Below are 72089 nucleotides of genomic sequence, written 5' to 3' on the forward strand. Positions count from 1 at the left end.
TTTTTAAAGTACACAAACTCTAGTAGTAATGGCCAATCATACACACCTTCCACTGGGGATTTTTTCGCAGCCCGTCTTCGACAGACGCATACCACAATAATCACGATGATGATGATAACAACAACAGGGACAATCACTCCAGCAGCAATAGCTGCTGTGTTGTCCTTATCTGAAAATTGTTTTTTTGAATAAATTTACAATCTTATTCAAATATATTTATATCTTAGTTAATTTAAACACACTTGCAATATTCAAAATAAAAGGCGGAAATGAGTCTGCATACTACCTTTCCGAGTCAGTTTCTGTGAAAGATCATATATTATGAATCTGGGTTATAAAAATGTGTACTTCTGTACACATCAAAGATCATATGAGTTTCAGTTTGTTGTTCCATAACTTTTTCACAATTATCAATACCTCCAAGCATTTATTAAAATAAATTTATACAATTATTTAGGAACATAAATTTTAATTGTAAATTGTAAGCATCTTTAGTTCAGCAAATTTGATGCACACAGCAGTCATGGTGTGAATGGAAGGCAATATCAAATGTTACATCAGAAATAAGCACGGAGTTCTTATAAAATTTTAACTACAGAAACTATTCACTTACCACTGTCTTTTACCGGGTCGGTAACACCACTGCTTGCGGTGGTTGTTGCTTTGCTATTAGTAGTGGTTTTTGTTGAAGTAGTTGTCGGGGGTGGTGTTGTAGTGCGAACTTCAAGAAATAAAAGGGGGAAAAAAACACAAAAACTAGTGTCATTAGGTTGTTTTTAAAATCCCAAGTCTTATAGAGAGTTTATCTTTGTTATCTTAGTTTTATATATTTTGCAATTTTGTAAATCCCTTTCATGTACAGGAAATTACACGCATCATCATAGAAATTATAGTCAATATTTTGTGGAAAATAACAAGTAACTAAACAGTTTACAAAACACGCACAAAATCTAACTTGCCAACAGTTATTTGTACTTCTTTTAAATCATTTAGCTCTGCACCATTAATATTGTTGGATCTGATACATAATCAAGATTTTGTGGAAAATAGCAAGAAACTTAACAACAAAAACAAAAACAAAAAATCACAAACATAAAAAATGAAAATGTAACTTACCAACAGTGATCTCTACTTGCTTTGAATCATTTAGCTCTGCACCATTTATATTATTGGATCCGATGCAAACATAGACACCTGAGTCGCTTAGGGAGAGGTTTTGTAGCTTGAGAGTGCTATTGGTTCCAAGTGTATTATTTGGGTCTGAATTCTTATACCATCGCAATCTATAAATAAAAGACAAAAATTATATACAACTGAAAGAATAATACTTTCAAAAACTGTCAATAAAAGAAAAAGCTAAACAAACATATTTTTCATGCAACACATGCTTCTTTGAAACACCTGGATAGATTTATTGATAAATATTTTACGCAAGAAAAACTATCTAAATAGTAGGGGCCATTTTTTTTATTTAAGCTTTCAATTTAAGTTATCATCTTATGACCTTAAAACATTATGTTTTTCAAGCCCACACTATTAACAAATGGATCCAACTGTATTTTGTCTGTTCATCTTCAGCAATCTAATCTCGAGTTTCTGCAATTTTTTTGTCTTTTTAATTGGGCAACATTTTCTGCATATGAGAGTTGATAGATGTTTCCTTATGGATCATATCCAACCTCAGACAGTAGGTAAGCTGGGTTTTAAAAGATTTCATAAAAGATAAAATACAGGTAATGCTCTGTTGACATATGTGAGTTTTTCACTTAAATTCATGAAGTTTAGTGTCCTCTCTGGAAACAAATACATGTAATGCTCTGATATAACAGTCTTATTGCTTCTATTAGTCCAACCACTAGCAAAAGCATATTTCTCATATCTGAAAAGATATCACAATTACACTGTTTAAGTGACTTGTTCTCTAGACAGAAACTAGATGTGGATCCTGGTGGGCCAGGAGATGTAACTTGATGTAAGTGTTTTGGATGATTACTGTTGTCTATTACTACATACTTTATATGTAGCACAGTTGCTAATTAGTAAATAAGTAGGATTTTGCAAATATGTTCCCCTTCTATGAATAGGATTCAATCATACTTTGATATCTTGAAACTAGCCACATGAAAAATTTCAAGAAACATGCCTTGTAAAAATGCTAAAATCTGAAGGGAAAAAACTGATGTTTGAAGTTCATCATCACAACCAGTACATTTAAAAACAATTTTTTTAACTGAAAAAAAAACCTAAAGATACAACTGACATAACTATTTAGAGATTCACCAGTGTAATTCTACTACATATAAAGAAATTACTTTTTACATATTAACTGTACCTAACAATGAGTAAATCTGTAGCATTTATTGAAGTTCATTTTACCTAGTTCTGCAAATATTTTTTTAATTGGAAACTACAACCAACAAAAAGATATCTCACTGTGGTGGAGGATAACCTTCTGCATTGCAGGTAAGAATAGATTCTGACCCCTGATCAGCAGTGATGACTGGGCTTTGTGGTGATAAGCTTATGCTCACAGGATCTGGAACCATCAACACAATACGATCTTAGCACAAATGACTGTAACTTTCGCATATTTGATATGCATTAATTCATGCTTGCATTTTTTAACAATCATACAAGAAGTAAAATATACATTTGGTATGTCAATAAAGCACTAAAAGCCAGTCTCATTGAAAACAGAGTAGCAATTCAGCAAAAAATTGAAGAAAAAATATGACAACACAAAGTCTGAAGCGGTTCACGTGATTAATTTTCTCATGGCAATAAGTATGATTTATATTTTTGCTGGGAGACCAGCGTTTGGCACAGATTTTATTCAATTCAAATTAAAGCTATGGCTGGTGTTTTTAATAAACACCGGATACATTAAAGCCCCCCATAAATAAGCTTCAGATGATGCAGAATAAGGTAATGAATGAAACATTTCTTTAAAGAAGGTTTTATTTTAAAACATGTCTGTTTAGTTGCAAATGAGACTTCTGAAATTATACAATTTTCAGCAAGTACTAATGAGTGTGACTTGGGCTTGAATGTATGGAAAAACACGTAAACCCCCAAAATCACTCAGAATGTAGCATTAAGAAAGACTACCTACTCTTAATCATTTTCACGTAAAATTCCAAGAGCAACCAACACTCAAGATTAATGCTACTTAGGAGATTAAGGAACACATGATAATTTTTGCAATCACTAATTAACTCTATAGAACTGACAATCAATAAACATATGGTGTCTGCTTACAGGAGACAAAAATTTTTTCTCCATTCCGACAAAAGCCAGTATTTGGATCTATACACTCTTCAATATTGGTGTTACTGCCTTGTGTTGGATGATAAACTCTGCACCGCATAACAATACCCTGCTCCATTCTGGTCATGGTGATATTAATGCTGCTTCTTCCTGTGTAAGTGCAGCTAGGAGTCGCCAACGAGTTGGACTGAGTAGCAGCCTGTGAAACATAGTTTAGAATTTAATTATAAATTTATAATCATGAACAGAAAACTATTTTGCCTATCTGTAGATTTCCAAGGGTAATGAGGTAACTATATTTAGAAAGATCACAAAAATGTGAGTACTGGAAGTCTTAGTTTTTATTACATATGAAAATGTCTATCATAACAGTCCAGAATATAAAATAACAGACAGTGATATTTACAGCATATAAATGATCTACTTTAAATCAACGCCAGCAAGCAGCAACGCCTCTCACTGGAGATACTAATTTTTTTTTTCATTTATGGAATGTTGCACAGAATGTTGTCTCAGTCTTACCAGATCAGTTTTGTTCTCCCGGATGCTGCCTCTATACATGTACCACTGAAACTGTCCTGGTGGCTTCCCCACATTGCCAGTGCAGGTAAAAGTAACTGTTGTGTTTTCTGTAATGTTGTAGCCAGGAACAGCTGTCATAGTTGGTGCTCCAGGGGATGCTAAAACAGAAAAATATAATATAGCATTTTTATGATGCAATACAGTGAAATGCATATATAAATACTGAACATTAATTTAATTATTTAATGCAAAAGTCTATGATAAGTAAAATGGAAGCCGGAAACAAAGTTCACCTAATTATAGATCATCAAATTAAAACAAAAATTGGAGTCATCACTGTTCACAAAAAAGTAAAAAAAGCAATGAAACTGATCTTATTAATAAATCTGTGCGACCTCAATGGTGAATGACTTAACTTAGTGATTTATCCCAGAAACATCCATAACTTTCTAAAACCTGATGTAACTGGATGAAAGTTAAGCTGAATCAGTCTGAATGAAGTTCTGATCAAGTTTTCAAATTACATCTTGTAAAAAATTTTGTTAAAGTAGGATAGGATTAAGCATTGAGAGTTGATACATAATTTACTTTTCTGAAGTGTGTAACACTTTTACTATATACCATAAAGTATTTTAATCCGCTAGTTTCCTAGTAATGCCCAATAGGTGGCAGATTTAACATCACAGCCTCTGACTTTTTGGTTTGATATTTGTTATATAGGCTAATTTTTAACTCACACTTAATGCACCTGGGACCTTGATATAAAAAGACATAAACATTACCAAAGCAGCACCAAGAGCTTCTGTAGGACAGGAACCTACAGTACTTCATTGAAACAAAAGCTTTGACCAGGCACAGCAGCGTTTGATGCTGTTTTGAGCAGCACGGATATAGAGATGACTTATAACATGTATTTTTCTTACATGGGGGAACACTGTACACCATAACATAAGTGCAGACTGACAGATATGCAAAGCTATTTTAGGTTAACTCAAACATACAGCATATAGCTGCAAAACAGCATGGTCTGATCTTACGTAATTTAATAATAAAAGAGTTTATACAGTGTAATTTCCCATCCAAAGCCAGTTTCACTGCACATTGCAAAAAGCCAATTGACATTTTTCACTAAAAGACAAAATGGCCCGTGAAGTAGCCAGAGAAAAGCAAACTTAAGCCTTAAAGCAATGAGTAATGTCAACATACAGACACATACATCAATATTTACAAAAATAGATTTCACTACATCATCTCACACATGCCTCATAAAATTATGTATACATGTGCTACTTGTTGGCCCAACAACTTCAAACACAAACATCCCTTGTCGCTATCACAGAAAACTACTGTACGTGTAGGACACAGAAAAGTTTTCACTTGATCTCAAAGGGGTGTCATGTTTCTTTGAGTAAGCATTGGCATTAACAGTTAACGTGAACATGTGAAGAAAGTGGATAATTTTAATAGTAAACTGCTAAGCCCAATAGAATGGCACTTTTAAATTATGTTCAGAAAGTAAGACAGCTGAATCTTCCCAAAGTTAAAGAGCATTAGCATCATCTATATTCACCAATAAGTGATTCAAAACTATTTCTGAATATTTTATTTGATAATCATATCTCAAACTGTGTGCAATTTAATTTGACATCATTTTGTTGCATTTTAAAGCTTTGTGTTTTTGTCTACTGCCACTTGTTTAAACCAAGAGCTTTACATAGAACAGTTATTTTCAGGCAGCTATTTCAAATTCAGTGCAGTAAACTCTCTACTCTTAGCAATCAGACATGATCACAACACGATCTTTATTACATTTATGAAGTGAAATCTTTATGTTGGTGTATACATGCACCTAATCAGTAACACACAGTCACACAGTTACCTTCTATGGTCACTTTATTGCTGATCAACTGATCTCCACGACTTCCATCTGCACCACGAAATGTGACACTGCATGTATAATTCTTTTCATCACTGCACACAGTGTCATTATAAAGGAGCTGAAAGGAAGTAGAATCAAGCTTGATGAGAAGGGATCTTCTTTTGATGTCATTAGGAGCATTCTTTTGCCATACAAGATCTCCATTGAGGTAAAGGCTAGCCAACAATGTCTGTCCTCCACTGACAATCTGATACATGTCAAGATTATATAAACTTTCATCAATTCCAGGAATGAAAATACATTTCACATAGTGAGAAAAGTTGCCCAATACTCCAACCGATGATTCCATGTTCACAGAAGCCGTTCTTGCATTGTGATGACCTGTAAACAACAGATTTAGTTATTTTCAGCTTGTTGCAATGAGAGGTTTTAACTCTGTATCCATAAGCTTTTATTATGAAGTCTATAGCATGAATAGTGTAACTTGCCCAAGCAGTCAGTGTGGGAGAAAGGTAAAAAAAAAAGGAGACAAGTCAAAAGCATTGACTTACATAAGTCACTTGGCATATGTTTGCTACAAAAACACATGCAAGCACTGAGATTGCTTTACAAGGTAGTTTGACAAACAATATTCCACTTTTTGTATCTAGAGGTAGACTAATGAGACTACCCGCAAACACTGCTTACAGAATCCTTTCTCTGCAGTTATATTCCTTAGTATTGTTTAACTGGTTATTTCTGGCTGGTAATGTCTAATTTTCTAAACTTAGTCATCTTTTGTCTTGGGTGTGTCAGGGGATCAGATTAATCTCATCAATTTTCAGTGCAAAAGCATTTCAAAGTTTTATTTTGTGATTATTTCCGATGATTAAGTAGATGTATTTGTTGAGCAAGAATCTGATGAATGTTAAATATTGAAGAAACCATTTGAAACCATCATAAGGGGTATACTATAAGCTTGAAATTAACAGACAACAAGGAAAGGGTGTTAAGTATGGCGAGTGATGGAACATGCAACAACTTATTTTTGTTATCCAATTTACTTACGTTTCTGACGTCTAACAAAGAAAAACCCCTAAGCTTTAACTACCTTCAAATTTTAAGAAATTATCTACATTTAAAAAAAACAACTATACATGTATCTCCATGGCTAATTCTTTTGCTTTAACAATATTTTAAAAAGATGAAAATCGATGCATCCACTGAGAAGCACGTGCTCTTAAGTGAGACTCTGTCCATAATAAACTCAGCTAAAGAAGCACTGTGTCCGATGTTGCATTTTCTGCAAACCATAACAATTTAGATAAATATGTGTCTGTGTTAGTGGTAGACCTCTTTTCTTGATGATTTTACACACGGTGGACCTTTTGACACTAATCGAGTAATCATCACCATCAGTAGCAATAACCTTACCTTGATTATAATAATCTAAATGTCAGTGGTTTAATATTTAAAATATTACGATTAAATAATTTCAATTCAACTGAGTTACTACTTACCTCTTATGAATAAATTCCTGTGTTCAAATAAATATGAGGGACAGAGTCTGAGAGAATGCTAACATTTACAAACTATACAAATGGGATGAACAAATTTACTTTTAAGTTTTTTGTCTTTTTGCATATATTCTGCTGTTTCCTTAGGTGATTATAAACCAGTGTCACAGAGGGATAAGTTCAAGCATATTGAAAATTTTCATAGATAACAAAAATTGGCCTTGCTTAGTGGCGAAATAATAAGCTCAATATTATTATTAAAAATATTTGAACTGATAGACCCTGTGGCAATATCTTTCTTTTATGGAGCATATCAAATAAACCAACATCTTTGCCGTTCCTCTATCAAATCTACCGAGTTAGAGCAGCAAAATAAGATTAAGAGACGGTAACCCGGAAACAAGGCACGTTTTTTTTTTTTTAAATTATACTAAGGATGCTGAAATTAATTCTGTAATATAATTGCAAGAATCACTAGATTCATGCTTTCAGTGCAATCTGCAAAAAGTGTACGACTGGAAAACACTCGTATATTCTACAGGTAATTATTTCTGAGAGGGATGGGCAACACGCTACAGCCTACTGTCTAGTGTACTGCAGGTACACACAAACGCCACGATGTCAGATCGAGACGCTTGCAAAAAAACAACACCTCTAACATTTTCAAATATTTCTAAATAAAGTATACTCACCAATAAGAATTAAAAGAAGTACACATGTTAACATTTGTTTGATCATTATGACGATAAAATTCTCCCACAAAATGACAGGTAAAAATGGCCACAGGTACAGCATTCAAACGAAGTCCTCTACACGGCGAGCGTCCATGACTCAATCCGCCGTTACCCAGCATACCTTGCGCGGCCTGCGACCTACTTTCCGTTTGAGCTTGTAGAAAAACGAAAATACTTGTAAACAGAAAGATGTATTTCCCAGATTGTTGAGCTCTTTTACAAATTTATATAGGACCGGGGAAAATAAGCCTACTCTTTTGATCAACATTCCGAAGGGAAATGGTTTAGAAACAAATCATCGACTTTCTGAAGCTCGGGATGCATGAGGCCTTATATATATATAGTGACCAAAACTATAAAACACATCGATCTGTATTGTGCAAGGCTCGAGACAGGTGACTAAAGAGATGATAGAAATGACGGTATCATAATGCTGTTCATTTTAAGAGATGTTCCGAGACTTGTGTTGGATTCAGACATTGTGAACTCTCATGTATTCACTTCCAGACTTGTCTCTGTCTCGGGCCGCTATACATGAGTCGATTCCATTAAAGCCATCGAGTTTATTGTTCATTTGTTCTTCCACATTGATGCAACGATTCGACCATGAAATAATTAAACTTTGACATAGTCTCTCTTTTTGTCTTCATCGATCTCTTTCGCCGCATGCACGCGCATGTGCTTCACAACAAAATTTTATTTTTTTTAAAAAACCCGCTGCAACGTAAAGTTATATTTCTCCGCCGTTTATTAGTTCAAAACTTTTGGCGTAATTTGTAAAATATGAAAGTGAGTTTTCAATTGCATGGTGTTCTGGGAGATATCAATGACATTTATGCTGTGAATATTACTTCAAGGATCGATCATTCGGAGATGAATAATTTTGAACAGTGGCTTGAATCGACGGTGGTCAAATCGACCCACGGCAATGGTCCATTCGATTGTACGCAAAGTGGGTTTCCTATGCGAACACAATGAGGCCCTCAGTTTATTTTAACAGTGTCAGACAAACTGACCTATTTTAATTATTGTAATTCTCGGTGGCATATGAAGATGCTCGGCTTTTTTTTGGAGCTGTGGGGTTGGGGGATTATGCTGAGAGTGAATGACATTCAGATTCTTATACCTTCTCAATATTTTTGTTTTGTTTTGTTTTGAGGGGTTGGCTGGCCCCTTCCGCCCAGATTTTTGATGTTTAATGTACTCCGAAGCCTGCAACGAACTTTCAGAAAGATTTTTAATAAACACAGGTGCACTTACAATCATGAATAGATTCTTACAAATTTAAGCGACCTGCATAGCTTGGGAGGTGTATTTCAGAAAATGTTCTTATCCGGCATGAACAGGATAAGGCTAAAATTTTTGTAAGGCCTTTTTTCAAAGATTGAATTGTTGTTTTCACTAGCAAATGAAAAAAAAAAAAAAAAGAAAGAAAAAAAATCATCGAACCTTTTGTCAATCGATCTTCAGGCACACAAGTTGATGAGACAATATCTACTACTAACTGGCGAATTCGTTCATGTACAGCAGGGGTGGAAACCTTTTTTCCTGCCAAAGGTCATTTTGGATATGTTCATCATTAGCAGGCCATGTAAATTATCAACCTAAAAAAAAAATTACCTACCATGCCTGTTCAAACATTTCAATAACTCGCACCTAATTTGATGTCTGGAACTGTTTATCCATCCCCACAATCGCTTATTTCGCCAAATGTACGTGATTAGAACGATCCACTTAGTATATATAAAATCATGTTGCTAAGAAAGCTCATTCTTGTTGTAATGACGATGCAGTTAGCTATTAATAAAACTGGGATTTGCCTGGCTGTCTCCATGGCAATCTCACACGCAAAAACGACACGCGCTGCCGGTATCGCGGAATACATCCAATTATTAATTTACCACCTTGTCCATTATTTTCATTTTTTTATGAATTTGAGAGCATTAGCTATATTTGGTATGACAAATGAATGTACGTATAGTCGCCACCCTGAACTGCTTCTCCACACCATCAAACGAGAGCTGACGTAGTTTGGACGTGTCGTTCTTTCCAAAGAAGGCGCAAGGGTACATGGAAGGCCGGAGTAAACCATGGACAAACAGAAAAAGAATAGCCTTGCGAATGTGAAGGAATGGACTGGCTGTCCATTAGGACCCTTCTAACGGCAGGACAGGAACGGCAGGAAATGCTTCAACCTTGAGGTCATTGCACAATATGAGGAGAAAGAGAGAAGGGTAGCAAATAGGAGTACCCAGAGAGAGAGAGAAAAAAGAGGATGGTTAGCCATGCGAACAGTTGTCACGTACAGCGTCCTGAGGCGAGATCTGAACCCAGGGTTTCTCACATTCTCACTGCAGAGGTGATAGCTACACTAACGGCCGCCCCTCCGGCCCCGTTGGCAACCCTTCGATCTTTGCTGATAACTCTCGTCTGATGAGTGGTACTGGCCTGTCAGCCCCTGCTATAGTTGGCCAGTTTGCTCCGGTTCCAGTTACAGGAATGATGATGATGCACGTTATTTGTAAGAAGACGTAAAAACCGTAGGAACCTTTTTGTTTCATATACATACATCGAGGGAGACTCGTATTTTCAACTGTTAAGCTAAGCGAAAGAAACGAAAAATTGAGAAGTAAATAACTGTTTTGAACGTATGTCGTCTAAGCTGAACTAGTATATATAATTATTTAGTGTTGAAACGTTCCAAAACAATTGCAAGAAAGTAACTGAAGCAGATATTTGGTGCTCAGTCTGCAGAGGGCTGGGCGTCAAGTCAGGTTGTCGACTGGCAGGAGCCTAACAACGACCTTTTGTTACCTTTACAACTGACGGTTACCGACAGCCCAGCCTTCCTTTCCCCATCTCGATCCGCACGACATATCGCCCTTTGTTTAGTGCAGGTGTCATTGTCTAGGAAACCAGGGTTAAGGGTGATAGTGTCGGTGTCAGAAGTCAGAGGTCTGATAGCAGAGTACGTTCCGAGAGACAAAGAAAAGTGTGTGTGCATGAATCAGCGTGAAGTTTATGTTCATGCAAATGCATTTATACGAGCGTGCATACACTGTGTACGCATACTCGCACGCATGTCTGTGCGTGGCAAAGCAACTTGCAAATGGTAACAAGCGCACCTAAGTATTAAATACAGTGTGTGACGATGCTCCATTCTGGAGTCCTCAAAGTTCGGTCTCCTCCGAGACCAGTTTTTTTTTTTTAATATTGTTTAACTCTTTGGCCAATGATTTTTGTACATTTAACTCATCTGTTTGGTTGTGTATAATTTTCTGTAGATTGCATGTTAGGGTCTGCTCTGTGCTTAGGAGTGTTCGTGATCCTAAATTTTGTTTGCGTGATTATCTTCTGAGATCGCTATTATCACTAGATCTTCTTAGTGTATAGTTTCTTAGGGATTTGGTCACTCGCCAAATGTGCACCTGTCGCCAAAAGTAAGGTATACATGTCAATAATAAATTGTAAATATTAAAGTATGATCATGTCATCTACTTCGTTCTGGACAAATAACATGTTCAGCAGTCGCCTGCTGATCGATCCGTCCATCAAATCATAAAGACAGACAGGAAGACATACAACTCCTCTAGAAAGATGACTTGTTTTATATGTAAATTATATAGACTGATTACATTCATAGCCAATATTTGCAATGCCGATTTGCTTTTAACAAAATCGGGGGTGAATATTGAACTTTAAAAAAAAAGAGAGACAGAAGAAGCAACTTTGTTACTCGTGCAAATAAATAGGTAGGCAGACACTAGTAATACCATTGGTAGACGCCTCCATCAGATCATCACCATGCATCGGAAGATGGAACATGTCAGCTGTTCCTCCGGTTTTTTGTCTTATTTATTACCTCCATCATTCCCCTGATCGATACTATTGTCGGTCTTATGAATGTCAGTCCGTATTGGTTGTTAGTTGGCACTGGATAGACGCAGCGACTGACCACGAACTTGTATTACTGGACTGCTGGCAGACGATTTTTTTTCCAGTTAACTACTAAAACGAGGCAAGTGTGTACAAAGCTTCCGGTTTTTCACATTTCAGATTAACTACTTAAACGAGGGATGTTTATACAAAGCTTACAGTTTAGTCATATTTTTTGTTTAGGCTCACCGAGACTAACAGCGAAGAACTTCGCAAGAGGCTAAGTGTTGGTCTCGGCAGACAGACATCAATCCACCTATACACATCCATGGATTGACAATCAAAGCTTGCCACAGAGGTCTTTCCTGAGCAATGCTTGACAAGTCCTGGGTGGAATGGTCAGTCCATTCCCTGATGTTTGGCAAACAGTTCTCTCCCTCCATGTGCGCTCCTTGGTACCATTAATTAAGGACAATCTTTGACAAAAAGCTTTGCTGGGTCACAAGGTCAAATATTAACCGTTTTCCTGTTGCCAGAAGGGATTCTTGACAGCACACCAAAGTGGCGATCGACCGTTCTCCGCACATATTCACTGACCTTATGTTCCTTGCAGGAAATTTGGAGCAATTTCCTCGCCTCCTTGGTCTCGAATTACCAAGAGAATTAATGAGGGGTCGGTGTGCTTCTCATTATCAAGTATGTGCGTAGTACGGACACGTAACACTCGTAATAATAATCGACAGCGTGCAGTGGAAAAGGGAGACGGCGGTGTACATAACAGGTGTACGACCTTGACCTACATATAGGTAAACGACGCTGCACCGAAAAAAAGTTCTCGCGTCGCTGGAAGGCGTTATACGATTTGCATGAGGAGTCGCTGCAGGTCGTGCGGTTACGCGACCCACAAAAAAAAAAAAAAATTTAAATAACACACATAGAGTATATTATTTGAGGGCGGATTCGAATGTTTACACATGAATATATAATCTACGGGCTGCACGTGCATTCACACACAAGCACAGATGAGGTAAATAAGTACAGGTAGGGACATACAAATGTACGCGCGCGTGTACACACAAATAGTACATTTGCGGGCAGACGGATGTATACAAAAGCATGTATAATCTATGGTCTGTATGCACGTTCACACACACACACAGGACAGGTAAATATAAGTACAGGTAGGGACGTGCGTTGATAGATATGTTTAACACACGTACACACACGCATACACATAAATGCACGCGCGCGTACACACACACACGCATGCGCATAGGGAGGCACAAAATAATCTAGTCCACTGCCTTTGAACCTCACATACCCCCACAGAAAGAGAAAGCCGGTGTTTTCTGTTGCTAAAGCGTTGCGATAGTCAAGACAGACAAGTCAGTGTTTGTGGAAGGCTCGTGAAGTGAAGGTCAGCAGGTCTCCGGTTGACAAATAACATTGTAAACTAACAAAGATAGGCGAGAGAAAGGTCGCCCAGGCTTGCACACGGTGCAGAAGAAACCTCGTCTAAAGGTAGAAACCCTGAAACCAAAGACGCTGCGCTCATTGTGTGACCTCAGTACCTCGGGTACGAGGAGCGGGATCACCTGTGTTTGCCCACGCTTTTCATGCAGTCTATTTTTAGATGAGGGGGGTCGTACAGGTGGAGTTTACGTTTCGGTCATTCGTGTGGTTTTATAGCTTTCTCAGCTGATCTATCTATATGTGCGATCAACGAATGGCTGTAATAAAAGTTTGCTGGTATATCTCTCTCGTTTCATTAGAGTCGACAGCCCATTGGAAGATCTGGGTAAAGCAAATAGTTCAGCAGCTATAATGATTCTGATTCTCATTACCATGACATCTAATGACGAAGTAGTAAAGATACTTTTTTATATTTTTTTACTGGAAAGATGATTGTAATCATATTCAATCAGCCCGTTTATCTCATATTTTAAAAATGTGCTATCGACGTCCCTTCCCTTCAAATTACAGCGCGCATGCAGAAGCCTCTGTGTTCAACTGGACCTCCCACCTCTCTAGAGTCGTTTATCTGGTTTTGGACTATTATTTTTATAACTTTAAAACTACTGGATAGGCCCCCGGTTTTCAAACTGTAGTACGCGTACCACTATTGCTACACACAGGTTTGACAGGTGGTACGCAAGCACCGAGACAAAGTTCTAGACTAGTATGTATATTCGTAGTGGGTAGGGTTGTCAGGTGATATATTCGGTCAATTCGAATTTTTGAAAGGTGGAACGCGGTCAATTCGAATTTTCGAAAGTGGTAATCGTCTGGAAAAGTTTGAAAACCGGGCCTTAGACCCTTCACCCTCACTGTAACAAAACTTGTTGAGCTATCAAGCAGCCATGTTACCACTCCTACTATCAAACCAGCATGGGGCAATGGACGTATTGATATATATTCTTCTGAAATGAGAGAACTAAAGTAGTTCTTGAAAACAGCCAACAGTTTATTTAAAATAAGACAGCATGGTAAGGTCTTCCAATTTCTGAGTCAGTTTTGGGTTATACGTTTCGATAAAATGGCTGGAAGGCTTCAAGCAGGGTCTTGTCATAAGTGGTGTTCACCCATCTGTCCGTCCATCAGTGTGATGTGTGTGCGCGCACGCGTGTGTGTGGGATATTTGTGCTGAGAAAACATCAATCACCTGACGCCAGCGAGGCCTAGGGAAGGATGGCGTTTAACTTGGCACGTGGGCAGAATGCTGGACCCCGGTACAGGCAAGACTTGGCGGCTGGAGTTTGTCTTCAACTCCTTTCGTCTTGTTGTTCTTTGACCTCTCGGCAGCAGCAAACGGCGCCTCACGGCCGTGCGGACGCAGCGCCACCTAGCTTGGCAAGTGGACCACTTGTAATACCTGCCTGCTGTCGTCAGGACGCAGTTAGCAACGGGGCTGTCACATCGACTGCCTTGAGTTTTGTTTGGCCCAATATTATCACGACCACAGTGGAAGTCGCGTCCTAACCTGGCTAATGCCAAGGTAAACGTAATAAAGATTTTACCAGATCCGGGTTTATGTCTTACTGCAGAACTTATTTTTCAATGAATTCTCACAGAAATCCATGGGGCATACGAATAAAAACAATACAAATAAATCAATCCTCTCCTCCTCCCTCCAGCAAAATGGTTTTTGACTTTAAATATCATTTTTGTTGCAATTACATTTGTCAACCTTTCTTAGACACTCATTTAACTGTTGCTGTCTTTTCCTGAAAACAATGAGAAACACCCGTTTTAGTTTTCTGCATAATTTGTTATCTTTTTACGCCACAACAATGGCCCTGTTGTCTCTTCGAGGACAGGATCAAGGACAGTACCCACACATTAAACACAAGAGGAAGTCGCTACAACGTATACAACATCCTGCAGTTAATTTTTGTCCCCCTGCTTAAGTTTCAAGCAACAAATTTCTTTTAATTTATGTGTGTGTGAAGCCATTTGAGCACACTTCTACTTAATTATGCACAGGTCTATTTTCTTTTCAAACTTGTTACACAAATCACTGCACGCCGAGGGAAGGGTGGGGAGAAAAAGATAAGGTTTAAATGGTTTAAATCTGAGGGAATCGCGTTAGCTACACTTGTAGTAAAACCTGTTTCTGACCTCCCTACGAGTGGCTGGATCAGCAAAGTCTTTACCACTTGACCTTTTAGGTTCTGATACACACAGGTGCTATCTGCGCGACGTGAGAGCAACGTCGTTTTGTACACTTGCAACTTCCGGAATATAAACGATTTTTTTTTTTTTAATGAAAATCATCTTAACCTTCAGAAAACTCCGTGATATTCGTAAAAAAAAAAATTATATCAGTTCAAATGATTTTAAAACTACTGAATGTTTTCACCCAACTGCAAACTTTCCTCGTGGTTTTTTTTTTTTTCTATTTTGTTTTCTTTCATGTAATTTTCGTTGCAAAACAATCCCCCTTTCTTATCTGAGTTTACACAGATGTGCCCCCCTCGTTCTTCTTCCAGAACTGCTGTATCTTAGCTGCTGATTTGACATATTCCCCCACTCTCTGTATGAGTTGGTCTTTCGTCTTCGACGTTGAGGCACTCCTCACCCCACCTCATCCCCGGCACCGTTTTCTTGCGCACACGTCTTACTATCGTCTCTTGGATTTCATGTGCGCACGACTCTGACTTCCACTTGGTACAAGTGCAACATTCTCAGTTTCAGCCTTTTCACCTGTTCTTGCCGGCTGGTGTGTTTATTACCTTTCCCATAGGAACCAGATATTTCTTTACGACTCGTGAGAGTAAAATTTAATATATATATAATACTCTTATTTCTACACAATTGAAAAAAAAAAAACTACAAAAGACTCTTTTTGAAATGTTTCTAGAAAGAAATTGTTAATTTTTGTTCTTAACGCTTACTTGCTGTTACGCAAGCAAAAGATAACTAAGTCTGCACCTTAAAAAGATCAAAAAATTATTAGACGCCATCTGTATAGCCCAGCCCTTCAACATATATGATGAACAAGTTCATTGTGTTTACGGCTTCTTTTTGGCACAGACCAAATTCCTATTGCTTATAGTCATTAAAAATTAATGTAATGAATGAATATCAGGACCCAAATTTATTACAATTATTTGCTCAACTCGGCAACTACCAAGATGGCGTCTTTGCTACAATATACTCCCAACACCATTCAAACTGCAACCCCTCTCTGTTTTTTGATAGCGCCTTGCCTGAAGCCCCTATTCATTCTAAATGTATCGATAGTAGCAATCAGTAATGACCTTTCTACTCGTCCTTGAACTTGAAGCAGCGAGATCATAAACTAACGAACGTTTTCGAGTGCGTTGGGATCAAAGAAGCTGAGTTGGCTGGCTCTGATATGAGAGTCAGTACATCACAGGCCTCCGTGCTGTTGTCTGTAGCTGACGTAGGCTTTGTTGGGCTCAAGCCCTTATCTCCGCGTGCGTATCTGGTTGGAGGCTGGCGAGGGTTGGAGGGAAGAGGGATAGGGGGTCGGAGGCAAGGGCTGTTCAGGCAGTAACTACGCAACATCTGCACAGGTGCGAGGGATGCAAGGGAAGAGATTTTGTCACCTGTAACTTAGATCATTCTCACAAGCTGCAGTGGCGTCATAATGGATCGTAAACTGCGACGAATCTAGCGCCATGTGCGTCAGACGGCGTCAACTGCTGCAGAAAGGAAGGGAGAAACAAATATAAAATGATGCAAATAAGTGCAACGGGAGATGCTTCCCATGACCTGTGTTCTGACACGTCGATTGTGTGAGTGTGTGGAGGGTGTGTGAGAGGGTGGCGCCATAATCAGAGAGCAAGCGAAGAGTATGGTCATTAGAATGGGGAGAGGGAAGTTGCGAACCTGAAAGTACACATACTAGCCAGTTTGACACCAGTGTGACGCACCATACATCCCTCAGTTGACTTAGCTGTCGGATACCTGCATAATCCTTCAAGAGTTGGGAAGATAAGGCTGTGAGGGAAGGGAAGATAAAAATGAAAGCAGGCCTCTAACATCCCTCCCCAACGACACCAATGTTACGGGACCACTTTTACCTTTCTTTTTTTTTAAACAGGTAGGCTACATAGAGTGTTGTCCCAGGTCTGTTTGAGTAGGACCCTGACGCCCGGTGTCATTAAAATTCGGCTTTATTTCGGCCGCTGTATAATCAACACTTACAGCACCATTTTATGTGGACACGAATTGCTGGCCGCATTGTGACACGTGGCATTAGGTGGGCGAGTTTTACAGCGGATAACCCTTTGGCTGAAGTGGAGTAGCGTGGGTTTGACATGAGGCTTGGTGCGAAGGTGGGATCGGGGGGAGAAGAGAGTAAAGAGTAGGCCTAGGGGAGGATCAATGTTAATCCTGAGTCCATTGCAAGTGAAAAATAAAACTGCATCGTGAGTACAACTATGCATCATTATAATCATCGCTTAGAACTTCATCACCAGTTGAACTAAGAAAGAAAATTCATGTAGACTAGAGCGACATGCTGGTCTTGTTGTTTTGGTGGGGAAAGTGTTTCTACATGCTGTAGAGGTGACTTCGCACTATGAGAAAGAGAGGGTAAGAAACTAGAGTACCCGGAGAAAACCGGCGATGGCCAGCCTAGCGAACATATAGATATAGAGCGTCCCGAGACGAGATTTGAACCAATGATCTCTCACTGCAGTGGTGACAAGCGAGTGTTTAAACACTCCTCGCTAAAATGGGATGGTTTCATGGCAGATAACACGATCGATGGAAAGGTTTGGCGTGAGTTTGACAGGATGCTTTGTGGGGAGGAGAAAAAAAAAAAAAAGCAGCGAGACGCGCAGACACCCATCGAGAAAATCAACACTCCTTCAATCCGGCCTGTATCATATCTAACGCAGTGTCTTCCCATTGTATCTAAACCAAACACAGACCCTCCCAGCTGGAGGAAAAGCTAAAGCTGACAGCTGCCCACTTGGGGGAAAATTTCGAGCTGACAGCAGACACACGGCATGTCGACATTATCGTTAATTCTTCTCGACAGACCTACAGCGATTTTCGTTATTGCGGAACAACTATAACAACGGCGGCTTGTACAACGGAATCCCAGCATATGGTCAGGCTCCCAGAATTTGAGGCTAAGCATCATGATTTCCCAAAAATATATTGGGAAAATAATTATTGAAAAATCTATTACACAGACACAAATTGAACAATGATTGAAATTGCAATGAGAGAAGCAGAAGAGATGATGCTGATTTCGGTTCCTCGACGTTTGTGTATTTGTGTGCGTGTTTTCAAGAGCAAGACAGGGAACTGTGTACACACTCCAAAGCCCTTGTACGGCCGACAGGGAGAAAAACAACAGCTGATGGTGTGCGCTGGACCTTGGATCAGTGCCAAGTCACGTGAACTTTGTCCTCCCTGCATTTTTTTTTTTTTTTTGCAGCCTGCGATTTGTTCGTTTGCGTAGTTTTTGTTTTTTTTCTCCTCTATCCGTCGTGGAGTTTTCCGCTTGATGTAATCCCTTCCTGGCAGACTTTGTCGTTAGGTCCTTGCCTTGTTTTCTTCTCTTATTTATTCTCGGATTTGTGGATGTCGTAGCTTGCCCAGCTTCTTCTGTACTTCGCACTTTCTCGCTTGTACTGCTCTGACAGGACTTTTCTTCCATTATTTTGCACTATGCTCTTTTTTTCACTTTTATTTTCCTAACACTTAGAAACCGGTTCTCAGCACGAAACATGTAAACCCTTGCAAAACCCTCACAGCCCCAGCAGAAATGTTGGACATGTAACATCATGTTTTAGTTACCTCCCGAAACAGCGGCGTAGGAACAGGGGGTGGCTGTGGGGGGTTGAGAAGTTGCCCCTCAGGAGCTATACTGCGGTGGCAAGCAATGTGAACGTCGTTCACTGTCAGCATGAACTTTGCAACCCCTTCCCCGCCTGCAAACGAGCATCTTCCACTTCGGAACAAACAAAAGAGCGTGTATCTGTGCCCAGGGCTGACCTAGATTTTACCTACCCGGGTCAGCGTGGAAAAACAAGGGGATGCTTTATGGCATCAAGATGGCAACACCTGGAAAAAAGGGGAGAAGAAAAGGCAGCTTGTCTACTGGACCGCTGACTCTAATCATGCGATTCTCTAATGTCACTCGTACTGTAGCGTGAAAACATAAATTTAATAATACCGGTAAGTCTTTATAGTTTTATCTCAATAATTCTTTCGATATTCGTCAGATTTGTCATGCGCATGCACAGATCGTGGATTTACAGATGCCCTCGGAAGTTCTAGACCAATTCTTGATCCCCCGGAGACTGTTGATTGAAGCACGAACTTGTATTACTGGGTCCGATTTTTTTTTTCCAGTTAACTCCTAAAACGAGGCATTAGGCTACGAAGCTTCCGGTTTATTCACAATTTCAGATTAACAACTGGCCAACACACACTACCTTCACAGATGTACTGACAGCCAAATTTTTAAAGGTACAGACAAGAGGATAGCTGTAAACTGGTGATCGATGTAAATCAACTTTGTGTGCGAGGAGATGTATCCTAGTTTTGTCTCCTGATCTCGTGGCCAAGAACTAATCGATGACTCGCATGCGACAGTTCAGTCTTTCTAGTCCTCTCTGTCACCACCTTGTCTCCATGGGGATCGGCTGGTGGCGTGTTGGTGAGATTACATTGTTTATGTCTGTCACCCAGCAGCACACCAACATTCTATCGTCATAATGAGTACAAGCATTTAGTGTCTCACACATACCATCTCTTTTACATGCATTCAGTCTTACATTTAATTACACTTTTATTCTTTTTCACAGAATGATTTAATGAACATTATTTCGAAATCACTGGCGGCTGGCGTATCAGTACAAATCTCATGCAACAGGTATAACACAAGCGTACACATATACATATTCACATATCACACAGTGACACGGATGGAAAACACTGGGTGTTGAAAGACGTTTCATTGTCACCTGATTGTCACACTAGAACCTGCAGGAAAACCCACGTAAAATAAACCACGAAAAGGTCACCACGCCCAGCATGGTTAGTCATCGCACTACAACTCGCGGAAGACGAAACTTTATCTTAGTGACCAAGGCAGTCTCGCAGTGATAAGGATGTGTGGCCAAGATCAAAGGATGTGGCTGCAGCCGCTCCTTGGCAGGGACGATAACACACACACAAACACACAAACACACAACACAACACCGCACCTGTGGTCATTGATATAAAAGGGAGGTGAACAATACTTTGGTTCCTGGTTGAGCGGGTTTTATTGCTGTAAAAAAGAACATTTGTAGTTAACACTTTTGAATGAAATAAAAAAAAGAGTTTTTGAGGTTTATTTTGGGTGGGGAGCAAAACTCATTCTAATGATCAGACAAAGTTTAATGGAGTGACACTAACAGGAAGCAAAATCGTGCACCCCAGTTGTCCTTTAAAATGTTTTCGCTCTTCACGTTGATGTCATCGCTGTTTTTCAGTGTGGAACAAATGACTCATTAGAAAAAGTACCCGACAATGATCCTGGTGATTGCTGCAATCCATTCGCATGTTTGCATTAAACTTCCCCGCTGTCTCTCCTACCGTGCCCACTCCTTAAAATAGTCTGGCAGATAATTTAAAAGAAATACAAATAGCGATGAAAAAATGGACGGACACGCAACGAAGTTGACTAAATGGAAATGGTAAAAAGATATATATTTATATAGTGCCTTATCCTTTTAACGTAGGTGTGTGAGAGAGAGGGAGGGAGAAAGAGACTTTTATTTGAGTAAATCTCAGTCTCCTAGCACTGCAAACAACTCAGTCAACCAGACAGAAGCAATACTAAAAATTCTCAACCAAAATCAGTTTAAGGAAGATACATCGCCAAATTACATTTCTTTATTGTACTTGCATTATGACTTAGTTTTTGGCAGCAGTCTATGTCTGAAAACAGAAAATCAGTACATACAATACTAAATACATTACTGTTTATTCCAGTCCAGTAAATGTAATGCTTATGCATTTTTATGTTCTGAATAATAAATCTTCAAGAAGCAACTCGGAGCACAGCTAATTGCATCCTACAAAATGTCAGCCGCACGCGGTGCGTGGAGTTTGGAGTCAGGAGTTGACATCACTTATTTACAACAACACAGTTTGTCGAGTGACTCAGTAGCCGCAGGCACAAGTCTCAATCGTCCATCGAGGGTTGGACATAAAATCGAACCAACTCATGGTGAAGGCCATTCCGGTAGCTTGATCGTTGGTGACGCACTCGGTGCTAACTCCTCTTGCTGCTGTGCGTGCGGTGCGGTGCGTCACAGTCCGACAGGTGGGAGCGACAAGTGTAAGAGGCATCGGGTTGCGACAACTGACTGGCTGTGACGCACAGCGAAATTAATATTTCAGGTAACACACATTTGTCTCTGGAGGTGGTTTGACTGTGAAGCTGTACACGTGTGTTTGTGGGTGTGTGGTGGCAAAGAGAAAGACTATATTTCCAGTAACGTATGTTCGACAGAAAGCGTTTATTTGTAGGGTTTGACGTGAGGGTTAAGGGTACGAGGTATAGGTGGGGTTGGGTTTTCGGGTGTGACAGGGAAGGAAAGTCTTCAATTGTAATCACGGGAACCGGATACTATTGTGAATTTTTTTTAGTTGAATGTATGTTCATAGTTTAATAATATTATTGGTAAGGACACAATCAGAAAATGTTTTGTTTACTGAAAACAGAAAAACATTAATGTGTCTGCGTGCCTGCGTGTGTGAATTTGGAAATGAGTATAAAAAACTGTGTGAAATAGAAGCTTATTTCAAGGAAATAAAAAGTGACGAATCGAAACGGAGAATGTGAAAAATGTGCTTAATTACAGTGCGGGATATTTGTCCAAATTCTGAAAAAAGTGTGGTATTTTTAGATTGGGAGTAAACCCAGACTGCGCCCTAAAATATTCTTGACACGTTTAAGGATGTGTGATATACACCTTATTTTGTAAAGAAACACTTTATTAAATCGTTTTGTATTTATACTATTTTTAACAAGAGGTTATACAAGTCTACAGTACAATGAAAGCTATATGTTAAATGCGGCTATTAAAATAATAAACGTAAACTATTATTTCATTATTAGGTTTATAAAATCGCAGGGTTGGGTTCAGTACTATTTCTCACAATGTAACATTTACTAAAACCTGACCTAGTGATTGCATATAAGTAGTACCATTAAAGATCTGACCAGCTTGTTCACACTACCCCCCCCCTCAAAAAGAAAAAAAAAAACAAAAAAAAAAACAACCAAACAAACAAAAAACAAACAACAAAAACAAACAATAAAATAAACCCGTACAATTAGCACATGAATTAAACACCAACATGAGCTTCAGGTCTTTAGTCAATAACAACCTCACCTATTGTTATTGGAACTGCGGTAAGCCTCTGTGGATAATCAAGCAAAAATAATGTCTCGATCTTTCAAGTTCAGACGTTCCCGAAACATGTACAAGGCGATGCCACTGGCCTTCGTGCCTGTGTCTAGTTGGTGTAACCACTTGTATTTCACAACCTTTCTAGAGCGTCCTCTCTTCCACTTTAGTTGCCCTGTAAATCATCAAGTCGTCAACATCCCGTGACTTCTGTAGACAGGTAGACAGGTCAAGAACACGGCGAAGCTCTACTTATGAGCAGAGCATAATAAATCTTTAAAATCTGAACAACATTTCCGCAAGTTTTCTGCTAGGTCATACAAGCATGCAGAGAGAAAGTGATTTTTTTTTGACATCTTATGTGTTGGTTTGGTTGATGTTTAGAAGATCCAGATCGTTCAAATCTCAAAAATATTGGAGCTTGGGTCACAACAGAACTGAAGGTATTATATAGTCAGTCGATCCGTCCCTTGCTATTCCTAGACTGAAGCACCTTTGAAATAAATAAAAATGTTTGTGACCCAAGTATGACCATCCCTGAACTCTTGGGTTTTTCAATCTTCAAGTGTCTGTCCTGAATTTGACGCGTTAAATGATTTATTATATGTCTTGTAATTTGAATATGAGTGACAATTGTTTGAGGGAGGGTGGAGGCGGTAAGAAAGCATTATGGTGAGTTGATTTAGTAGCTGCTATTACGTCGGAATACTAAATTAATCAAACTATATTTTATTTTTATGCTTATATATTAGTGGTACTGATAAGGATGACGTATATTGGGACTGTTATGATGAATTCTCTTCTGTGCGTTTGGAGCTAGCACGAACACACAATACTTAATGTACCTATAGGTTAGATATAAAAAGATCAGATGATAGACAACAATTAAAGCAAGCCACAGAACTTCAACCATCCCTTACACATGTACAGCACACCCCTTTACTGACGCGCGCGCACACACGCACACAAACTGGAAGGCAAAAATATCAATATGCCATTCACAATAACACTTTATTGTGCTATGAAGTCTCGATCCCAGATGTTTACCTGACATTTTACGTGACGCGTCAACCACAACGGTCCAAATACATTTTTATTAGTCGTGGTTACAACATACAGCTGTGTAAATAGGTTACGAGTGAACACCCACTCAAGCATACACGCACACGCACACGTACACGTACATGCTTTTCCCTTTCCACGTACACATGCATCCCTGCTCAAACTCTCTCTTTCACACACACACGCAGTGTACACAGAACTAGAGCAAAGACGGGAGAGAGAGTCCCTAAAGGTCTGCCCCTAGCGCCGCTAACATCAAACGTACTATCAGGGAAGTACGCGGCAATTACACACCCCGATGAACACCGTGTCCAACTTGAATACCCCTACAGGTACGTGCTCTGTACGCAACAAGGTGCCTCGGGCAGGTGAAAGCGGATAAGAGCAGCGACCTAGAACAGTTTGGGAGGGATAGGATCCTGTATCGCTCCCCAGCCACTATTCAGGTCGTTGGAAGATCGTTTTATCACGGACGTTAATACAAGTTCGTGCTTCGTCTTCTGATACCTTTTTAATCGTTGCAGGGAGGCAGCTGACCGTGTCCGCCTTTCAGGCCACTGTTCGCCGACTACAGGTAAAGTCCCCAAATCGTCAAACTTCACAACACAGAGAGCCTAAAAAAAAAACAACAACAACAAATAACATAACAAATCACAATGTTAAAATATCATGCATGCTAATGTTTTGGGATAGCTCGCTGTTTGAAAATTGTGGAAGTGGAGAATTGAATGTTATGAACAGCTAGCGGCGTCCAGACTTGAAGGCGCTCATATAGACTAAACAATTTCACACCTGGGGGACGCAGCGTACTCCCCCTCCCTAGCTGACCTCGGTTGTGACTGCCACTGTATCTTTCTTATCGAGTTGCTAACGAGCAGTAAAATCTGATACACGATTCGAGTAATCGCACATTTCTTATCGAGATGGAATGATCGAGCTAAACTTAAAATTATTTCATAAATTTTCATAAAGAGTTTCACAAATCAGAAATTAATAATTTCCATTGAAGAGAATTATTTCAGTGTTTACTCTAGCATTTGATACATTTAGGGTGGAGGAATACTCCGCTGCAGTGCTGCGCATACACACATTAAAAAAATATATAATAATTATACATTACAACTAGAAAGGGGTTTATCAGATCATGTGACCATGCAGATACCAGAATCTATAGAGAGAACAACTGCTATAGGTTATGACTACTGTATTTTACAAGAAGGTACCGAACTTGCAAAATATTCGAATAATTGGTCTCTTCTTTTGCCTCTATATGTTTCTCTCTACCTTCATCTGTCTCGTATTAATCTATCCTTCTCAAGTCGCCTCTAAAATGCATGGCTAAGTCTCCTGCAAACTTAATTCTGTCAAAATGTACAGATGATGGACTATAATTACCTCTGCTGCTGCATTTGCTGATGGTAACTGGAATCCTCACATATTTTGCAGTCACAGACTGTGAGCAACTGTGACAACATGTTGTGCTGCAAAGACCCCTTCATCGCCAGGAACAAGTGTACTCATCAACTGCTTGTCAAGGTTCAAGTTTGACACCTTTACAGGTGGCAGCATGTCAACAACATGAAGTGTTGACTCTAAAACAGTCCAAAGTCTACGCCATAAACATAATTGTTATAAGTTATAATCATAGCATTTAATTTATTTCCAGTTTAAATGAAGTCTGAAAGAAAGCAATTATTTTATTCATCAGGAATTTATGGCACAAATCTAACCTAAATATTACACACAAAATTTATCCAATATCACACAAAGCAGTGTACATAATGTACACATCTATAAACATAATCATCAGAAAATATCTTTTATTCTATTTCACAAATGAGAGCACATGAAAATTAACATGAAACATGTAACACAGAATAACTACAGGGAAGCACACATTAAATAAGCATGTAAACTTAAACATTAAATAAACATATAAACACATACTACAGGTAAACATTTACTATCAACATATACACAGATGGCAAAGGGTATATTTTATATCAATCTTAATAACACAAACATTATTTATACCCCTAGAATAAACGGGAAATCAAGACAAATAATGTAAATACATACCTGAGCGCATTAAACTGGTTGAAGGTATGAACAAAAAATTTAAGATAAAACACACATGAAATACATTAACAGTTTGTAAGAAAATAATAATTAAGTTAATATTTGATAATTCAGGTTTAAAAATAGATTTCTTCTGTAAGTTTCTCTTCATGGCTTTTTTATAGATATTCCTCCTTTTTACTCCTCCCACCACTTCATGACCTGCAAAGTTTTATCTTCTTGTTCTATTATGCTTATGTATCTGTTCAGTTTTTATATATGACTTGTTTTTTCTGGACTGCAGATGGAAAGGGATTGAAAAGAGCTCAGGAGAAAAAAGAACATGAGACAGAAAAGAAAAGTATGATCACTGGGTTCACAGAAAGACAAAGTGACAGGGGAAAAAAAAGCAGCAATCATGGTTTGAGCTGTGTGAGCAGGGTCCCTTATCTGGCTGAGCACCACCTTGTCCTCATAAAAGACTTTCCCCAGCCTTGACAGATGAACACTGGGCTTCCATCAGTCAGACGAGCTAGCCTTTTCCCTGGGTTTTCTGTCAAGCAAGGGACACCGCGAAAAGGGACAGCAAACAAGAAGAGCAGAAATCGACCTACAAAGCCAGAAGCAACTGAAGGCTGGTGAAAATCAGGTGTGGCCAGAGTTTGGCAAGAGGCAATGTGGTCAGAGGGGCAGGCAAGCAGCAGGTGTGTGCAGGAAGGAAGGTTAATTGTTGCAGTAAACAAGAGATGAGTGGCAACGTGGACGATCAACAAACAGACCGTCGACCTCGCCACAGATATCCTCTTCCGCAGCTTCTAGCAAGAGGGGAAGTAACTGCAGAAATGGGGAAAGAGGCAGGAAGATAGGTTGGGGATGAGGCAGATATGGTGTATACTGGTTGCTGCTCATATGTAACACAGATGATTGAATGAGAAAGCAATGGCGTGTATGTTTCCTTTTCTCATCCACCAGTAAAAATAAAATAAAAGTCAGTAATGGTGAATGCTAGCAGGCTTATACATGAGTAGTCTGTATGCAGTCAAATTCCAAACATTATAGGTTGTAATACATAGCATTGAATGATAATGGTGAATGCTGATTAAGTGTATAATATGTAAGTTCCTGAAAACTCTAAAAATAACCAAGTTTGTTGACAATTAAGAAATATAAATCATGGTTTTACAATTTCGTTCTCTAGATAAGATACTATATTATTCATCCAGTAAACTAAATGCAGTAAAATCTATATCTATTGTATTTTGTTTCATAACGAGCATAAAATAATTACTGAAGGAAGAAGAAAAAAACTCTTTACTTACACTTTGCATTGTCACAATCTGCCCTGATGGTGTCTGTAACACCTATTCCTTTTGTTGATGCTACTGCTACTGTGCTGCTTCTTGAATGTTGTCCCAGTGGGTGTTGTAGAAAGTGAAGTTGTAGTTCGAACTGAGAAAGAGTTTAGTATAGTTAGACAGGTATGCTAGGGCAAAACCATGAAAACAACAGTAGTACAGTGAAGTGATCTTGTAATTAATGCAAGGTTAAACTAGCAGCCAGCAAAGCTTGTGGATGAGGGGTGTAGAATAGTCTGCCTGTTGCCTAAAGATGACAGCATGAGTAGCATTATTCTAAACCTGTTCACCTCTAGTATGAAATAAGAGAAATCGCTGAAAAGAAAGTTGTGGTAATCCAGCTGAAATAACGCAAAACAGGAAAAAATTGTTGGTGGCAGAAACTGTCAGAAGGGTTGGATATGTTTGATTGTACAAAGCTCAAGGAAGATGGAATTGCAGGTGATTGTGGAGTTAGAAGAAAGAAAGAAATACAAAACCTTAGTCATTAAGGGATTTTTATATTGGAAATCTTATAAATAAAACAGTGTGGCAATAAGTGTGCTAGTGTGTGAGTACATGTACATGTATGTTCAGTCAATTAATTGTCCCTTGATTGACACTAGTCATGGGAAGGAGCACATGGATAAACGTGGCAGCTGACAGGGCCTGCCACTCTTCTCTATTCTGGGCGATGTTGAGCAGGTCGTGTACAGGGCGACTAGTCCAGATGACTGTTGAAAGTGGAGGTTCCTGGTGTCCTACAAGTGTGGCAATCTTGTTTGGTACAGAGTCGTTGGTTCTATGTTCTCTGTATGAGATCTCATGAGCAGACTTCTAAGACACTTGGTCTCAAATGCCTGTATTCTCCTTTCTGTAGAGTCCATGTATCACCTTCATATAGCAGAAACGATACTACCATGGATTTGTACAGATTGTACTTGATAGTAAAACTGATCTTATTGCTATGCCAGATCCTATTCAGGTTTGCTTTTCTTTTCTCTCTTCAAGACCCTCCTTTGGTCACAGAGATCTAGGATGATTCGTAACCCATGGTTGATTTTTATTTCTTTGTTGCCCTGCATGTGCATATTTTTGAAAATCACCACCATTTGTCATACCCCTTTCATCCACAGGAAGACTGCAGACTAAATCTACTTCCTGTATTTCTACATTTTAATGTTTAAATGATGTTACTGGTGACTCAAAGGTCTACTATGAAGAGAAAATTTTAACAACATATTTCAGAGGGTAACATATACGTGAGAGACAAATTAGCTAGCAAGAGGCAACCAAAGATTCGAGCGGTGGCTGGCAGGAAGATGCAATCATTTAAAGGAAGGATCGAGCTGCTGCATTCAAAGCAAAAAGCGATTCTCTATAGAATTAAATTTTTAAAATAACTTTTTGTCGATGTCATACATCAGGTGTATAGCATAAAAAAAAGTAATCATGTTATTTCTATTTCTCAGCTTATATCAGATTTATACAAATTACAAGATAAGGTATGAGAGCACTTTATTTGTCCCAGAGGGTGATTCCAGAAGTCAAGATTTATGAGAAAATGACCAAAAAGAAAAAAAATTGAGCAAGAAGAATATAACTTACCGATAGTGATCTCTACTTGTTTTGAATCATTTAGCTGTGCACCATTAATATTATTGGATCCGATGCAAACATAGACACCTGAGTCGCTTAGGGTGAGGTTTTGCAGCTTGAGAGTGCTATTGGTTCCAAGTGTATAATTTGGGTCTGAATTCTTATACCATCGCAATCTATAAAAATACGACAAATATTCTATACAATGGAAAGAATGAAGCTTCCAAAAAATGTCAATGAATTAAAAAGGCTAAACGATGCACATTTTTCATGTAACACATGTTTCTTTGAAACACCTGGATAGATTTTTTGAGAAATATTTTCTTCTAGATAAACAGTAAGGGCCATTTTTGTTATTTAATCAAGTTTTCGATTTAAGTTATCATCTTATGACCTTAAACATTATGCTTTTCAAGCACACACTATTAATAAATGGATCCAACTATATTTATTTTGTCTGTTCAATGATTTAATCTCGAGTTTCTGCAATTTTTGTGCTTGTTCTTTTTAAATAAGCAACATTTTCTGCCTATGAGAGTTGGTAGAAGTTTCTTCATGGATCGTATTCAACTTGTACCCTTAGATAGTAGGTAAGTTATGTTTTAAAAGATTCCAGTTTAAAATGAAGTACAGATAATCCTCTGTTGACACATGTGAGCATTTCATTTAGTCTCATGAAGTTTAGTGTCCTCTCTGGACACAAATACGTGTACTGATTTGCTATATCGCTCTTGCTGCTTCTATTAGTCCAACCACTAGCAACAGCACATTTCTCTGATTGTTTAAGTTATTTGTTCTCTAGACAGAAATTAGATATGGATCTGGTGGGCCAGGAGATGTATCTTGATGTATGTGTTTTGGTTGATTACTGTTGTCTATTACTACATACTTTTTATATATATATGTGTGTGTGTGTAAGACAGTTGCTAATTAGTAAATAAGTAAGATTTTGCAAAGGTGTTCCCCTTCTGTGAATAGGATTTAATAGTACTTTGAAATCCTAAAACTAGCCATATCACAGTAAAAATCTCAAATCTTCCAAGAAAAATGCCTTATAAAGATGCTAAAATTTGAAGGAAAAAAAACCTGATGTTTTGAAGTTCATTATTAAAATCTGTACATTTGAAAACAATGTTTTTTCAAACTGAAATAAAATGAAAACACAACGGACATAACTATTTACAGAGTGTAATTCTACTATATGTATAAAGAAGCTAGTTTTATATATTAACTGTTCCTAACAATAATCGAAATCTGTAGCATTTAGTGAAGTTCATTTTACCTAGCTCTGTATATATTTTTTGAATTTGAAACTACAACCAACTAAAAGATATCTCACACTGGTTGAGGATAACCTTCTGCATTGCAGGTAAGACTATAATCTGACCCCTGATCAACAGTGATGGCTGGGGTTTGTGGTGATAAGCTTATGCTCACAGGATCTGGAACCATCAACACAAAACGATTTTAGTACAAATGACTGTAACTTTGGAATATTTGATATGCATTAATTCGTGCTTGCATTTTCTAACAATCATACAATAAGAAGTAAAATACACATTTGGTATGTCAATAAAGCACTATATGTGCCAGTGTCAGAGTAGCAATTCAGCAAAATGAAGGAAAAAAATGACAACACAAAGCAAAAGAAAAGAAAAATACAAAATCAGAACTCTATGGTACCTGAACTTGTAATTAAGGATCTTTGTCTAAAGATGGATTAAAAAAGGGTTAAGCATGTTTATATTTCATAGGATGACATTACAGATGGCTCCAATACATATGTTGAGATGGTAATGTCAGTTCAATGTAATCTAAGATTAAATAATAGTCGCCCCAAAATAATGCTTAACTGAAAAAGCTTCTGATAAAACCTTCATAAAAGCATTTCTAAAGCAGCAATTTTTCTGAAAATCATTTTTCATTTTTGCACAAAAATCTGCTTCTAGAGAGACTTATATGGTTATATAATCAAATCTGCAACAAAGATAAATGTTTGAAACTATTCAGGCTGAAAGTTAAAATTCTGCAAAATATCCTCCTGCACATTATCACCATTATCCTCTGGTTTTTATCTTGTAAATGTGACTTCTTACTGTTCCTTATAGCTACAAAATTTTTCAATCCTGCTTTCTGAAACCTAAAGACTGGAAACCTTCAAGTCACATGTAAACAAGCTATAAATAAAGCAGAATAAAAAAATGAATGCAACATTTTATCTAAAGATGGTTTCATTTTAAAACATGTCTGTTTAGTGGCAAATGATACTTCTGAAAGTATTAAATTTTCCGCATGAGTATGACTTGGGCCTGGAATGTATAGAAGAACCCCAAACATCTCTCAGAATGCAGCATTAAGCCCAACTACCAATACTCTAAATCATTTTCACTGTAAAATTCCAAGAACACATAACACTAAAGATTAATGCTTGTTAATGAAGATATGATAATTATGGCAATAATTAATTAACTCTATAGATACTGACAATCAACAAACATATAATGTCTGCTTACAAAAGACAAGCATTCTTTCTCCATTCCGACAAAAGCCAGTATTTGGATTTGTACAGTCGTCAGTATTGGTGTTACTGCCTTGTGTTGGATGATAAACTCTGCAGCGCATGACAATACCCTGCTCCATTCTGGTCATGGTGATATTAATGCTGCTTCTTCCTGTGTAAGTGCAGCTAGGAGTCGCCAACGTGTTGGACTGAGTAGCAGCCTGTGAAACATATTTTAGAATTTAATTATAAATTTATAATTATGAACAGAAAAGTATTTTGCCTATCTGTAGATTTCTGAGGGTAATAAGGTACATTACATTTAGAAAGATCACAAAAATATGAGGACTGGAAGTCTTAGTTTTTATTACACATGACAATGTCTATGTTATCATTACAGTCCAGAATATAAAATAACAGACAGTGATATATACAGCATATAAATGATCTACTTTAAATAAACGCCAGCAAGCTGCAATGGTTCTCATTGGAAATGCTATTTTTTTTTTTTTTTTTTTTACATTTATGGAATGTTGCACAGAATATTGTCTCGGTCCTACCTGATCAGTTTGGTTCTCCCGAGTGCTACCTCTATACATGTACCATTGAAACTGTCCTGGCGGCTTCCCCACATTGCCAGTGCAGGTAAAAGTAACTGTTGTGTTTTCTGTAATGTTGTAGCCAGGAACAGCTGTCATAGTTGGTGCTCCAGGGGATGCTGAAACAGAAAAATATAATATAGCATTTTTATGATGCAATACAGTGAAATGCATATATAAATATTGAACATTAATACAATTAATACAACAGCCAGAGAAAAGCAAACTTAACCCTTAGAAGAGTGATGAGTGATGTCAACACACAAACATGAACATTTACACAAATAGATGTCTCTATATTACCTCACACATGCCTCACATTAGTATGTACACATATGAATGTACTACTTGTTGGCCCAACAACCTCAAACACAAACATCCCTTGTCACTATCACAAAAATCTACTATACAAGTATGACACAGAGAAGATTTTTTTACTTGATCTCAAAGGGGTGTCACTTAAAGGTATCTTTCATGCCACAATGTTCGTTGATTAAGCATTGACATTAAAAGTGAATGTGATCATGTGAAGAAAATAGATAATTTTAATAGTAAACAGTAAACTGCTAGAGTAGCAGGAGTAAATTATGCTCAGAAAGGGCGACAACTGTATCTTCAGAAAGTCAAAGAGCATTAGCAGCATCCATATTCCCTAATACACTAAATGATTTAAAACTGTTTTTGAATATTTTGATTTTATCATCATAATTTCAACATGTGTGCAATTTAATTTGGACATCACTGTATTTTAAACCTTATTTTTTGCTATGCCACCTGTTCAAACCAAGAACTTTACATCAGAATAGTTTTCAGGCAGCTATTACAAATTCAATGCAAGTAAACTCTCTATTCTCAGCAATCACACATGATCAAGACACAATCTTTGTTATCTGTATGATGTGAAATCTTTATGTTGGTGTATACATGCACCTAATCAGTAATACTCAGTCACACAGTTACCTTCTATGGTCACTTGAGTGCTGCTTGATCGAGTTCGAGTTCCCTCTGCAGAACGAAACGCGACACTGCATGTGTAATTCTTTTCATCACTGCACACAGTGTCATTGTAAAAGAGCTGCAGGGTTGTAGGATCAAACCTGATGAGAAGGGATCTTCTTCTGATGTCACTTGGAGTATTCCCATCCCATACTGGATTGCCACTGTCGTAAAGGGTACCCAATGCTGTCTGTACTCCATTCACAATCTGATACATGTCAAGATTTAATAAAGTTTCTCCAGGTGCAAGACTGTAACTACATTTCATGTAATGAGGATAGTTGCCCAATACTCCAACTGATGATTCGATGTTCACAGAAGCTGTTCTCACATCATGATGACCTGTAAACAACAGATTTAGTTATTTTCAGCTTGTTTGCAATAAGAGGTTTTAAATGTGTATCCATAAGCTTTTATTATGAAGTCTATAGTCAAAAGTGTAACTTGCCCAAGCAGTCAGTGTGGGAGGAAGTTCAACAAAGAAGCATTGACTTACATAAGTCAGTTCACATATGGTTGCTACAAAAGCACATGCAAGCACTGAGATTGCTTTACAAGGTGGTTTGACAAACAATATTGAATTTCTTTTTTTTAATCTAGAGGTAGACTAAGGGAAGTACCTGCAAACACCGCTTATAGAATCCTTTCTCTGCAGTCATATTCCTTGGTGTTGTTACTGGTTATTTATGGCTGGGAATTTCAAATTTTCTAAACCTAGTCACTTTCTTGTGTCTACCAAGGAATCAGATGAGTCTTATCAGCACAAAAGATTCTGATGATGAAATAGACGTACTTGCTAAACAAGAATAGAATGACTGTTAGACATTGAAGAAAATGCATTTGAAACTATTATTTGGTAGTACACTACAAGTTTGAAATTAGACCACAGGAGAGGGTACTTGTTCCAATCTGTATGTGGTGATAGAACATGCAATACAATACTTATCACTATACTTAAATTCCTTCTGGATTACTCCATATATGAGTTTCACTTTTTTTTATTTTACTTTTTAGCAAGATTTGCTTTCATAGAAGTAAAATCAAGTTTGATGTGGTTGCCTACTTCTGACAACCTATTTTTGAAAATCCAATTTACATGTTTCCGATGTTTAACAAAGAATACATTTTAATTACTTTGAATTTTAATAAATTATTTCCATTTAAAAATCCCCAAAACTGTATTTGTATCTTCTTGGTTACTTTTTGTTTTTACAAGAGTTTATTAAAATGGTGAACATTCATGCATCCACTGAGAAGAAGCATATAAGCCCTTGGGTTCACTCTGTCCATAATAAACTCAACTAAAGAGCGAAGAACTGAGTGCTAGGTCATACTTTTCTGTAAACCATAACATTGCTAGTGGTAGATGTTTTGTCTTGATACAGATACACGTTTGACTTTCTGACACTAATTTAGCTATATCTTCATCATCATTAGTAGTAACCTTATCGATTTATCTTGATTATGATAATTTAGATGTTGGTGTTTAAATATTAAAAATATTATTAATTTCAATTTAATTGAATTACTGATTACCTCATATGCATAATTTCTGGTGTTTCAAGGTGATATTACTCTGTAAATATAGTGACAGATCCAACAGACTGAGAGAAAGCTAACATTTTTAAAGTATAACAATGAGAATGCACAAATTTGCTGTCATATATTTTTTTTTTTCCTTTTTGTATATATTCTGGAATTTCCCTAGGTGATTGTATGTTTTTGCCTCTGAGGGATAACTTCAAGCACATTTGAAATGTGAACAGTAAAAAGTACTGGTGGACAAATAATTAATGAGCTCATTAATTAAGCACTTAAAATTACAATTAATATGTTAACTGATAGACCCTATCTCAATATCGTCTTTCTCTGTTGGATTTGATAAATCAACATCGTTGTCGTTCCTCTGCCAGCAGTTCCGTGTTAAAACAGACACAAACTATAACTCACAGAAGTCTGTGGAGCAGCATATATAAGACTAAGAGATAGGAACCCGGAAGTATAGGCACTATACTGAGGATGTTGAAAATAATTCTGTAATATGATGATTGCAAATTCACTAGGTTAATACTTAAAGTGCAATACAAAAATTGTATGACAGGAAAATATCCTTATATTCTAAAGGTGATTATTTCTGAGAGGGATGGGAAACCAGCTATACAGTCTACTGTCTAGTGTACTACAGGTACACACACACATGCCACGATGTCAGATTGAGACACATGCATTAACAACACCTCTAACATTTTTAAATATTTCTAAATAAAGTATACTCACCAATAAACATTAAAAGAAGCGCAAACGTTAAGCTTTGTTTGATCATCATAACGATATTGTCCACAAAATTCTATGAAAAAGCCTGGGTTTTATCGCCCTTGCAAGAATAAGTCGACGCGACTATGTCCCTTGCGTGTACAAGTTCCCAGCCTGTTGTACACACTAAATAGCATTCGGTGACAGGTATGTCGGAGTCGAATCGACATCCGGATCTCACTGTCGTGGTGACAAGCCCTCTAGCCACTGATTAGCGACCCACTCCAGAGATATTTCGAGAACGTAAGTGAGAGAGAGAGAGGTGGGGGGTATTCATCCGCTCCCAGCAGCAAAGAAAAATTTCTATCTCTGTTGTAACCAGACATAGACAATAAAGATGTATTGTATTTGGGGAAATAGTATCGAGCTTTATTTAGTTATGAGAACAAAACTTGTACCAGACTAAACTTTTAAAACATGGTCTCTTGGGGACCTTCGCATTTTTTTCACACGGAGGCGAGCTCAGTGCACTTTTAATAAATGTGTAGAAAGTAACAGTCAGGATAAACCAATTACACTAGTTGTTTCCTAAGAACCAAGTTAAGATTTACAGCTCTAGTGGAGGTCTGTAGGTGCAGCGCGTTGCTCAGCTTCATAGAGGGCAGGAATGCAGGTGACTAGCAGAAAGATAATCACTGCTGTATTTAGTTCGTGTCTTTGTGATAAGACAAACCTCAAACACCTTAAGATGCATTTGAAAAAATAGTAAATTGTGGCACTGAGGTCTAAGATGTTTCCCTTTCATCTAATTATGTTTTACTCTACATTACCAATAACTTAGGGTTAAAAATTGTTTTTCAAAAACAAAAACTTATGCGCAGAACACTGAAACTCGAGCATTTCGAACAGTCATGTATACTTCTTTCAATCCATTTGACAAATTTTTACAAATAATCTGATTTATTTCTGAGGATATTTAACATTGCCGTACTAAGATTTATTAAGAAGTACAAAACTGCTAAGGGAAAGTCCATTACGAAATTGCACAACATAAGAATGAAATACGTTTGTTTCGCCGCAAAAAGGACGAGAACAGTCACAAGAGGTAGGTGTGTCCCGACATGACAAACGAGGAGAAACTGTGTCTCCTGTCACATAACTCGGCTCCAGCTCCAAAGCAGCCAGAGGAACGAGGGTGGTTACTATAACTGAAAAATAGAATAACTCAAAATACATCTTGTAACATTTAGAATCACACTCACACAGTATGTCGCCTCTAATTAAAACTGTTTTCTTTTCACTTGAGCGATAAAGATAACGAAAATATTCAGACCCTTCTTCTGCGCCTAGCTGCTGACAGTTCAAAAATGTTTATTCGGGTCTGAAAACCCACAACAGCTGTAACTATTTCCCCCTCCCGATACAGCAATTTCGACAATAAGCTCTTGAACTGTCATTGTAACACCCCGTCAGAAGTTAATGTTAAGTGATCCACTTACAAGAAAGCTAGGGGTCTGAAATCTTAACAGGCAATTAATATCTATAGTACCATCCTTCCTTTCATAATTTCGTTATTCGTTTGCTCTTAAATTCGTTAGTTAATCCTGATATATTACAGCAATAGGGAAAATATTTTTCAGGCATTTAAAACAATCTGATAAGACGTTTGAGCACTGTATTAAAATAAATGCGTATTTTAAAGTTATGAAAACCTATTTAAAACAGTTTAAAAACTGAAATCTTATCCTCCAGATATTTACAGATGTAAGGCTACTGACTGACCAACGCTAGTTCCCATGGAATAAGTTATTTAAACCCCAGTTTTCTCAGAGGTTCACTCACAGCAAAAGTATGGACAGCTGGGAATTTTCTTTTCGAGAGAATCTTTCAGAACAAAATGGGTTAGTAAAAATTAAATCAAAATTATAAAAAAAATTAAAAATTAGCTGGTGGAGTCCGAGAACAGTTTGAGAACAAGCAAAATGCACGCCTCATTGAAGAGGGGCGTGCACAAGCAATAGAGGTGGGCGTAGCAATGCTAGAAACCTTCTCGACTGCAACTGAACTCCGCTCACGTTTGTAGGCAGCCGCAGCTTCCTCGGTGGATGTCTCACACCCTGCCATTCAAAATTGCCCTTAGAAATGCATTTATTGCTTTCAACTGAAGCCGAAGGCAAGGCACTGCAAGACGAAGCATAAGCAGACACGTTGCTAAAATCCATAAATTTCTGCATTCTTCTCCAACTCCTCACTCGATGAACATCAAGTCGACTGATAGGAATAAGCTTGTTCGCTTCAACGAAAAAAATACCCACCTTGTATTTGTGATAGTTTTTAGGTAAGTGAACGGGCATGGTCAGAGACAAAAATTTTCTCCAGAAGAAGCAATCGAGCAAATGTTTATCTGCGGAGAAATTCTGTCTTAAAACTAGAACCTGCTGATTTAATTGAGAAAATATTTGAATTATGAGGGTTGTGGCAGCGAGACTGTAACATCTTCAGCAAGCGCAGTCTCCGAGATTTTCTTCTCGCCTCACGGAGAACGCCAGCTGCGTACAGAACAGGGTTCACTGCAGCATTTACCGGACCCACAAGTAGCGTCAGACTACTAATAACATCAAGAGGATATGACGTTCCCATGTGGGTCGTGACCCCTATGACGCTCAGGAGTAAACAAGACAAAGATTTTGCAAGTAACATAAAGGTCATCTGACGAGCTAAACTCTTCTCTCCCTTCCTTGTTTCATCCGTGTGACCAGGAGTACAGGCTGAACGACTACACACACTTCCCGCGTGGAATGTGTCGGCCGTCAGGATTAATACAAGGTTCAGGCCCACCACGACACCAAATAAATATGACCACCCGACAAAATGATCATCGTACACCAGTAAAGGCGCACAGACCGAGTTCTGTCTGTACAAATCCCAAAGGTCTGTAGAAGGTAAGAACGGCAGAGCAGCAAGAACAAGGCTAATAACCCAGGTGCAACAACAAGCAGCAGGCAAAAAACTAACCACAAAAATATATGCAGGAAATCTGATCATGAAGAGGCGTTCCATCGTCATCAGAAGGAGCGTCAGTACAGACACCTCGGTAGATAGAAGATACAGAAAGCCGGCGACCTGACACAAGTATCCACGTGTCCATGACTGCTCGTGCCACAGGTAACGATCCCGATACACATTATCTACTACTCCAATTATAAGCAGATAAACACCCATCAACAGGTCTGAGACGTTTAAATTTATCAGCAAAGAAACAAAGGTGGAGTTTGGGATTTGTCTTTTAACCTCTGCAAAAAGTTCGTAAGCTGCACAAGAAACGTTTCCTGCTAAAACAACAACAAATAATAGCCAAAGGAGGATAAAAAGAGATTTTGAACGCAAAAGGCTCTGGCAAGAAGAAAAGTCATCGAGGGGGGCAATGCAAAGTAAATTTTCATTTTCAGGCAAAAATTCTTTGCAGCAAAGGGTGTAATAGCTGCCATGAACAGTCCGCAGTGACCTCAGATGCCCAGAGTCTCGTTGTGAGTTTGTCTGATGTTGTTTCCTCTGATATCGAGCTCGGTCAACTTTGGACAGCATCTGAAACAGTCCGAACTAAGATTTGTAAGAAGGTTGAAAGAGAGATTTAAAACTTGGATGTCAGGGAAACTTGAGAGCACTTCACCTTTGAAAGTCCTCAGTAACGTTCGTGACACATCAAGGTGAGTCAGTGGGGACTGACCTACCGTGTAGCTTGTGAACAAGGACTGCAAAGGGTTTCCGAACAGGCGAAGAACTTTGGAGATTTTCGAACTTCATAAAATACGACATGTCAAGCCAGGTCAGGAGGTTGTTACTCAGGTCAAGTGTTTGAAGACTAGGGAGAGACATGTTGGAAAGTACTTGTAAGTCACAAGCTGCTAGACTAAGCCAGACTAAGTAAATGCTGGGAGCCATGTCTGATGTTGACATTCCAGAGCCACTGGCATCTAAGTAACGCATGGCAGGGAAAGTTTGTGTATTGAATGTCACAGAGCAAACAAAGGCCAGACCCTGACACACACAGCCTTGTGGACAGCTGAGCTCACAGAACAGTTCGTCGTCGTGTTGTGGACACTGTGGTCGGCCGTCACACATGTGGTCCACGTGCACGCACACGGTGGAGGCGCGACACCTGTAGAAACCTGGACACGTGTAACTCGCACAGTCATCCTCGTCCTCGTGATAAGGGCAGTCGTACACGCCGTTACACCGCACGTAAACAGGCAGACAGTAACCGTCAGGTGGACACCGGAAGTGCGTGTCGGGGCATGCGTCAGTGACGTCAAGAGCTTTGTAGATGAGGTTATTATTTTGATCAAATTCTATCACAGCTGGTAGATCGACAAAGTTACTCCCGTTAATCTCCCACAGTCGAAATACGGAGCATTTTTCATCTGTTGCATCCCAACAGTCCAAGTCTGCATCACAAAATTTATCAGAATTGATGCATTGACCATTCAGGCATCTAAATCCAGCACATGTTTGGTCTCGTGTACAGAAGTTCTCGTCTGATCCATCAGAGCAGTCCAGCCTAAAGTCACACACGAGGCTGTAGGGCAGAGTGTTACTGTTATCAAGGCACACGAACATGGCGGTGACAACAGATTTAGTCTTGCAATACAAGGGAAACGTTTGTGCCCCGCAATGACTAGCTTTGTCACATGACAGGAAGTCGAAAGTAAAGTGACCATCAGCACATGCCACATATAAACTGTTATTGGTGGCGTGGTCACTGTTGATGAGTGGCATTAGTACAGACATCTGAGGCACGAAGCTTGTCACAGGAAACTCACACAGTGTATTCATCGGCTTGCCATACACATTCTGCTGATAGTCTTTAGCGCAGTGCACTACTAAGTCGAAAGTATAGTATAAGTCAGACATAAAACAGAATGTTTGTAAGGAATTCAATGATATCTTGTAGGTAGAAACGACTTTTAAAGGTGTGTTATAAGCGACGGTACCATCGGACCAAACTAATACTTTTTTGTACTGTGGAGGTAAGGTACCATCGTATGTACTCAAGCCTATAAAGTTATATGATAGTGATTTCTGATACTGAGAAATTGTGCTTAAGGCATCTCGTTCCTGTTTTGTCTTAACATTAGCAAGGTTACCTCCTCGATTTCTGCACTGACGACTCGCAGAAAACCAGGATAAGTACCCTGTCGATTTTAAGAATGTAAAGCATTTATTTCGCACAGAAACAGAGCCGTTACACTCGGGACTGCTGAAGGGACAATGAGGCCCCTCGTCTTCTCCTCCTTGACACTCCGGTTCCAGATTGCACTCCAGGTGTTGTTTAAATGAGCTGTAGTGAGGCACGGAACAATCCCACAGCCCGCTGCTGAGCCTGGCAGGCGTTTCGTTCACAGAATGAAACGAAAAGATCATCTTGAAACCTCTCTCTAGACATATTATAGTGTAAAAGCGAACTTCAACAGATGTATTCAGTACTAAAGTTTTTGCAATAGAGTTGAAGCAAATTTCCATCCTCAACGAATTACTTCTTGTATTATTTTCAATTTCATAAATCTGTATGAAAGCCTTTTTGCAGGTGTACTTAATCTCATGATGGATATCTACATAGGAGAAACTGACCATAATCACATGATTGAGGGGGACATGAATAGTACGAGAAGCGTTCATATAGCATGGGTGTCTCCTGTTGTCGTCAAAGCCCCATGTGGTGACGTACCCGGAAGTAGGTGACGTGCGCACAATAGGAAGTGTCATTCTCAAATCTTCCTCATTGGCTAAAAATCTTAGCTTAAGTTCACCGCTTGTTTGTGACACCGGGATCTTGAAAAATATCTGGTTATAGCCGCTCATCAACAAGGGCAAATAACGTGCTTGGAAACTAAAAGTGGTCAGCACATCTGTAAAGTCTGGATCTTCTGATGTTGTAATCTGAACCTTGTCCATGTCTGTGCTATAATCAAGCGTGGTTTGAACATACTTTCCTTCTGGAACGACAACTCTAATGGTGCAGTCAGACGGCGTTGTGCTTGGCATGCTTATGTTGCTGAAGCTGACAAGGATAACTCCTCCCTGACCTGAAACAGTGATGAGTGTTTGTCTTAAGCACTGGTCCTCTCTCACCTCGTATACTGTTTCTGATTTGTTTCGCTCGTCCGTTTGATTTGAGTGGTCAAAATCGTGTTGACTGGATTCAGGTGTGGTAAGATGTGTCAAATTCAGTGACTCCCTCATGTTAATGGGAGTTGTTTTCGTTCATATTTCTTTGAACAGCAGCACTGGTAAGACTATGAGCGCCCGGTACAGTGATGCTCGTATACTCTTTTCGAAAGAAAACACGAGTGTTATTTTCTGGAAAAAAATGTTTGTCATCAGTCGGCATAACTTGTCTTTCTGCTTTTTCTGTGTGGACGTAAAACTTCACGCGAAGACCTTGCCAAACACCTGACCCCAGAAACATCATGATCAGGAGAAATTGTGAAGACCAGTTTTTTTCAAACAAACGATTTCACTCATCATGAGGCTAATGTCCGCCTGAAGCACTCACCTTAACACATCACTGCTTTATTAACGAAAAGGTCTTCTAGTACGGAAATCAAAGGTATGACAACACTTTTTTTTTACCAAGACTAATTGAATTGTCTATTCTTCCTCTCTCTACAGTAAAACACAGCCTTCTAAAAAGTATATATTTTGTCTCTCTCTTTGTTTACTACAGTCTTCTCCTTTCTGTCATTACACATTCTGATTGTACTAAACAGTATTAAAACTATTTCTATTGCCGTTATTTTAAACGACAGAATGCATTTTCCGCGATGAGGAATTTGCACAGAAAGATTTCCAGAAAGTGTTCTTAACACTTACTTCTGCAGTTAGGATTTATAATAAACATAAACCTATTAATATTGTAGTCTGAAGATCACGTCGTGAAAATGTAATTTTGGAAATAAAACATTTTTTTCCATGATATTTAAAAATATTTGTGAAAATTATGGCAGAGGTGCTTACTACATGTGCATGAAGCGAAAAATTTATACTGTAATAAATGATGACATTAAAAGATAATTTAGGTTTTTGGTAAGAAAATTACTAGAACTTGCGAGGTATTGATACAAGTGAATTTATACAATTTAAAATTGTAGATATAGACTTATATGAATGCACGCACGAACGAGCACACATCCACACCTACACACCTACCCACCGACCACCATCTCCCACATGCACACCCGCTTTGCGCATCAGTATGATATGATATTGTCCGATACTATTTTCAGAAAGAATATTTAATATGATGATCAATGATGGATATAGGTAGCAAAGAAATTTAAGTGTTAATGCAGGTTTTTACTCCTTAAGATTTCTTTTTCCCGTAAATACACACTTTAAAAATAATTTTTCTGTTGTTTGATATTATGAAAAAAAGAGCTACACACACACACTTGATTCCTAGGCAGCAGTCAAACTGTAGTATCAATTCAGTCTAAGAAATAATTTTCTGGATAGTATTTGTCATATAAATTCAAAAAATCAAAACAATTATTCTACTCCTCAGTATTATGAGAAAACACATATTCTTTGAAATAGTAGAAAGCAGTCAACATAAAGTATCAATGCTCAACAGTATAAGAAATTTTGCTTGTTCAAGTTTTTGTATCACCTTTCTCACGACTCCCTGCGAAACCTAACAGGTCTCTCAGAAATGAATAATTACCTAAGGGCGCGGCAATAAGAAGCAGACAAATATAAGAGTTGAAACAATATCTTAGCTGCTGTCTGAGATTTGAAATGGGCGTGTGTGCAGAAATGACAGAAGTGAAACAGGTTACAATAATTATTCTTGTCTGAGTTCTAACATTTGATGCTCATAGTACGTAAGACATTCATAAGAACCTCTGACTATATTCATCCTTCTCTTACTTCCACGCTCATGGGTGGCAAAAATGAACAGAGGCCCTAAGTTGTAGACATTGCATCTTGTTTCTCTGACTTGAAGAAGATGATTGTTGGTCTTAAAAGATGTAGAAGTCGTAGGCAAAAAGGCGTTTGGTGAACTTAATTCAAAAATATTTCTACCTATAATGCTATTGATACTTAAGGAAATGTAAGAACAGTATTATTTACACTCAAAATTAAGCAAACGTTCTCTGAATGAAAACATTAATTATTCTTTATATTTACATTTTTTTCAAACATAAGGTACTTTCCTTACAGACATCTCAGTGACATCAATAATGAAACTTAATTTTTTTGTGAGTGCATTACATGTATTATCAAGTTTACATGTAGCGCACAAACAGTAGAAAACCTGTTGATAAACTTTGATACAATCCAGAACTGAGGTGAACGATAGACATACTCGATATGTGTCAGCCTGGTGACAACAGGCATTGAGGTCAAATATCGACACTTACTTTCGAAATGATTTCTTGTTTCTGCTTCGGACATACAACACAAATAATTTGTGACTTACAAGTGTTGTATCAGCGAAGAAGTGTATTACTGGCCGCTTTGTTGTTTTCGTTGAGTGACTTGAGTTACGAAGATTCCAGTGTTACAGAAAGTGGGTGGAACAGCAAAATAGCAAACACTACCTGGAGCACTAGGAAGTCTGAGACATTTTATCTCAACATCAATGAGTGCAGATTTACAAACATTTTTCGTTTGTCTGATCAAAGAGGCGTGATATATGGAAAATCAGGAGGAGACAACCAGTCCAGGTCAGTCCCTGACTGCGTCTGGTCCGTTGAAGTACCTACAAATTATGTTGTATCAAGCTATGTGATTTTTCTTATAAATCCATGTTTTATCGATGTCACAATCACTGCGATAAGTGATCCAAATAAATGCTATGAGACGAAATATGTATGCACGTCCATCATGAACCTAAAGACAACATCGGTAAGCAATCTTAACCAGCAAAACTACTTTTACCACGACAGTCTGCAGAACGCATCAACCCCTGTTGAGTTTGAAGTACACTTTGAGGCTATTGATACAAGTATCTTGTACACACTTCCTATAGTATACACGTCACCATCGTCAGGCTATGTTGTGTCATATGGCTTTGAAGATGGCAAGAAATATCCTTGTGGATTTAATGCCACAAGACAGATTATTGCCCCAGAGGGTCAAGTGATGATGATAAGTTTTTCAGAAGTGTACCTTGAGGAAGTGTATTTAAACTATTCCTTTGGAATAACTACTAGAACACTTTACAAAGTAAGCAAAACGGGATCTTTGGTCCTTGTGACAAGACTAGATTTTAGAGACAGCGGTCCAACAATTGTTGCCGAAAACATTCTTCTCCATTTCAGTCAAAAAAGTTATTCAAGATACGGGTTCAAAGTACATTTTACATTTCATCCCTCATATCAAAGACCTCGACTTCTGGACAGTGGATTGTGGGATTGCTCCGTTCACACTACAACACATTTAAAGAACACTTGGAGTGCAACCTGGAGCCAGAGTGTCAAGGGGGAGAGGACGAGGGACCTCACTGTCCTTTCAGTAGTCCCGCGTGTAACGGCTCTGTTGCCGCTGGTAAAAAATGTTACAAGTTGAGGGAAAAATATAAAAAGAATGAACTGAACTTTCTTGACTCTAAATGTAAAACGTTTGGTGGACGCTTAGCTAATATGAAATCGAAGCAGGAATGGGAAGCGTTTACAAAATCATTTGACTATAGCAAACATCAAATTATTGCTCTAATTGGCTTGAAAATGACTGACACAAACTGGCCCAAGTACTACAGACAGACATTTAAATGGGCTGATGACACCATCTCTTACGAAACAAACACTACGCTGGTGAAGTTTGTGGATCTTTCGAGAAAGGTTTGTGTCTTTTATGACTCTTTTTACCCTCTGCAACTATTGTTGAAGGAATGTTCTTCAAGTATGAGCAGCAAAGCAGTGTGTGAATACGATGCTCAACTTGAAACACGTACTGGTCAAGCTCCGATAACTGCTTCTGACATCAAGATTTCTACGGTTTGGAACAACACGAATGTTTTCATTACCTACTGTCGTTCAGGTCATGTGACACACTCGTTTTTATCATGTGATCCAAAAAGCGCATGTGGAACCACTGGTCTTCCCCTCTTTTGTCAAACTTCAGGAAGTTTGGATAGCTTAGTCAAAACTCAAATGTTTATCTGTGACGAATACCTCACCAGTTTGCCCTATAGCTTGGTGTGTGATTTCAGAAAGGACTGCCTTGATGGATCTGACGAGAACTTCTGTAAGCATGCCCATAAATGCAAAGAGTTCACTTGTCGTAATGGACAGTGTATTCCTTTTAGAAACTTTTGTGACTTGTATGCAGACTGTTGGGATAAATCAGATGAGGATTGTGTATATTTCCTATTACTATAACTATCCGAAAACGGTTAGACTTTCTCCTCCCGCGGTAGTTTACTTTGACGGTGAAGGTGATTTTTACCAAGTACTTCTCGCACCTTCTGAGCCATGTCCACAAACGCACTTCCGGTGTGCAGGTGAGTCGGCTTACTGTCTGCCCGTGTACGTGCGCTGTAACGGTGTGTACGACTGTCCCTCCCACGAGGACGAGGAGGACTGTCAGCGATACACGTGTCCGGGCTTCTATCGCTGTCGTGGATCACGTGTTTGTGTCCATCCCGACAACGTGTGCGACGGCTGGCCACAGTGTCCGCAACACGACGATGAGACGTTCTGTGGACTGAACTGTCCTGATGAGTGTTTTTGTCAGGGTCTGGCATTTGTCTGTGACAAACCATTTCCGTCAGAAAACTTTCCTGAACTACGCTACCTCGACGGTGCAAATTCAGGTATGTCATTGAAAACCTTCTCATCTAACTTTTATCTTGTGTGGATAGGTCTAACATTTTGTGGACTGACAAATTTTACATCCGTTTATTTACCAAACTTGGCGACTTTAGATCTTAGTGATAACTACATAACTGCCCTTGATGTTACCGCATTCACATCATTAAACAACTTAAAAGAACTGCGACTAAATAGAAATCCCCTTGCTGATTTGATGAATTGTGGTTTTCCTAATGTACACACAAAGTCTTGAAAGTGTGGATTTAACTTGCACTTTATTGATGATATTTGACAGCAGAATATTTCAGAATTTTTCAAGTATCAAAATTCTAAATATGTCTTTCAGTCAGGTTCATACAGTAACCAATAATGGTTTTCTTTATTTGCCACAACTAAAGGAACTGGACTTGAGAAATAATCCATTAGAAATATTTCCTCGAGAAGTTCTGAAAAACCGTAAAATATCTTCGCAGAGTTTATTCTTATAATTATAAGCTCTGTTGTAAGCAGAACCTTCCAGACTCGTTTGATACTGACTCCTGTTTCGCTCCTGTCGATGAAATTTCGTCGTGTGATGATCTTTTGAGATCAGACGTGTACCGCGTGTTCCTGTGGCTCTTCTGTGTTTTGTCAATTACCGGGAATGCTGGGAGCTTTTTGCTTCGACAGTTTCTTCAGACGAACGCTTCTGCTTCAGGTTTCAATTTTTTTGTTACTAACCTGAGTATAGCTGACTTCCTCATGGGGGTGTATCTTGCCATACTGGGGTAGCAGACGAGACCTACCGGTCAATATATTTATGGCACGATCTCCAATGGAGAGACAGCACGACCTGCAAAGTGGCCGGCTTCCTGTCCTTCATGTCCAGCGAGGTGTCGACTTTGATCATCTGTCTCATCACCATCGACCGTTTTATCGTTCTCCGCTTTCCGTTCAGTAAATTCCGCTTTGAGCGCTGGTCAGCCTCGTGGGCGTGTGGACTGGCCTGGGCTGTGGGCTTTACACTGGCTGCTGTTCCTCTGTTGCCATCTTTCTCTGACTGGGAGTTTTATGGACAAAATGCTATCTGTATCCCGCTCCCCATAACAAGAAAAAGCTTTCGAGGTCGTAGCTATTCATTCGGAATTATGATCATCTTTAATATGTTCCTTTTTATACTTATTGCGCTTGGGCAGGTCTGCATATATTGGTCAGTGCGAGTAAATTCCATGAGTAGAAACACAACGAAGAAATCAAAAGATATCATCATCGCTCGCCGCCTGGCCACGGTGGTGGTGTCTGACTTCCTGTGCTGGTTTCCAGTCGGAATGGTCAGCATCATGGCTGCTTTGGGATTTCCGATTCCTAGTGAGGCGAGTGTTGCTATGATCATTTTTGTTCTGCCTCTCAACTCAGCTTTGAACCCTTTTCTGTACACATTTAATTTGCTACTAGAGAAGTGGAACCGTTTAACAGAAGAACAAATTCTAAAGAAATTACTCCTTACCTTCGCAGCAAATGACAAAAGTTAAAGATATCATTGCTGACAGTTATTTTCATTGAATATGGCATTTTTGATATCAGAATTAGGAAGCTGAAAGCAGTTGTCAGAAAGCTTCAAGTAAAATGAACATTGTTATTAGCTTTACTTAGTTCTGTGTGAAGTGTTAAAATATTTAAAAATCTACGAACACATAATTGTATACTCGTATGAATATATAAATATACATATCAGTGGGGTAGGAAGATGCTCGGATTTGTGGGGACAACCTCCATTCTAACAGTGAACAACATTCCCATTCTTGCCTCCTCAGTATCGTTTTTGGAAGGGGTGGCTGCCACTTGCTCCCCACCACTATGCTCCCTATGCCACTGCATATAAAATTCTATATAAGACAATATTTCAGGTAGTAAATTATTTGAAGAAAAACTGCCGTTAAGGACATATTAAAAGCAGCGACCTGAACTAATCAGTGATGAACGAAATATGGAAAATGTCATATTGTCTTACCTGACGTACCTCGGGAATATATTAATCTAATAACAGGTATTAGTGTCAAGAAAGAGAATGTGTGAAATTTTAATCGAGTACTTTATACGTTTTAGAAAATCATGATTACCAAGTGTAACAGCAGCAGCAGCAGCAGCAGCAGCAACAACAACAATCTATTTCACGAAAGGATGGATTTACAGTTACATCACAGGAGATTAAGGCTAATCACGGAGTCATAAAATAACGAAGGTAAATACAAAAATTAAACTATAATTGTACAAAAAAAATTCATAAGTATTTTTAAGACTGTAACACTAGAATGGCGACTGTTTTGGTTTACCTTAAGCGGCGGAATGTATCGAATGTAGTAACTGTCTACATCCACGTTATAGGGCTACTCAGTTATATATGTATTAATTTTATAGTTCTTCTGGCCAACTGTTTGTTTATATTACGAAATTGCTGAGCAGGCACTGCCAAATAAACTTTTCTGTCAATTCATTGGTATAACATTAATTTGTAAAGTATGATAATGATATGCAGGTACATTTGTTAACCTGTCCAAATGTATGCTGATTAAGAAATACGTTTTCGCTTGCTTGTAGATAATCATTGTGACTTCTTTTTGCTTTTTTAATAGTTGGGGGCAGGGAATGTTGAGGGAGTATATGTCTTTCGCATTTTGATATCGTAGTTATGAGAATTATCAACGCCATTTTTGTTAATAATAGTCTAATAAGACATGCAATGAGCTCTGCTTTGATAAAGAATTATTATTATTATTATTATTATTATTATTATTATTATTATTATTATTATTATTATTATTATTATTATTATTATCATCATCATATCATCATCATCATTATTCATTATCATCAAGCCTCTGGTAGGAGAAATTTTTCGGATCACATACTTCAGAGAAAAGGTAAGAAGAAAAGCTAAGAAAAGTTTTTTTTGCTCCGCATAGTGAGCAGTCTGATTAAATTATTCCCTGCAGAAAGTGAATAAACACTCCAGTAATAAAACCATACCACAACACCTTTCAATATGTCATATAAAGATAGTCAACCTCTTTGACATAGACCCTTAGCCGGCTGTTAAGAAATAAAGATGTAAAAAAAATAAGTGCCTCGTGAATTGTTTTTTTAACTACCCATAATACATGAATATGTACTCAAGAAACTATTAAATAATCTTATCTTGTTTTAGCCAGAAATTAATTCATCTAGTAACTACGTTTACTGTATTGCGTATCAGGGCCTCTCAGAATGTAGCAGGTTTATTTTATGGAAGAGATGTGATATTTGTTGCAGTGCAGTGTTATACCACATTGTCTCGCCCTACATTTGGGAAAAACTACAACATATCATCTAAACTTACTGTTGAATTCAAAGCAGAAAAACAATATCTAAGCCCTTCAAGATATTTAGCAAAATCAAATGACTTTCTAATACAGTATAAATAAATTTTATAACAAAAACATTATTATTAATAATAACAAAATAAGTAAATCTAACTAATCCAAGGTGTATACAAAAGAACTAAAAAGAAAAAAAATTTACAATGTGACTAAATTAGGTGTGTGTGTGCGCAGGAACTATATTGGTCAGAATTACCCACACTATTGGAGGTAAACAATATAAAAGTGGTAAACAAATTTATCTTTTGCTCACAAGCCCAGCCACACATACAAACATAATACGAGCATAACAAGCATACTATGAGCATATGTACATAGTTTTAATCCCTGTTTCCGTCCGCCTTCACAGGAACTTTTACATCACCATGTCAGCATGCAGTTTACCAAAATTTCCTCCCTGAGTTTATGTTATGCTGACATCAAAATATGAGCAGATCAGTAAGAAACTTTTGACTGCAATGTAAGTTCTAGTGTTACATATTTCTGTGTCAGTGACAAATAGCATGTTATCACCGTCTTCCAGTCTTCTAATAAAATGTGATACTTTAAAAAAATTTCATTTAAATCTCCGACCATGACTGGGAACTTCATTGATGAAAATGAAAATGGTATATCCACAAAAAAACTACAATGTTAAAAAAGACTGTCCCGCAAACCTTTTTTTTTTTTCTTTTTTTTTAAGCTCATCGGTGAGAGACATGATAGTGACCCCACTTTTCTCCTCTCTTTTCTTTCTTTCACTGATTCCACAATTCTCTGTTAGACTCAGGTACTCCAATTCCCGACAGCTGAGTAAACTGATGGAAGTTTGTTGCGCAACACAAACATCGAACCGGGTTCGCTTTCTTGTTACAGGTAGATAGCTTGAATGTACTGAGAACGATGGGGTAGTGTTGAACGTGAAACAATTTTCTTTTAAGTAGTTAGAAAATTTCTAGAATGGGGTGGTGATAGAAAGAATATATAATTAACCATCACTGGCCAGTCCTTTACTTCCTAGGGAGATGGCAAGTGCAGAGACACTGGGAGTAGAGGCTGCGGTCTCCCTAGAAAGGTACCATCATTTTTTTTCTTTTTTTTTACTGTAACATATTTTTTAATAATTAAATTTAGACCAGGACTGCAAGAATCAGATTTAGTTGTCTTTGTTTATAACAAAAGAGAACTCGTTAATGTCCGGGGGACTGTCATGCCAATACTATTATTGGTTTAATGTTTCCATGAGGCCAATAAAATAACCAAAGAGAGAGAAATTGTGATTTCGTTGGCATCCGGTAAATTAGAATCACTTGTTGTTTCTTCACACTTATGAACATTCTAAAACAATTTGCACGGAAAGAGTATTTCCCACTGTATCTGTTTCATGAGTTCATATAAGCGTTTATCAGCTCAATTTCTCACACAATGTGTTTTTTTTAAAAATTATAGCATAGGGCCAGAACCATGCCAGCTACGAGAAGGAAGTGTTTGATTTTTTTATTTATTGACGGTAAAAAGGTTCTGTCGGATATAATGGATATAATCTTTGAAAGAGCTAAGACAGAAATTTGTAATCATGGGTTACGAAAGCTCAGCATTATTCCGTGCTTCCCAAAGCTACTTCAATCTGTTTTCTGAATTCACGTGAATGTGTATAATTACGGTTCCCGTTTTTATATATTTCAACGATATTTAAAAAAAAAAAAATCCCTACATGTTAGCTACGCCAAGATCTTTTTAAAAACTATATTTTATAAATACCGTTAAAGACTAGTAAAGCATCGAAAATTTTTAAATATAACAGAAGAAAGACAGACATCATACAGAAGACAGACAATATATATATATCTAAAAACTACAGTATACACGCCTTGACACAAATGGTATTCTTCGAAAAACTATTTTGCTCAATTGCTCTGCTGAACTCACAGTCTGCTTTTGTTTAATAATGCTTCATCAGGTTTGCATGGAGATCTTGTCTTAAAACTCAGGACTTAAAGCATCAGCAGCCCTAATACTGGATTATAGTGCAAATTTCATAAAAGAAGCATCATTAGGGCCAATAAATGATTAATTTTTATCGTCTCGCTTTTCTTCAGCTAGTATCGGCTTATAAACTTCACACGGTAGGTAGTTGGAAAACAAAGATTTTTGAAGGGAATTTATCATTCGATACAAATATATAATTATAACAATTAGTATTCATCGAAAGACTCCGTTATTTTGTTATAGGACAAACGTTTCATGTGACGATCTTTGTATAAAGAACATCTGGTGTTTAGTGGATTTTGCCTTTTTAATACAACTTGTATCATATATTATTTCTTCTTCAATATTTTGTTACTTCACTTCGCCGGGATTTTCGATAAAATGAATAGCGCACGAAAAATGTCTTTTCGCTTGTTGTACTTTCAGTATTATCCACATTAAAGCATCTCCCAGATCATTTTTGCTGCTTTGGAAGGGTGTGTGTATGTGTGCGCGTGCACTTATGAAAATTGAAAGTATAGACAATGAATGTAATGTTGAAATGTGTTTTTAAACTGAAATAAAAACTTTCTCCCCTCAATGTTAAGGATATTTTATGGATAACATCATCTTGCAAATCAAATGTGTCCGTTTGAATTTCTACTCAATTTTATCATCCCTGATTGCACACACACACACACACACACACACGCACACGCACACACACACACACACAAACATACAAGCGCAAAGAGATTTTATTTTAAAGATGTTAACGATTTTATTATCATGAGAAAGTTGTTGCTACAAGATGATGTGATCGTTTATATGTAAGACGCATTCGCGTTATCTTCCTACATTAATAGTCGATTGGCATACTTTGATAATCTTTCACACACATACACAACGCTTACGCGCACGCACACACGCGCAAATCACAATATCTTCACGCGACGTTTAACACACCAACAAAGACAACCCACGGCGATGAAGGAGAAAGAGATAACCACAAGAATCAAAGAAACGATAAACATAATGTCAATAGACAACTTTCCGTCGAGGGCTTGGCTATACCAGACATACTTTCCTCGCATAAGAATTATCTATTTATTGATGAAAGGTAAAGACTTCAAATTAACTTGTCACATCCACACTGAACATGGTTTAAATTTAACGATAACGGATTCTCTTCCTTTCTGGTGAATCGTATTAAACTACTGTTATTCTTACAGATGTTATGTAGCAAAGTTCTACTAAGAGCTAAAGGCACATAACTGTCTCATTCATGGAAGGCCACATTCCACGTACCCCTGTAACCTATCCTTAAGTGGAATGCTTGATTTAAAAAAAGATTCCATATGATATTAACAGACGTAAAAAAAAATACGAATATCATATAAACGAACCAAAATTGATGCGCTGGCACGCTTGCAACCACACTATCATTTATGCCCGGTTCATCAACTGATAAAATACTACAGGGAAAGGTTGATAACGATCGTACAAGATTTACTTCAACTACAAACAAATTGTGGGAGAGCTCAAGTGAAGGATTTCCGTTCAGTCTGAGAATTAAAGTAATTTTAAACAACACATCGACGATGTCGGCATGACCAACAACGCACTGACAGAGAGTTAAAACTTCCACCGTGGAAGCACTGAGAGCAAAGGGAGACCATCTTGAGTGCCCTCATTGCACAAGAGAAAGACAGTGACGTCCCCTTAGTAGCTCTCTCATTTTTAAGGCATGCCAATGTCGACACAGTGGAATGCTGGCAGCATGGGTTTTAGTTTTCTGATGTTTGTTCAAGTTCTTAACAAGGAGGACTGTCATGAAGTAACTGACTGGGAGAAAAAAAGAGACGCTACCAGCTTGCTGGCTTTCCCTCGTTATCGAAATGTTAAGAAAAATATTTGCTTTTCGCAACTTGCGACAGCGAGATTGTAGCACTTTCAACATTCAAAGCTTCTTCTATTATTATCATTCACAAAGGAAATGTTCACATAGCTTGGTGTGCACAAATCCCACTGGCGCTCCTCTAGTAAAGATTTAATTTATAGTAACGAAAAAATATTACTGATTATCGTCTGACTACAACGGGAAGCTTGTCGAAAAGTTGTGAGAGGATGATAAAAAGTAAAGGATTCAAGTAGAAAGAGTAACAAAGGAAAAGAAAAAGTGGTAGACCACCACTACCACCAGAGAGCTTAGACAATCCTTTAGCGCACATGGAGGGTGAATGATGTTAAAGTCGGCAAAAAACTTGGCTTGATAATGAAAATACGTTTGTTTCATTGAAAAAAAGAACCAGCACAGTGACAATAAGCAGGCTTGGCCTGACATGACAAACGAGGAGAAACATTCTTTCTTTGCACAGAACTCTGCTTTAGTTTCACGGCAACAGAATTTATCACGGGTGGTCACGCGGATTCAAAATCTTAATACTGCATCTACATATAATTCAACGAAGTCATTCATTTTTTGCAGTTTAAATTTTGTTTGTTGCTGTATTCAGTAACCCTTGCATCAATGTAAATAAGAAATACTTGTTTGATCACTTCTCGGTCTCTAAAGAGAGAGATTTAGAGACTACACTTCATGTGGGCTAAAGTTTTGCATGGGGGAAGCCCCTGTCCCATCCCTCCATTTTGTTGTTATTTCTCCAACCCTCTAAAGAATGAGGCATCAATTCAACAGCTGGTGAATTCAGACAATTTATTCTCTCATTAACAGTGCTCCACGTTAGTGGATGTTAATGGCATAAAGCGGAATATTGTGCACTTGGATCCTAGGTTAGGTCAGTAGTTCGCAATTTGAAAAGCGTCTCGGTGTTAGAGGGTTCCATATGACAAGTTGAAATGACAATGCTCAAGTAAATCACATCCTGTAGCGTATAAAGAGACAGTCCATTGTTGCTGTTTTATTCCTACATTATTAATAAGTTATTATTATTGATGATAAGCGAATGATCAACAGGCCTAAAAGGAATACAAAAATAAAAATATTTTATACTAACAACAATTCTTTCTTCGTTTTGATCTCTTACTTTCTTTCTAATACAGACACCACTCGTGATTTTGAAACTATACAAAGCAACGGTGACGCGTTTGGCACTAATCAGATGACGTAAAACTACAACGTCATCGATAGTAGAGACCGTTACATACACAGTGACGTAGCCGAATAAACCTGCAAATCCAATCGACTTGTATAACTGTCAACACGTTGAGGCAGTACGTGGAGTAGAGACAATTTCCGTACCTTAAGACAAACTGAAGAATCAGCTTTGATGACCTATGACCTACACATTCACTTCAACATCTAAGTGACAGCCATTGTATACTACTAATACTTACTGTTGATTGTTTGCAGGCTGTTAATATGGAGAAGAGAATGCTGATCTTATTTGTATCACTTTTGACTCTCTTCAGGTAAGTACAGTTTTGTGAAAATCCGTATTTATATATAAGACATACATTTCTTCCTTAGTTTGATTCCACATCATTCTAGCAACAATATCATCGGCTTTTGTTGCTGCCGTAGCTTCAACTGAAAAAATCGTTGTTAACAAGAAGTCGCACACAATAGAGTGACTCCATTCTAAAAAAAGTCATAAATAGTTTTTTGGCGCTATCCAGAGATCGACTAATGTTTCGTTGTAATCAATTATCAAATTATATCATACTGACTTTAAGAATGTCTTTGATACAATAGGATTATCAGCAAAATGATTTTGAAGACGCTTGCATCAATAACTAATTCATATGCTAGATCATCAATGTCTACAAAATCAGAATTCAATATTTTTTATTACAAAGCCTCTTAAAATTTCATTTAACAATGTTTCAATATTTTGAAAAATGCAGAGCTAGTGAACACATATGTCGATGCTTAAAACTTTAAACTTAAGTGATAATTATTTCCCCAGGCTTGATTGTTTGGAAATTTTTTTTCGGGGTTTGCGTCGTTAGCTTAGTCCATCATTACTAAGTTTACAAATTTTTTAAATATATTTTCATAATTTATTTTAACTTGGTTTTATTTTACAGATGATCAGTGTGTCAATGCTACTTTCGTGACCATTACATCGACAGTTGGAGTGGTGGGCAAGAACCCCCATTATGTTCAATGTGACAGCCATCTCATTGCTGGAGAACGGTTTGAACACCTTGACATGATCGAAATTGTCAATGAAACAACAAGAATAATAGCTGAAGTTCATTCAGATGGTTATGTTTGGGATGAAAAATCTAAGCCTGGCTTCAAAAACAGACCTTTTCTGATTAAGGTCATCAACCCTACCTCCTTGCAGGTGTATTACGTTGATACTGTGCGCAGCGACGCTAAACTATACCAATGCCAGATGTTTGTTCGTACTCCAAACGATGAAACGGTGAAGGTTCATAGTGAGGTTATTAAAGTAATTATAGAAGGTACGTTTATATTTAGATTATTTACATACTTTGCGAACGTTAAACAGTGTCACAGATCACCTCCTTAGCACTGTGTGTGTGTATGTGTGATCGCAGGCACATATTCACCTTTTTTTATTCACATGGCATAACTGTTTGTGCATACCTATATCTTTGTATACTATGTTCATACTTTTATTCATTTGTATTTCTATACCCTAACGGTTAATGTTCGCTGCTACATATTGCTGCTAAAAATTAAAAGAGCGAGGTAAATTCATATATATATATTGATAAAACTTGCTTTTGTCTTTGCAATATTAATGAAAATTGATGAGGATATAAGTGTATTTAGCAGTAATTTTATCTACATATACAAAGCAGAAAAAATGTAAACCTGATACACATTCATTAATAAGTGCTGTCAAAGATTTATTTCGACAGAACGATACGTTTAATTCCATAAAATATTTTTATAAATGTAGACGGATAACAGGTTACAGGTAAATTCAGACAAAATGAATATTCCTACAGTCTGCTGGCAAATATTTTTTAGTTATTTCGTGATTGATTTTTTGTGTGACGTTAATAAATCATGCAATTTGCAATATCTTTTTTTAATTATCCTGAGAAAAGTTATCTCTATGTGGTCAGTCTTGGAACTGAAATTGTTGGGAGCGTCTCTTAATTTTTGTTCGTGTGTCGTCTGGATTTGACCTCTTCCAGTACTTATGTAAAAATGTTGTCTTCAAGTTTCGATAGATTTCCAGAGTCTTTTACATGAACATACTGTAATAAGTGTAAAAGAATAGTTGAATGTATTTAATGCAGCACTTCACTTAATTACAGTGCAGTCATGCCTCATGAGTCCTAATATATTAGCATTTTGATTGCAGGCTGATCTTCTAATCAACAGCTGGAGTACATGATGTGCACGACAAGACTACAAGGTGTGTCATTCATAATGGACATTTCATGAAGTTATGAAAATTTTGAACCATTAATTAAACGAAATGTTGCTCATTTTAATAGGACATGAGACCTTACAGTCATCTATCTTGTTTGTATTGTTTAGCCACATATGTTGATATGTTTGACTTAATAATTCTGAACATTGCATGAAGGAAGATGTTCCAGCATTGAGAATAAATCAATCATAAAATGTGCAATAAAAATCATTTTGTTGTACTGCTATGTGACAGCACGAGATGTAACAGTTTTCCAAGACACACAAGCATTAGCACAACATTGGTGTTGTTTGGGCATTTTATTGGCTTCGGTGTCGTCATTTGGTTTAAATAGTCACTCAAAATTTATAATGACAACTGATCCATTGTTAGCACAAGATTGCTGAATCCTATCGATATCTTGGCATGTTATAAGCGCCAATGTATCGTCCATTTTGACCTCAGAAACCTGGTTATATCCTGGCGTCTCATTAACGCCCATGTAACGCTAATCATTCCTCAAGCTTAGGCCAACCTTAGTCCAATGATTCATTAGTTGCATATGACCCCCACTTCTTTTTCCAGTAATTACTTAGTTTTTATTTCTAAATCTTTTGATTTCTCAAAAAAATTGTACATAAACATATTCAATCAGTGGCTTCACGTGCCAATAGCTTCAATAGTTTTAAAAAAGTCTTCAGTTGGCAGGTTATCACTATCACCGTTGTCAGAAATGGACCAACGCTAGCAATGCACTTGTCAGTTGTTCATTGCACATAAAAACACACAGAAACAATATAAAAACTCTCTTTCTTCCACTCAGATATATTAAAAACAAAAAAGCATCAATTAAAAATAAATACAATGTTTATTTAGAACAAAACACGAACCACAAGGGCAGGCTCAATCATCTCTAAGTGTGAAATGTAAATATTCCTGCTTACGTAATACTAATATTGATTTTATTGCGATACATAGTCAAATAAAGGTAATTACTTCGAATGGTGAAGGATTGTGGGAATGAAGGTAGGAAAGAAATGACAAAGGACCTCAAATATTTAGTGTCACGGAACTGAGTTTTGCGAATTAAGCTTTAAAAGATAAATGGTCAAATGTATGCCTGAGAATTGTATTTTAGAAGAACTTGCATGATCTTTAACAAAGACTTGAAAGAGGCAAAAGACACAAAATAACATTGAGTGGAGTATAAAGCAGGGTCGTAAGAAGTGAATAAAACGCAGTGGCATATGTACTTCCTTCGCTGACAAGTTATCTCGGGGTGACGCCATGCGAGACAACATAGCTCTCGATGGATTGACCGAGTTGTCCCCACGCGCCGGATGTCACGCTGCACTCTGTGGTCACCAAAGGTGAAATCACGTGACGTAAGCAGAGGCATCACACACAAGCTAGCAGCTTCCGGGACATGTGAAAAACACAAATCAGAGAAAGACGCAACCTGCCTTTCCAAGGCGCACAGGTAACACGTCAGTTGGGGTCACGCAGGTGAGTCATTTACAGTCCTGCCCAAGGAAGAATCCAGGTCTGTTGTGCACTCGTCCTTCACATCTCTTGTCAGCGTAAAGCTAATAGACACATGAGTGATGGATATGTTAATGCTTTGTCTATGTGATGTAGATTTTACTTGCAGTGCACGTTGCACAAATGAGACTTCTATGTTTATGCTTTTTAGTAAACAATTTTAAAAGGGTTTCTGAATCTGTTTCAGAATTGTTAGAAAGCACCTTGAAAAATAATAAAAACATGAATGACTCTGCTATGGTGCAATATTTTCTTATTAATGGCGTCAACTCTGGTGTATGTCTAAGTGAAGATATGACGAAGTATTTCAAGTTTTCGAGGGGTCTAAGACAAGGGGTTTGTAATCTACCTCATTGTTAATGTTAAAGAATGAGCTTTAAACTTCATTTATGAGGTTTGTTTACACCTTGCTCATGATTCTGTTTTATTTTGCTGATACTGTTATCTGACTCCTGACAAAATTATATATTCTCTAAAAATTGTTAAGATTTAGTAGATTATATGAGGTAGTCTAATATATTTTTAAGACATTCTGGCCACATTGCTAGAAAACAAACAACGGTTTATATTATGGTAGTAAACAGTAAATAAGTAATACCAAATTAGTTTTCAAATTGTTTTTTCAAACCATTTCCTAGTAGAATTGCTAATGTACTAAGAACGATGGATGAAGTACTGCAGAGAGTTTTAAAACTTCCCGCTGTTGGCAAACCTCAACATCCTCCAGGTAAACCATAGAACGGACGATAGTCAAGAGGACCTTGAAGTCCTAAGCGATGAGATTGAAGGGTGTAAGTCTCCGGGATTTTACAACGTAACAAAGGTACCAGGAAAGAAATTGCAAAGGTACTTACCCCATTGAGTCTGAAGACCTAGGCAACCAAAGAGGAGCCACAAGACTATCCCTGCCTTCAAATAGGCAAAGAAAGGCAATGTCACATCTATTAAACGATAAGCCTGATTAATCACCCAAGTAAGTTTATGCTTAAAGTTATCCAGGAGTGCCAAACTCTGGCCTCGAAGGAGCTCTTAGCAGACTAACAAACCGGATAAAGGGCTGGCCGGAAAACTGTTAAACAAACCTGCAGGCATTCATCGAAAAGCGCAAGCAGCATTTCAAGAATCTTTGCCAAAACTTTATCGACTTCAAGAAGGCCTATGATATAGTATGGCACTAGGGGCTATGGAATGTTCTACGGATATTTAGTGTGGAATAAGGCCTTGTATGCACCATCTAGGCGCTGAACACAGGCTTCTGAAGCTCAGTACTCTTCATAAACAAAGTAAATAAGCTCTTCTCAGCGACGATTGGTGTGAGCCAGGGATACCCTTGTCCCCTGTACTTTTTAACATCTATCTGGAGGAAATCATGCCAAAAATACTCCATAACCATCACACCTCCGTGTCGATTGAGGGAAGGTCGCTTAGTAATTACATTTTTTTGACGTTCGAAATATTGGGAAAATTAAAAATATCAAAACAACACAAATAATATGTAAATCTTGTTATTTTTCAAGTCATGTCTGGCCTTATTACTCATTACCTTATTTCGGGATCATTGACCAAGTAAAACATACATGCTTTGGTACATTTGCACAATAATGGCAAAAGGTTGGGTTTAACATAATTAATAACACAGTTTGTATGGTCTTGGATTTCATGGGTGTGTCAGCAGATTGGTAATGTTAGGTTTTTCTTGGGGCTTTTGAGCAGCATAATTAAAGAGATAGAAACCAGCTGTATTACTCTCATGGTCTTTTTTACTCTTCCTTTACTTGGTTATATTACATTTTTAAAACTTTAGGTGAAAGACCTGTAAGAGGGTTTAAATTATGTTAAAGTTTTTCTGTCAAAATTTTTTCTATAAAATCAACTATCTGATATTTCTTTAATCTATTTTGATATAGAAAAGAAGTAAAACGTTATATACACATGTATATAGATACATGAATGATAATGATAAATGAAATGTTTATATCCCAAAATATATTAAGAATTTTTGCCATTGTTTGTGATCTCAAAAAAAATCTTCACGACTAACACATAGTTATTTCAGTTTAAGATGCAATGCACTGAAATCTAAATTTTCGGGCAGAATTATGTATCAATTGATTTATATAGCTACAGACATATTGTGGTAGCCATTCTCCTAGAAGTAGATAATAACAGTGATTGTAAATAAATTATATATATATGGCAACAATCCGTACGTATTTCTGCAGTTTTTCTATTTTGTTGACTAACATAGCAGTTTTGGGCACGTGTGTATGAGAATAAAAATATTTTGTTTCCTCTTCTCCTCATCTTTATAACTTGCATTAAATCCTTTATTAACAAAAAAATGGCATTTGGAAAATACTTTATGAGCAAATTACATTACAAGTAACTTGTTGAATTCTACAAAATTGTCAAACTTCTCTTCCTAGGTGAGTATACATTAATGCATAATTATCATTTTAGACAGGCCGTCTTTCCAAAAATCTACATGATCTATAGGTGGTAATAAAATCTGACACTTTGACGATAACTCCCCGCTGTAGCGATTCAAACTTTATTTTGTCATATATGCTTACCTTTGAGAAAAACGATTTCATTGAATTTTTTGACAATTGTAAGGTTATTGTGGTAATTAACATCAGAAATACAAGGTCGAAAAAGAAAACTAAAGTTAATGAGTCATTGTTACTTATAAAGCCTTGCAAATATAGATACTTTTTAAATGATACTATTGTATGCACACGTGTATTATTGATAAGTAGTAGTAGTAGTAGTAACAAAATAAAATAGTGATTTAAATAAATGTTTGTTTGTTGAAGTACTACCAATAATGTTTTCATAATTAGTATGCTACCTGCTTTGTCTACAAGAGACATAAAGTAATATTATAATCACAGTTTCTTCCCTTTTGCAAATTTTAGGTCGCTTTTTAAGATGTGCTTGGCACATGCTGTGGCAGTTTTAAATGTATATGTGTTTGAATATTTCCTTGTCATTTAAAAATTTAGAATTAGAAAAATTAATATTTTCACACTTTGAGCATTCAAAACAAAACGCAGCTTGCTATGTTTGCAAAGCTGTTATTTAACTCATACTCTAGAAAACTTTTACAGATATTTTAATGTCATGAAATTCCATGTGAAGCGAAAACAAAAAAACCAAAATAACTGTGAAGAATGAATAAGCTGTGCAAGTGTTTAATATTCGAAGGGAACAAGGGTGCTGGTCACAGAAGTATTCTTCGTGTACATTCTTTCAGCTATAATATTTCCGTTATCTAAAAAGGTAACTTTAAATTTTAATTGTAACTTGTTAATTACAAACCTAACTTCTAAATTGTACCGCAATGTCTCATCGGTTTCAATCTACAAATATCCGTCACACACGAGCATCGCAACATCCGCTGAAAGAATAACGCACACTTGTACTCACACATGCACAAGCGTGTTCTGTCAGCCACACAAACACACGTGCACACATGCACGACTATGTTCCAATATACTCGTATACACACATTCATACACACCAATAAACCATTAGCATACATGCACGCAACAAAAAGTTCCCTCGTTCACGCTTTTGCAACTGCACTATCATGTATGCCCGTTTCATTAACTGTAAAACACTACAGGAAAATATTGATGTGAACTATCGCTCACTAAGATTTATTGATAACTACAAAACACATTCCTGAGGAGCTGAAACTCAAGACTTGAGAATGAAAACATTTAACAATACATGGACGGCCAATGGGTGTGCCTCGGCATGACAAGCAAAGAAAAACATTCTGTTGTCAACTCTGATTAGTTGCGCATTAGCCTCAAGTGCATTATGAATTATGAATGGGTTATGGGTTATTGGTTATGAATGAGACATGAATAGTTTTGTGCATGCAATTGTGTATGAATTTTAATTTTAATCGAGCTGCACCAGAATTGCCCTCTGAGACAAATAAAGTCTTATCTTATTAGCCGTTCTCAAGGTGTGAAAAACTGAATTTTACACTTATCTGAGTCAACAACAGCCGACTCAAACATCCATCTGTTCTTCGTGCAGAATTCTTGAGCTTGCTGCATTGCCCACGACGGTTTGTAGTGGGTAATAAGGCTAGAGAAGCAGTCAAGAAAACGTCCACAGTAAAAGCACCGACTGCAAAGGGAGACAATCTTGTAATCAATGCCTGCTCTATAGGAGCACCAGTGACGTCCCCTGCGCAGCCCAATAAAAGACTTGACGACGTCGAGGCAGTGGAGAGCTGGCAGCATGGATCTCAAATTTCTGAAATTCGCTCGGTTCTTATCACGTAAAGCAGTCAGAACTGTCAGGCAGTAATCGACTCTCACATCCCACACGCACTGTGCAAGACATAATTTATGGTAAAGGAAAAATACTCGCTTGCTATCTCACGGAAACTTGTCGGAAAGGTTGTCAGGCGACGATAAAAGGAAGAGGAGAATGAGCAGGATAAACACAAAGAAAACAAAACAAGGGAAAAAGAGCAATGCTGCTGCTGCTGCTCCTACTACTAAGAAGAAGACTACGACGACGACGACGACGAAGAAGAAGAAGAAGAAGAAGAAGAAGAACAACAACAACAACAACAACAACAACAACAACAACAACAACAACAACAACAACAACAACAACAACTGGAAGCACAAGAAGGAGAGAGGTCTATATTAAGACATGCCTGAGCAGGCGTATTTTGTGTCCTACACAGATTTATGCTATCGAGCACAACCCAACCTCCCACCCCCACACACCGCGATATCTATAAAGACATCTATAGACATACAAACAATATAACGAAAAAAAATATTACCAGCGGAATAAACAAAGCTAAAGCTTGCTTTCATTTCAAGATTTATTGAAGACAAAAATATCACATTTCAGGAAAAGAAGAAATGAGACAACCCATAAAATTGAAAACAAACTCTGGGGGAGAGGAATTGATGTTTTACGCTAGACCAACAACTAAGGCTATATCATGCAAAACAGACAGCTTTAAATCACAAGTGGGAACAAAGAACAGTGCCATAAGACGAGATCTGAACCTAGGGCTGCCCATCTTCACTGCATTGGTAACATGAGTTAACCGTTGCATCAGTAAACCGTATAACTAACACGAGGCAGGCTGAATTTAAATCAGCGTGGACAGGAAAGAAAGAAGCGGGAGCAGAGCGATGTTACAAAAAAACAAAAACAAACAAAAACAAGAAACCTTCTCCACTGCAGCAGAATTCAGTAGATATTGGCGATATAAACCTAACCTGAAAATTTTAGCCCAGAGATCCATCCGTTGATTAATTATCACCTACTATTTGCACCTGCGATCAATGAGCACTGATTACAGCGTATTACGTCACGTAGGTACACCATTCACAACATTGCCTGCACTCAACACCATGTGATTCAGACGCGTGGCTCACAATTTTATTGGCTGCTTGGAGCAGGCGTCGCACTGCAGGATCCAATCAGATGCGAGACGGAGCGCTGCTGCTGCATGCGGACGGGTAACGCTGCAGTGCGGCTGATGGCGGTGTGTTGTGCTGTGCGGTGGTGTAGTCGTCTGTCGTCTGCTGTGCTTTATTGTCACAAGAAGACATGTTCGCTGCCTTTCTTCCGTTGAAGATTTGATTGCGAAATCACAGATATTTTTAGTCGTCAATTATTTTCTGCATGATTGCTCCACTGTTTCCGACGACAAATAGCAAAGTGGATGATTAGAATTAGGATATATTTCCTGTAAATGAAAGAGTTGAGAAAGATTACCAACAACTGAAGATTAATATTGACCCAAAATTGGATTTTGTAGGTTAGAGGACAGGTTTATTTGCTATAGGTGAACTAATTCGACAAGCTCTATTCTCTACGGATGCTAGGACGTTTCATAGGCAACTGAAAAAACGTTTGTTTCTTGTGACTTCTGGCTGCGGGACTGCAGAACCTTCAGCAAGCGCAGTCTCTGAGATTTTCTTCTCGACTCTTGATAAACGCTGAGGGCGTTGAGGAGAGGGTTGGCGGAGGCGTTTAAAGGGCTGACCAGTAACGCGAGACTGCTGATGACGTCACGAGGGTAGGATGCTCCCATTTGTGTAGTTATTCCGATGAGGCTGAGGAGTAAACAAGACAAGTTTTTGCAATTAACAGAAGCGATAATCGTCGAGCTAAGGTCTTTTCTCCCGTTTTTGTCTGATTACTGAGGCTGTGTTTACACGATGAGAGACTGTACGTGTAGAACAGGTCGGCCACCAGGCTTAATACAAGGTTCAAAGCAACTACAAAACCAAAGAGATATGACCAGCCGAGAAAACCATCTTTGTGCACCGGTAGAGGTGCACAGACCGAGTTTTGTCTGTAAATATCCCAATGGCTTAAAAAGGGTACGAAAGGTAGAGCAGCTACGACGAGACCGGTAGCCCAGGTGCAAAAACAAACAGCAGGTAGAAAACGTCCCTGAAAAATATTAAAACCAAATCTAATAACGATCAGGCGCTCTGTCATCATCAGGAACAGTGTCAGACAAGAAACCTCGGTAGACAACAAGTACAGAAAACCGGCGAACTGACACAGATACCCACTTGACCACGACTGCTCGTACCATACGTAATGATCTCGATACATCTCATCTTTGCTTCCTATTACAAGAAGATAAACTCCCATGAATACATCAGAGATGTTTAAATTGATCATCAAAAATTGAAAGGCAAAGCCAGTATTTTCCTTGTCAGAGAACATTTTGTAATAAAAAGTACAACAAACGTTTCCAGCTAATGAAGCGACACACAAAACCCAAACAACAACTAAAACAAATTTGGAACGAAGAAGGTCGTGGCAAGAAGAGAAACTATCGACAGGTGAAAAGCAAAGCAAGTTGTCAACAGCAGGAAGAAATTCTTTGCAGCAAAGTGTGTAGTAGCTGGCATAAAGAGACTTTAATGACATTAAGGACCTCAACGTCTCCTTGTTTACTTCCTTGATTTCATTTCCTCTTAAATCTAACGTGCTTAACTTTGTGGTGTATTTGAAGCTGTCCGAAAAAAGATTTGTTATCAGAATAAAAGACAGATTAAAAACATGAAGGTTAGGAAAACTCAAGAGCGCGCCACCTTCAAACGACTTTAACAACGTTCGTGATACATCAAGATGAGTTAGAAGGGAATGGCCTGCCGATGAAGTAAACAAGGACTGCAATGGATTTCCAGCCAAACGAAGAACGCGAAGATTTTCGAACTGCATAAAATACGACATGTCCAGCCAGGTGATGAGGTTGTTACTCAGGTCCAGTGTTTGAAGACTAGGGAGGGACATGTTAGAAAGTAGTTGTATGTCACAAGCTGCTAGACTAAGCCAGACTAAGTAAATGCTGGGAGCCATGTCTGATGTTGACATTCCAGAGCCACTGGCATCTAAGTAACGCATGGCAGGGAAAGTTTGTGTATTGAATATCACATAGCAAACAAAGGCGAGACCCTGACACACACAGCCTTGTGGACAGCTGAGCTCACAGAACAGTTCGTCGTCGTGTTGTGGACACTGTGGTCGGCCGTCACACATGTGGTCCACGTGCACGCACACGGTGGAGGCGCGACACCTGTAGAAACCTGGACACGTGTAACTCACACAGTCTTCCTCGTCCTCGTGATAAGGGCAGTCGTACACGCCGTTACACCGCAGGTAAACAGGTAGACAGTAACCGTCAGGTGGACACCGGAAGTGTGTCTGGGCATGCGTCAGAGGCGCTTATTGACCTGAAAAGAAGGTCATCATGTAAACCAAAATCTATCACTGCTGGGGGATCAGCAAATGAATCACCAGACATAGTCCACTGCTGATACACGTCACAATCCTCGTCCGAGGCATCCCAGCAGTCCCTGTCGACGTCACAACGTTTGCTTATCTTGATGCACTGACCGTTACGACACCTAAACCCGTCGCAATGAGGATCCCGTGTGCAGAAGCTCTCGTCAGATTTATCCGGACAGTCCGGTCTGAAGTCACACACGAGGCTGTAGGGTAGCGAGCTGCTGTCATCAAGGCAGACAAACATGGCGGTCAAAGCAGATGTGTTGCTCGTCATCCATGTCTCACAAGAGAGGAGAAAAGTTTGTGCGCCACAGCGACTAGCTTTGTCACATGACAGGAAATCGAAAGTAAAGTGACCTTCTGGGCAGGATACATACATGCTGTTATTGTTGTTTGTGATGTGTTCGCTACTTACGAGTGGCATCAGCACAGATTTTGAGACATGACCTTAGAGACGGAAAACTCACAAAGAGGAATAATTCCAGGGGCATGTAGCACGCAAGGCACGACGGCAAAGTCAATATTACTAAAAACTGAACTAAAACAAAATTGTTTATATGTATTTAGCAGTTTTGTAAGCAAGAAATTGACGCTGGCTGTCAGAAAAGTATAGTCATAGGCAACAGTACCGTCAGCCCAGGCCAGGACTTTCTTGTACTGTGGGGACAAGGTACCATCGTAAGGGGTTAACCCTATATGCTTATATAACGGCGACTTTTCAAACCGATAAATATTCTCCAAAGCTTCTCTTTCGTGTTTGGTCTTCATATTAGCAAGACTACCTCCGCGATTTTTGCACTCGCGACTTGCGGAAGACCACGTTATTTCTTCTTCAGAGTTAAAGAAAACGTAGCATTTATTTGCCACGGCGACAGAACCGTTACAGGAGGGACTACTGAAGGGACAAGAGACCCCTCGTCCTCTCCTCCTTGGCACTCTGGCTCCAGGTTGCACTCCAGGTGTTGTTTGAATGTGTAGTAAAGCGACGACGAACAATCCCACAGCCCGCTGTCGAGCTTAGCTGGCGCTTCATGGACAGGATGTAATGAATAAATCATCTTGAAACCTTTTCCGTCACATATCTCAGCAAAAAAGCGAACTTGAATGGAATTGTTAAGCACTAATGCCGGTGTAACTTTATTAAAACATACTTTCATCTTTAATGAAAGTTGTCCTTCAATCGTAATCTCGTACAGCTGTATGTAGGCAAGGGTGCAAGCATTAGGGATAACTGTTATATCAATAAAGGAAAAACTGACCATAGCCACGTGATTGTGGAACATGAAGAGTACGAGAAGCGTTCGTAAAGCATGGGTATCCCCTGTTGTTATCAAACCCCCACGTAGTGATGTAACCGGAAGTAGGTGACGTCTGAACAAGTGGCAGTGTCTTTCGCATGTTTTCCTCAATAGCAGAAAATGTTAGGTTGAATTCAGTGATTCTTTTCGACTTTGGGATGCGCAGAAATATTTGGTTGGAGCGACTTATCAGCGATGGAAAATAGCGTCCAGATATCATCTTGTAAGCGACGATGTTATCTTTAAAGTTTGGATCCTCTGAGGTCTTAATGTAGAGAGTCTCTGTTTGTCTCTTAAAGTCCAATGTGGCCTCCACATGCTTGCCTTCAGAGACGACAATGTTCAGGTCGCAGTAAGGAGGTGAATCATTGGGCCAGTTGATGCTGTTCAAAAGGCCATGAATAACGCCTGCCTCACCTGTAAAGGTAACGAGTTTATGTGTCACGCACTCGTCCTCTCTTAAAGACTCATAGACTGGTTCTGATGTGTTTCTCTCGACAATTGGAGAACTGTCGACATCCTGGAATCGGTTAAAATCACGTGTCGTGAGCTGCTGGACGTCCACTGAATTCGAAGAATCATCGAGACTAATTCTGGTCACATCACTTTCAACCTTTAGCCTGTGAAGTTCAAAAGACCCAGGTAGAGTGGCATTGGTAAAGCCTTGTTGACTGAAAGCGTGAGTGTTGTTTACAAGGGAAAGTTGTGTATCGTTAGATAGTGTTTGATAGATTTCGTTCTTTCTGTCTCAAAGCAAAGAATATTGAGAAAACCTTGCCACACACCCGAAGCCAGAAACAATGTAATCAAGAGATATTTTAAAGACCAACGTCTTTTCATAGAAAACATTTTACTTGGCAAGATGTTCACGAAGTTGTCCAGCTTCTGCACCGCCCTTCAACGTCTCTTAGCTGTACCAATGAAACGACCTTTACCTAGGCAAGAGAAGAGGTAAGAGAAAGATTTTCAATTTTCTGAACTTTTTTCCATGTTTGATATATATTAAAAATAGTTTCTGTTTTTTTTTGTGCTATGAACAGCGTTTTGTTTTAAGTCAGGATTTTAGTGACAAAGATTTTCTGCTCCTTTGTTTCCTTCCATTAAAATGTGTTTTAATAGTTTTCTCAGCTTTGTGCAATGTTACTGTCTTCCACCAGTACACATTTGAAATGCTCGTATCTTCAATTACAATTATTTTCACCACGTTTCTTAATCTTTACTCTGTAGTCCCCAAGTGTAGGTAGGATGAGCTAAAAGGTTCTCGGCAGCTTTGCTCTTCCTGCCGATATTTAAACCCCGATACACAAATTTGTCTGAAAAGCTAAAAAAAAAAACCCCTAATTTTCCGTGTGTAAGATGATGCTTAAAAATAATTGTCAAGAAATGACAAACTGAAAATAGAACTGAAATACGTATTAACAAAAATAATAAAATTATAGACAATAGATAAAATAAAAATAAAAATAAATTAAATTAATGTAAATAAAATTAAAAGCAGTTGATACAAATAAAAAAGTATGTAAATAAAAATAATAAATAAACATCAGTAAATTACTACATCCATAATTTACAAATCCGAGTGCTGTAAAAGATTATATTCTAAGCAGCATGTAAAAATTTGCGATTCAAGAATATTTAAGTTGAAGACGTCCGAGATGTATCCGTTAATATTTTTAAAGATGAAATTTGCGATTAATAAAAGTATTTAAATCGAAACAAAAAAATGTATTAATAAATCTACTAAAAACTGCGAATATAATTATTGTTATTTATTTATGTATTACTAATAAATCAATCAACACACAACATAAAGATGCATGCGCTCAAAAACAATTTTAGCTGAACTGCATAAAAATATTTCTATCCAGAACTTAACTGTACACCACTTGCTGTCATGAATGATTTATCATTAGCTAAATATACTATTTAAACATTCAGATCTTTCCTATCTTACTTCGAGAGCTCTTTTCATAGCAAATCAGTATACAGTGAAGTCTCTCTCTATATTTTTTCAAACTCGCGGGATTTTCTACCTGCCATTACACTTTACCTGATGTACTGTGTAGAGGGTATGTGTGTGGGGCAAACTAGTTTTTGAGATTTTTGTGGCACATGTTAAAAATGTTTTGTTCAGTGGCATGTGCTGTTGTAGAGAGACTGAGGGATAAAAGGAGACCACTCTTCACAGTTCCCGGCCACCACTTTCTTGAGTTCTTGATTACTTACGGAACTGAACTATCACTGTAGAGTTACTTTATGACAACTGGCCGATAGAAAACTTTAAAAACACATGAGCCTTAATCACTCATACAAAACGACAGTTTCTTTATCAACAAGAGACAAATTTTTGTCATAGTAACTTTAAAAATTTTATGAAAATGTGTGACCGGCTCTCTGGAATTGCACTTGAAGTGATATGTCCTGACTACTTACACAGTATTTTTCTTTAGTAAGAAAATAGTGACAACCTGTAAAAAGAAACGATTAAATATAAATGATTTATTGTATGCTAATGGTACATTACTAGGCTTATATACCTTACCTACAGAAGTAAAGAAGTTAAAGAAGGATGCGATACAATTCAAAACAGCCGGGGTGGTGACGAAATCTGTTGGGACATTCTCAAAATTAACATTTTTGATGATTTTCTTTCTCTGCTTCAGAGGAAAAGGACAATTCTTTTCACACAGAAAAATGCTATTTCTAGCGTTATTTCTTTTCTTAAGTCCCGCGTGTTATTCTGTTGACAATTTTACTGAGACATGGTTTGGAAGGAGCATTGAAACACTGAATAATGTACAAATTACTGAGAAGCCAGAAGTATTTAATATCAATATAAATGAGTGCGGATACAAACCAATCTTTCGCTCGTCCAGTCTCGGAGGTGTGATATATGGAAAAGCTGGAGGGCACAACCGCTCCAGGTCAGTCCCTGACTGCGTCCTGGTCGGTGGAAGTACCAACAGACTATAGGGTCTCAAGTTATGTCGTGTTCCTCTCGGATCCTTGTTTCCTGGACATCACAGTTACTGCCATCAGTAACTCCACTACATGCCGTAAAGTCACATACAGGTGCACAGACATTCACAGACGGAGAGTAATGGCGGTGAGTGATCTTAACCAGCAAACTTTCTACTTTCACGACAGTTTGCAAAATGCGTCACTTCCGGTAGAGTTTGAAGTCCACTTCGATGCAGTAGAGAAAAGCGTTTTAAACACACTTCCTATAGTCTTACATCGGAAAACTCAGGCTATGTGACATCATATGGACTTGAAGATGGGAAGCAATATCCTTGTGGTACAAACGCCACGAGACACATTAGGGCTCCTGATGGTCACGTGGTCATGATTAGTTTTTCACTAGTAAAAGTAGATGTAATGAGCGTATTTTACGTCCTGGGACTAATTACAAGATCACTATACAAAATCAACAAAGGAGGATTATTAGTCCTACTCAACAGACAAGATATAATAGAAAAGAGCCCAACGATTGTTGAAACGAATGTACTTCTTCACTTAAATGAAATAGGCTATTATAGCATTGGAAGCAAAATGCTGTTCACATTTCATCCCTTTTCTCACACACCTCGCCGTCTCGACAACGGGCTGTGGGATTGTTCCGTTCCTCACTACAACACATTTAAAGAACACCTGGAGTGCAACCTAGTGACGGAGTGCCAAGGTGGGGAGGACGAGGGGTCGCACTGTCCATTCAGCAGTCCCGCCTGTAACGGGTCCATCGCAGTTGATACAAAATGTTATGTGTATATAGAAAAAAGTGAGGTTCTTCAGTTAAGCTCAGTAAACGATGAATGTAAGAAGCTTGGAGGAAGCACTGCTACTATAAAATCGAAGAAGGAGTGGGAGGCGTTCCTAGAAGTATTTAAATATGGCAAAAATTATAGAATTTTTATTGGCTTAAAAATGGCCAACACAAACTGGCCAAAGTACTATAGGTATACATTTAAATGGAATGATAACACTGTCGCTTACGAAACAAACATTTCTCAAATATATAATATGGAATTTTCGAGAAATATCTGCGGATATTATTACTATTTTCAACCTATGTTTATACTGATGGATGAATGCCCTTCAATTGAGGTTAACGGTATATTGTGTGAATATAATCCTTATCTTGAAACGAATTACAACCAAACTCTAAAGCAAATTTCCGACATCGCGATTTCTACAATTTGGAACAAGACAAACGTGTTGATTACCTACTGTCCGTTAGGTCATGTGACGCACTTGTTTCTATCCTGTGATCCAAAGAGCGCTTGTGGAACTACCGGTCTGCCTCTCTACTGTCAAACAACAAGCGGCTCGGACACTTTAGTGCAAACAAAAATGTTTGAATGTGACGATCACCTCACCAATCTTCCCTACAGTCTAGTCTGTGATTTCAAAAAGGACTGCCTTGATGGATCTGACGAACACTTTTGCAAACATGAATATAAGTGCAAAGAATTCACGTGTCGTAACGGACAATGCATTCCATACAACAACTTTTGTGACTCGTACACAGACTGTTGGGATGCATCTGACGAGGAATGTACATATTCACATTTTGATAAAATTAAAAAAAGGCAAAGACTGTTTCCTCCCGCAGTAGTTTACTTTGACGGCGAAGGTGAGTTTTACCAAGTACCTCTCGCACCTTCTGAGCCATGTCCACAAATGCACTTCCGGTGTGCAGGTGAGTCGGCTTACTGTCTGCCCGTGTACGTGCGCTGTAACGGTGTGTACGACTGTCCCTCCCACGAGGACGAGGAGGACTGTCAGCGATACACGTGTCCGGGCTTCTATCGCTGTCGTGGATCACGTGTTTGTGTCCATCCCGACAACGTGTGCGACGGCTGG

The 72089-nt window shown here is 38.2% G+C and overlaps 3 protein-coding genes and 1 long non-coding RNA gene across 5 annotated transcripts in view; 2 read left to right on the forward strand and 2 right to left on the reverse strand.

Moving 5' to 3' along the window:
* LOC112567730 overlaps window positions 1-8030 on the reverse strand; it is a 17298-nt gene extending 9268 nt beyond the window's left edge. Inside the window, exons 1-8 of the mRNA XM_025244517.1 lie at window positions 7857-8030; window positions 5669-6049; window positions 3790-3947; window positions 3259-3466; window positions 2434-2536; window positions 1117-1283; window positions 614-721; window positions 47-169 (exon numbers count right to left, since the gene is read on the reverse strand). Coding sequence (XP_025100302.1) covers window positions 47-169; window positions 614-721; window positions 1117-1283; window positions 2434-2536; window positions 3259-3466; window positions 3790-3947; window positions 5669-6049; window positions 7857-7959 — 1351 coding nt within the window. The 5' untranslated portion in view covers window positions 7960-8030. The remainder of the gene's footprint in view (window positions 1-46; window positions 170-613; window positions 722-1116; window positions 1284-2433; window positions 2537-3258; window positions 3467-3789; window positions 3948-5668; window positions 6050-7856) is intronic.
* Window positions 8031-21328: 13298 nt separating this feature from the next.
* Window positions 21329-25238, forward strand: LOC112567732. Its single transcript, XR_003099867.1, has 3 exons — window positions 21329-21653; window positions 24253-24302; window positions 25106-25238. It is a non-coding gene; the product is annotated as an uncharacterized LOC112567732 (long non-coding RNA).
* On the reverse strand, window positions 23661-35259 carry LOC112567731 (cell adhesion molecule 1-like). Of its 2 annotated transcripts, XM_025244519.1 has the most exons (8): window positions 35092-35258; window positions 32779-33156; window positions 31780-31937; window positions 31233-31440; window positions 30059-30161; window positions 28729-28895; window positions 25124-27235; window positions 23661-24342 (listed from the first exon to the last, which is right to left on the reverse strand). In XM_025244519.1, the coding sequence occupies exons 1-7, from the start codon at window positions 35138-35140 to the stop codon at window positions 27117-27119; spliced, it is 1182 nt and encodes a 393-aa protein (XP_025100304.1). In that variant the 5' UTR covers window positions 35141-35258; the 3' UTR covers window positions 23661-24342; window positions 25124-27116. The 2 variants fall into 2 exon arrangements, with proteins under 2 accessions (XP_025100304.1, XP_025100303.1); XM_025244518.1 differs by having other exon boundaries at window positions 25124-28895; window positions 35092-35259.
* A 19147-nt stretch (window positions 35260-54406) lies between these two features.
* On the forward strand, window positions 54407-56811 carry LOC112569592. Its single transcript, XM_025247415.1, has 3 exons — window positions 54407-54654; window positions 55274-55657; window positions 56533-56811. Exons 1-3 carry the CDS (start codon window positions 54606-54608, stop codon window positions 56535-56537), a joined length of 438 nt encoding a protein of 145 aa, XP_025103200.1. The 5' UTR covers window positions 54407-54605; the 3' UTR covers window positions 56538-56811.
* Window positions 56812-72089: the final 15278 nt, after the last annotated feature.

This window comes from Pomacea canaliculata, linkage group LG7, assembly GCF_003073045.1.
Source record: "Pomacea canaliculata isolate SZHN2017 linkage group LG7, ASM307304v1, whole genome shotgun sequence".
NCBI classification, from domain to species: Eukaryota; Metazoa; Mollusca; class Gastropoda; order Architaenioglossa; family Ampullariidae; genus Pomacea; species Pomacea canaliculata.

Excerpts from the sequence above, each read along its gene's own strand:
- LOC112567731 (XM_025244518.1), bottom strand. The coding sequence starts at position 35,140 with ATGATGATCAAACAAAGCTTAACGTTTGCGCTTCTTTTAATGTTTATT. Across the intron at positions 31,441-31,779 it reads GGGAGAACCAAACTGATCAG|GCTGCTACTCAGTCCAACAC; the intron begins GTAGGACCGAGA and ends TATGTTTCACAG. Across the intron at positions 28,896-30,058 it reads GAAGGTTATCCTCAACCAGT|ATTGCGATGGTATAAGAATT; the intron begins GTGAGATATCTT and ends GTATTTTTATAG.
- LOC112569592 (XM_025247415.1), top strand. The coding sequence starts at position 54,606 with ATGGAGAAGAGAATGCTGATCTTATTTGTATCACTTTTGACTCTCTTC. Across the intron at positions 54,655-55,273 it reads ATCACTTTTGACTCTCTTCA|ATGATCAGTGTGTCAATGCT; the intron begins GGTAAGTACAGT and ends TTTATTTTACAG.